This window comes from Octopus sinensis, linkage group LG10 (assembly GCF_006345805.1).
Source record: "Octopus sinensis linkage group LG10, ASM634580v1, whole genome shotgun sequence".
In the NCBI taxonomy this organism is placed as follows: domain Eukaryota; kingdom Metazoa; phylum Mollusca; class Cephalopoda; order Octopoda; family Octopodidae; genus Octopus; species Octopus sinensis.
The window spans coordinates 54,609,934-54,682,022 of NC_043006.1; the positions used below are offsets into that span (position 1 = coordinate 54,609,934).

Consider the following 72,089-nt stretch of genomic DNA (forward strand, 5'->3'; position numbering starts at 1 on the left):
GGGAATTGTGACAGATTTTCTATGCTCATATACCTTTCCTGTCACCTATGCTTACCTGTTTCAAAGAAAGGTAATGCTTCCCCGTGATTGAACATGTTTTTTGTGGAAGACTGGAAATAAAAGACAAAATTTGTATGACGGTGATGCTTATTTACAACTATCTTACAATATTTACACTATCTTGTGATCCAGTTTCCATCTACCAAATCCACTTGCAAAGGTTTGGTTAGCCTTAAGCAATAGTAGAAGATATATGCCTAAGATACCATGCAGGAAGACTGAACCTAAAGCTATGTGGTTGGGAAGTGAATTTCTTAACCACACAAGCAGTGCCAAATTATTCAAGTTGATCTGTTTCTTCAGATCAGTCTGAATAAAATATTACACTCCATTAGTATTGAGTACTTTCTATCCTATTTATTAAAACTAATGTGTGAATGTGTTTCATTTTTCTACCAGCCAAATTGTTGGTATAGAGTCAAATCAGCAGTTAACTGACAACTCCATTCTATTAACATACCTAGGGTTTCAGAATAGGATTTTGATTGTAATTTACACTATCTATTATATAAAATCCTTTCTGTCTGTCTGTGTGTGTGTCTTCTAGGATCTTGGGCATCCTCCATCTGATTGCACTCAAATTTGATATGTAGATACCGACGGTATCAGGGCATGTATAAGTCTTGAAAAAATTTTAAAAATCGATTCCAGGTGAGAATGCGATCGATAAAGCCATGGAAACGTGCATTTGTACAGGCAAGTACATCAGCTGTTGTGATCAATACTACATGTACACGAGAAAATGCACCTGCAGTTTGCGCAAAAAAAGCTGTCTGGGACAGTCGGACAAGTTGTTTTGAGAAAATTTAGTTTAAATGTTTGACAACCCAGCACCGTCCATTGGACGGTGGGTGTTTTGCTCATATATATATATATATATATATACATACAGAATTGTTAGTGAGGGATTATCTATCTGGGTAAAATACTTTATAAACTCTGTTAGTATTGCTTAAATCAGTAAAGAACTTGGTGTATGCTTGTGGCAGGTTCTTAGGTTATAGGTCATCACCATTCTATATTGCACATTTCTTTACTATAATAAAGAAATTTGCAATGACCATTATTTAACCCTTGTCTTATATATTTATATATAATCAATCTTTGACCTTGTTGCATTAGGTAAAATACAAATATTGATTGAATTGAGTAATGGAATGAAATATGTAGCTTTCATACAATTTATGGTATTATTTTGAGTCAACTATGTTACATTAGTCTTCTCTGATTGCCTCAGATCACATTAATGATACCAAGAAATGATTATCGAGATTATGAAACCTAGGGTAATTCAGAGCAGATCTTTATGTTAACCTGCCTATAACTAAATGTCAAGGAGATGCATCTCATATCTGCCAAGCAAGACATTGGTGGATAAAGATGATACAAACACACACAGACACACAAACATATGTTTGTGTGTATCTGTATGGTTAATTGTTAAGTCCATATTTGTGTTCCATACAATTAACCTCAATACAGAAATATGTGTGTGATGTGTATATGAATTTATATACATATGTGTACAAGTGAATATATGCATATACACAAATACACATACACTGTCATTTTCATCATTGATCTACATGAGAGTTATAAACTATGGCTCACTCATTCAATGGTGAAAATCATAATATACCAGAGTAATCAACAGTATTTCCTTGTAGATTATCTCCAGTATTGGATTAATAAAGTTGGAATCAGAATAGGAGATTGTCTTGTCTGATTACAACAATGAAACTCTGGAGTATATCATATTTGCCGACAAAGTCTCTTTCATAAGTAGCACAAGAAAAGCACATATGCTATTATTGTCTCACATTTCTGGCTTTACATTCAGGTTTCAGAAGTATCTAAAACTCAAGTATAATGAACTGTACATAAACTTCTTGAAGGCCCATGTACAGCTCATTACTGTATATTATTTTTCTGCTTGAGATGACACACTCCTTTTGACTATAAGTATATTACAACCAATTGGATGTTCAGCAGGTCAGAAATACATTTACTGCTGTAGCTGTTTCTTTTTTTTTTATCCTTTTTGCATTAGATACATATCAGTTCTTATTTCTTTATTGCTCACAAGGGGCTACACACAGATGGGGACAAACAAGGACAGACAAACGGATTAAGGCGATTATATCGACCCCAGTGCACAACTGGTACTTATTTAATCGACCCCGAAAGGATGAAAGGCAAAGTCAACCCTGGCGGAATTTGAACTCAGAACGTAGTGGCAGACAAAATATCACTAAACATTTCGTCCAGCGTGCTAACGTTTCTGCCAGCTCGCCACCTTCATACCAGTTCTGATTAGCTCCATTTATCTCACTTCTAAATAATGTGTTCCTCACTAAATGAAATTACTCTCCACATCATCCTCTTTCTAGGCTTTGCTCAGAAGAAAGCAAGTTGTCTTGTCAACAAGCCTTGCTTCATTGTTGTACACTGATGAATATATAGGTGAGAATTGTATTCTCACTAGATTATTAAAAATAACCATTTCTCGTTCTGTACAAACAATTTAGATAATTATTAACAAAAATTACTGAAGCATTTGCTCTAATTCCTTTCTACTCTAGGCACAAGCTTTCATTATGCAAAGTCTCCAGTCTCTGTTATCTACTCTGCTCCAACAAACTTAACATCATGTCCCCATTCAACATCTCCACTTTTAATGATCTACACTCATTTTCTCACTGGACTTTGAACCAAATATTACTTGCAGTCTTTAATTCAAGGGGCTTTATAACCTTATGATTAAATATTCATCCATAATTCTGTAAGTTCCATATCAACTTCTTCCAACTCACTTATCGTTTGAGATTAACTTCATATGTTCATTGTTTAGACAAAACTTGAAATTTGTTGACATCAACTAACTATACAAGCAATGTTAAAACTGTCTTACAGCCTTCTACAGCAACAAGTAGTTGTGTCAATGAGATAGTCTTCACCCTCACAACCACCAAGTAAGCCATAATCCACATTTTCACACTGTAAGAAACATTGTTATCATCACCATCACAATTGTCACCTTCAATATTTTATGTCTAAAAATGAATGAAATGAGAAATATGAAAAGTTTCTAACAATGCAGAGAGTTTAAAAAAACCATTATATTTCTGGTGCAAAGACCCATCTTCAGAAGAATACAGTCAAGAACACACATTCATTTGACTGTATTCTTCTGAAGATGGGCTTTGTGCCCAAAATATAAAGGTTTTTAAAACTTGCTGTATTGTTAGAAGCTTTCCTTATTTCTCATTTCACTCATGTTTCTACTTCTATACTGCAATGCTTCAAGTGAGCTACAATGCTCATATTTTTATGGCTGCTTTTACCAAGTTGGTATGGATTGGATAAGATTTAGTTGAGGCCATATTTTATGAGTGTATATCTTTGCTGTCACCAATCCTTACTTGTTCTCAAGCAAGGTATTGGCCTTTTGTACAACAAACTATGCAGTGGCCGGATATGTAAAAATTGACACTGCCTAAATGGTGACAGTGCCTTATACTTCAAATGTGTAAAAAATGTCAAGATATAGATGGGACCACAAATACATGCATGCACCTACACATACGTATATATATATATATATATATATATATTATATATATATATATAATATATATATATATACATGCATGCATTCACACATGCATATAAAGCTACACATACACACGTGCCAAGCTTCCATGCTGCTTCTATCAATCAATTTCACTCACAAGGTATCTGTCAACTGAGGCTACAGTAGAAGACACTTGTCCCCAGAGCCATGCAGCGGGAAGGAATCCTAATCACACTATTGTATCCACATCTAAGAAATGTAATTCAAAATACAATATATTTCACCTCAATTTACATAATCATTACACGAAAAAATATTGGAAGTTAATACAAATTTAACTGCTCATAATAGTATTGGCAAATATTATGATCAGTTCTAGACTGGCTCTACTAGAACAGACCTATGATCAAAGGCATTCCAGCTGCAACCATTCCATCTTTCATTCAATCATAATTCACCTAGGACCACATTGTCTCAAGATAATAGGATATGAATTGATGGAAATTTGGCAGTTATTTTTAACAGATTGAATGACTGAATAAAGATTCTCTCATTGGCACATAATATCAATTTATAACAATAGTACAAGGTCTCAAATTTAGGGGATGGATATAGTTGATTAGACCACACCCAGTACTTGACTGGTACTTATTTTATTAACCTTGGCAAAGATAATCCTAGCAAGACAAATAAAAAAAAAATGGGATAAAATCTGTTTCAAGCCTATAGCTGGCTCATTAGGTTACTGAGAATATAAGGAATCCCCACTGAATGGGATGCTAGTCCATTGCAAGGTTAACTGCCAGCTGTTGCTGCTGGTACTCACTTGCAGTTGAGTGGACTAGAGCAACGTGAAATGAAGTGCCTTGCTTAAGGACAAAATTTGCTCCCAAATTTAGGTGCTGAATCTTATAATCAAAACTCAACACCCAAACCACTAGGCATAAATAGTCACAAGTAAATACTGAAAAGCATTTTCTTTGACACTCAGCTGTTTCTGTCAGTCCACTGGCCTAGTTGGCACGAAATATTGGCAAATAAATAATTTTGGGTCATATATAAGTGATAACTGCATTATTACATGTATATAGGATCAGATTATTAAATAGGAATCTAATAATTCATAAATAAAATTGGTTTCAGCCATTTCATATTCAATTTTCTGTACATGCAGGTTTGATGGGTTGAAAATTCACACAAAATGCTAAAGCATTTATTTTCAAATAAATGATTGATATTTGGTTGGGAGGAAATATTAAGTTCCCTGGCTCACCTGTTATTTTTTTATGATATCTGTGAACATAGCAGTTAAATCACCAATCTTTCCTGAGGTCATGAGATTTATGTAAGATTTTACATTATTAACAGATGTACTTCAAGACTTCAGAGGAAACAGCATTGACAGCAAAGATAAACCCAAGAAAATTTTTTATGTGTTGTTATCATTTCCATGAATGTATATTTATATGTGAGGTTTGAGTAATACTAAAGGTATATGTACATTTTCATTCATTTCCTACTGCAATTAATAAACAAAAGTATCACTAGTCACTGGCTTCTAACAGGTCAATCACTGGTGCACTGCATATCTGATGGTCAGAGTGACATGGGAACATCTGTAACTTATGACAACAAAAATCGCAAAGGACCTTGTTTGAAAAGCACTATTTTTCCAGTGTTCTCATTCATGTTTACATCCTTTGCAAATATATACTGTTGAAAGGTACACACACACACACACATAAATATATATCAAGGTCTTCTGCACAGCTTCTGTTTACCAAATTCCATTCACAAGGCTTTGGTCAATCCAAGATTAAGGTAGAAAACACTTGCGCAAGTCACCACACAGTTGGCCCGAACCAAGAACTACTTCGTTACAAAATATAATTCTTAACCATACAACCATAAATGCACTTTTCAGGGGAGTTTTGTTAGAAATTCCACCAATCTGCCAACTTGCTTTAAATACAACACCTCTATGTACCAGCTTCTCTAGCTTCAATGTGTGAAGTAGAGTAATAAGTAACATATATTTCATTTAGGTTTGCTAAAGCAAGTAGCCCAGTGTGTGTTGTCCAATGCCACAGTGCAAAATATGGTGCTAGCATTTGAACTTATTAATGCTTTAGGTGACAAACCTAACTCAATCTTTGCAACTCAGTCACAGCATCATTGATGAGTGTCTTTGGTTTGTATGCTTCAACAGTTCTACTTGCTTTATATAATATACTTAGAACAGTTAAATTATTACTGTGACATATATCAGAAATAGACATATGACTAGTGTATAGAATTAATATATATTAAATCTATCCAATAAGAAAACTCAATTAACGATTCAGGTTATGATTACTTGAAGTGTATGTATGCATATATGTGTATACATCACTTTATGGATAAGTGAAGTAATAGACAGTAACTATGATATAAATATTGGAACGATATACTATATTATAAAATGCTCTCAGAGATTACAGTTCTGTTTGTCATCAACATTAAATATACATTTTTCATATGGAAATGTTTACTATATAGTTTACTTAAATCTGTGGAATTATAGCCTTTCTGTCATAGACACGTAGAGGTAGCAAGTTTAGCTAACAACCAAATAACACAAAAGTTACAGCAGGATTTTTTAAACTTTATCAAAAAAGTCTGAGAAACCCCACCTCCAAAATGCTGCTCTCTCTTAACCATTATCTGATTGACAAATAACTTCAATTTAGTTTAATCAAATAACAGAACTTGGGCCAAACAGCTACTGATTATGGAGAGCCTCAGGAACTAAGAAAGCTATGAACAATTTCCTTCCTTCTTAAATTAAAAAAGTTATAAATTAAATAAATACATAAATAATATAAATTATGTGTCATCAGAAATCATAAATGTAACAATGTTTATATCTATCAAGCATATTTTGGTCAATTCAAGTCACACTATTTTCTTAAGTTTAATCTATACTGGATCTGAATTTACCCAGAATTTACATTACAATAACAAAATCTTTCAAAGAATTCTTCAAAATTCTTTAACAAACACTTAAATCTTAAATAACAGAGATATATTTTTCAAACCGAGACTAATGGTATTGCTACTTCTTTTACCATGATTCGCAGTTAAAAATGGAGAACAATATTTCAACAATAAAAATTTCAAAAGTCTTGTGAGAAGAAAATATTCTAGAACAGTGTTTTAAAATATAATATACATTTCTCCCAAAAGGTGGTGTAATGAATAACACACACTTAGTAAAGTACTACGTAACAAAGAGGTGACAAGAGGTACTAAATGATACTGAGGTAATAGCATAGTATACAGGTAATATATGAGAAGCAACCCCTGCCATCACCACCAATAGAAGTACCATTGGTTACTCAGTGGTACATAAGAAAAATACTATACCATCAAATTTCAAATTTCAGAAACTGGTGAAATTTCCAAGTATCTGTGGGAAAACAAGGGAGATTACAAAGTGACAGATTTTGAATATTTCTATTGCAATGGTGACTCACTAAAAAACTCTATGAATTCATGAATTATGAAACTGAATTTTATGATGTTTCGATTTGGCCACAACCAAATAGCTGGAACTAACAAGAACATAAGAATAATATTGTCTCCCACAGTGTTGTGCAATTTGTTATTCTGTTTAACAGAGAAGAGATGTAAGGAATGATTTAAAGAGCAAAGTGAATTTTGGCTAAACTATTTTTGGAACCACTGTTTTAGAACATTGGGAATTGGTGGGGTGGGTGTTAAAAATTATTAGATTCATACAAAATATATTTGAATAAAATTAATTATGACATTCATGTTCACATGATTTTTCATTGAAAAGCATGGTACCCTTTTCTTCTAAAAATTTTCTGATCTCTTCTCGAAATTTGTCTATATCGATTTCTGGAAAGAAGAATTGAATTTCCTTATTTGCTGTTTCTTCAGAATCTGAATTAGAGAAAGGAAGAGAGAAAACAAAAAAATCTTTCAGCTTTTGAAACAATATAAGTATCATAAAAATGTACATATAAGTTTTAATTCTTACACTGGTTTCAGTCACTGGACTCAGACCATACTGGAATGGTTTTGCTGATTATATCAACCAAAGTATTGGTTTCTACTTTTGGTACACAGTCAGGAATTACAGGGAAGAGTAAAGTCGATTACATTGAACACAGTATGCAAAGTTGACCTCAGTGGAATTTGAATTCAGAATGTAAAGATGAACAAAATTCTGTTAAGCATTTTGCCTGGTGTGCTAATAATTCTGCCAGCTTGCTACCTTAAACACAACTAAATATCACAAACTGCTTTGTTTGATGTTGTGTGGTATGATTTTTTAAAAAAGCCACCACAATGCAAGCTTGAAATAAAGTGTAAATTTGGTAGATCTTACAACAGCACCATTGGTAGGGTGTACATCTGCATTAAAGAGCATATTCACAGAAACACCTCCATTGGCAAAATATATCACAAGATATGTCAAAAGATCACAGTTATTAAAGCCACAGAACAAAATATAGGAAATTTGAGGATTAGAAAAGCTATCCTAATTAATAAAAATTAATCCGACTATTAACAGTGATGATCTAATATACACTGACAGGTTGATTTAGAACAGATAGCCAACATATGGTACAGCTCTGCCAGAAATTTAGCATTTGTAAAAGTAACTGATTAGTTAATAATTTTAATCTGGACCTGTGTTTGTGTGTATATATATATATACATACATATATATGCATTTATACATACGTATATGTACATACATCTACACGCACACATACACACACACACACACACATGCATATGTGGGCACGTGACGTCACGAAAGGTGTACAAAAAAAATACAAGGCACGAGTACGTGGAACATGAACTATTCTTTTGAAGAACGAAAGACACAAATGGAAAACACACTCATACACACACACACACACACACACACATATATATATATATATATATATATATATATATGCTGGTGTGTTTATGTCCCCTTAACTTAGCGGCTCAGCAAAACAGACCGATAGAATAAGAAAGAGACTTATAAAGTACAAGTCCTAGGGTCAATTTGCTTGAGTAATGGTGGTGCTCCAGCATGGCCGCAGTTATATGACTGAAACAAATAAAAAAAATAGAACAAAAGAATATATATATATGTATACACACAAATATATATCACATGATTATGTGACTGACTACATTATCAGATGTTGTTACACATCACTGGTCACAATGTATTTTGCATCATTTTAGTCATTGAACGATGCGACCCCACTGGCTAGGCAAGCAAGTCAACATTACACCTGGTTGAAAGGGGGACTGGAGCAATGAGAAAGGAAGTGTTTTGCTCAATGCGCAGCCCAGTCTGGGAACTGAACCCACAATCGAGGGATTATGAGTAGAACAGCCTAACCACCAAGCCATATGCCTTCTCTCTCTCTCTCACACACACGCATCTATAAGTGTAAGTTTATATTCTTTGTCTTCTTAAGGTTCTTAAGGTACTATTTAATTTTGGGTGGAGGCGCAATGGCCCAGTGGTTAGGGCAGCGGACTCGCGGTCGTAGGATCGCGGTTTTGATTCCTAGACCGGGCATTGTAAGTGTTTATTGAGCGAAAACACCTAAAGCTCCACGAGGCTCCGGCAGGGGATGGTGGTGATCCCTGCTGTACTCTTTCACCACAACTTTCTCTCACTCTTACTTCCTGTTTCTGTTGTACCTGTATTTCAAAGGGCCAGCCTTGTCACTCTCTGTGTCACGCTGAATATCCCCGAGAACTACGTTAAGGGTACACATGTCTGTGGAGTGCTCAGCCACTTACACGTTAATTTCACGAGCAGGCTGTTCCGTTGATCGGATCAACCGGAACCCTCGTCGTCGTAACCGACGGAGTGCTTCTAAAAAAAAAAATTTAAAAAAATTTAATTTTGAGAACTAGTTTCAGCACTAAATCTAGTCCAACACATTACATGATGCTTGTATGCTTGTTTTATTAACTTTGGCTGGGGTTAAAGAGAATGTAAACACTACTGGAGTTTGAATTCAGCTCATTGAGGTCAGTACCTCACTTATTCAACAGTTATCAGTGAAATAGAGAGAAAAATTTCAAAAAACTAAGGAAGATATACCTGAACCATGAGCACAATTCCTTGTATCTGTCAGTCCAAAACGCCCACGTATAGAAGTGGGTTCTTCAAAAACTGTCCTAAAAACAGAATTAATTGAAAATAACATCAAATAATGTAAATGGATAATAATTTTTAATATAAGTACATAACTACTAATAGAGAGGGGAGGACACTTTATAAATTAAACCCATTTCTTAAGTAGTACCATATATGCCGGCATTTAAAACACATTTTTATTTTTAAATGTAACAAAAAATTGCTATGCACCTAATATGACATATTACAGATAGGATAGGGAATACATGAGAGTATGATGAAACATATTAAATTTGTTTTTTACCACAAAATATACTTGCAAATAGAAGTGCGTTTTAAGCGAGAATAAGTCTTACATAGCAGCAAATATATCTATCAACAAAATGCAATGTAGACTCTAGTGAGATTTGAACTTGGACATAAAAAGAATGTAACTAAATGTTGCAAGGTATTGTCTGAGAAGGTACTGATTCTACTGGGCTCTACTCAGAATATTAAAACAAATTAATAAGGTAAAATATAACCATTGTCAACATTTTATATCAATTTCATCATGTCAGCATGGATGATGTAATTCCAAGAATTTAATGAAAACTATTCTAATGATGTAGATTACTGATAACCTTTTCTACTATTGATACAAGGCCTGAAATTTTGGGGAAGAGGGCTTGTTGATTACATTGGCTCCAGTGTTCAACCCTGAAAGGCTGAAAGGCTGAAAGGCAAAGTAGACCTTGGTAGAATTTGAAGTCAGAATGTAAAGACTGATGAAATGCCACTAAGTATCTTGTTCAACATGCTAATGATTCTGCCAGCTTACTGCCTTGACAAATATCTGTTCAGTCTTTATGTGACTATGACAATACACAGTTGTGGTAAGGTACAAGAAGACATGTCTTTTTCTTTTCCTATCCATTGGGAAGGTAACCAGTGACAATGTAATTACATCAAGGGGGTATCAAAATATATTCACACACAAAAGAATGTATAGCTAGACTGATGAAGATTACTTGCTAATATTTCTACAAAAGAAGGCGCTAAGCTGGTAGAATCATTAGCACGCATGGCAAAATGTTTAGCGACATTTCATCCATCTTTATGCTCTGATGCTCAAATTCTGCTGTGGTTGACTTTGCCTTTCATCCTTTTGGGGTTGATAAAATATGTATCAGTTGAACGCTGGGGTTCAATGTAATCAACTTACACCCTCCACCAAACTTACTGGCCTTGTGCCAAAATTTGAAACCAATATTTCTTCAAAATGTATGACTTCTACAAAATCTTATTTATTCTAACCTATATATGCTTTAATTCATTGTCAGAAATCACTTATACTGTGTCCCCTCTCCACTGGCAGTAATGAAGGGACTACCTCCACACATAGATCTATTTATTTAATATATATTTAATCCATTGCTCTGTTAAGCACCAACACCAATGAGTGCTTTTAGCAGCACTTGGACTAGTTCTTTAATTTGAGGATAAATAAACTCAGTATCTGAATGAATTGTTGCCTACTGCAACAACCCATGGCCTGTTGTTTTCTCTCTCACCCCACAACAGTCTTGGAAACCTCACAAAATATCATGGATGCTGCTCTTCTTCCTCTGACTAATCTATAGAAAATATTAAAAAAAGAAAGTTCAAGAATAAGATATCATTGTAATCATCATCATTATCAGCAGCATTTAACATCCATGTTTCATGCTGACATGGGTTGAATAGTTTGACAGGATTTGATGTGGCCAATGACTGCATCATGCTCCAATGTCTGTTTTGGCTCAGTTTCTATGGTTGGATGCCCTTCCTGATGTCAACCACTTTACAGCATGGATTGGATACATTTTGCTAGTCACCTACATCATTGAGGTGACCATGCTGCCCATAGAATTACAAACCTTGGTGGGAGGTCAGCTTCATGCTAGGGAACAAAAGGAGTGGGGAGGGGGAGTAACAAAGATGATACACAGTCAGGTAGTCTGCAGGAGTGTGGGTGGCGGGTGGGTAGAAAAGGCAAGATTAATGCAGGAGAGAAAGTGGTGGATGAGTCACTGTAACATAGGTGGTGAGCACAATACATAGCACTTCCAGAACTCAGCTTTGCTGATGAATGTGGGGCTTTTTGAGAATCTCATATTGCCAGAGATCCTGGTCCCTTGCCATCTCCTTTGTCAGGCTCAGGATTCTGAGGTCAGCCTTAACCACTTCAATCCATGTTTTCTTGGTTCACCCCTCTTCCAAAACTTCTAGTGACATTTAGCAATCAGCACTTCTTTATACAGTTCTCAATTCATTCATATCATGCGTTCATAACAGCAAAGTCTTCTTTCTTGCACACATCTGATTCTTGTTATGCTCAGTTTTTCACTCAGTACCTTTGTACTAACTCTTTTACTCACACTCACACTGCACATCCAACGAAGCATACTCACTTCATTTCTTTCCAGTCTTCTCAAGTCCTCTGCATTCAAGACCTACGTCTCACTGCCATGTAGCATTGCAGTTCTAATGCAAGCATCATACTATTAGGGAAAGGATCTTCATTATCAGCAGTGGTAATAGTTTGCTGAACTTCCTCCAACCAGTTCTCACTCTAGCTACTAGACTTTCAGAGCAACCACCTTCTTTGCTAATTACATATTCTAGATAACAAAAGCTATCAACTACTTTCAGTGAGCTCAAGTTTCGGTGTGCTTGTATGAAGTGTTCCAATGCATCTAGATAAATATTAGGAATATATACGATAAAAAATTCAGGAGTATATTTTGCTAAGTAACAGGATATAGAACATACCTGAGTACCTTGGTGGGACCAAGGAGTTTCCTCCAGGTATTAATTGCATCCTCACGAGCAAGAACATGAACACCAATTGGGCCACTGAACGAAAAGAAAGAAGAAAATGTTTATCCTTTAAAATGGAATACTATAATCAAAATCTACAGGTACACATGAATTAATAATTGTAAGAAAATTTTTTAGATTCATGACTGAAAAAAGAGCATAAGCACTGCTGCTGATGGTGATGATGATGATACCAATGATGATAACAATGATGATGATGACGATGACAATGTATGATATTTTATCAGTAACTTTGCAGATTCTGCTATCAACTACCTTTGGAAGTAATAATTGTTTTCAACAGAGGCATAATACAAGAAATTTGAGGGGAGGGGGTTAGTTGATTAAAGTGACCCGGTACTTGAATGATACTTTATTATATTGACATCAAAGGGATGAAAGGCAAAATTGACCTTATCAGGATTTGAAACGTGGTATTTAGATTTTGCTAAATACTCTTTCCCACAGATATTTATAAGTTATATATTTCCTGCTGTATCTTTTAGCTTTTACTTGTTTCGGTCATTTGACTGTGGCCATGCTGGGGCACTGCCTTAAGGAATTTTAGTCAAATAAATCAATCCCAGTTCATGTTCTTTTTTTTTTTTTAAGCTTGGTACTTAGAAGTGGCTGTGCGGTAAGAAGCTTGCTTACCAACCACATGCTTCTGGGTTCAGTCCCACTGGACTCAGGACCATGTGGTTGTGAAGCAAACTTCTTACCACATAGCTATCCCTGTGCCTATATGCTTATATTTATTTTTTATTTATTTCATGTCAAACTTCATGAATAGCAGTGTCAATTGTTTCAGGTCTTCAATGGGTCAATCACTGGTCCACTGCATTTACAATAGTGAGAGTGACATGGATTTTCCTGTGTATTTTTGGGTAGAACAATTAGGGAAGGATGTCATCCTCATCATCACCGCCATCGTCATCATTTAATGTCTATTTTCCATACTGGCATGGGTTAGATGGCTTGATTGGCAATGGTAAGCCAGAGAGCTGCACTAGGCTCCAGTCAATTTTGGCTTGGTTTCTATGACTGGATGCGCTTCCTAAATGCCAACCACTCCACAGTGCACTGGGTGCATTTTATGTGTATTAGGAATATATACGATGGTTGCTTTATACATGTTACCAGCATGGTGACAATACAACAGTGTACTTCAGTTTGAAAGCACAAGTATACTGGTTTTCTCACTAAAGTTGACAGCTTTCACCAATATATATTAGTGAAAAATACGCACATACATAAAGATGATGCTCCAGCATGACTAACTGTAATACTAAAACACATTAATGAATATATACAACAGGTCTCTACACAGTTTCTGTTTGCTCCAGCATGGTTAAAACCATGATGGCTTAAGCAAACTAAAGAACTATAAGGTATTGTTCAACCTAAAGCTATGGCAGAAGATATTTTTACCAAGGTACTGTTCAGTGGGATTGAACCTAGAACCATGTGGTTGCAACGCAAATTTCTTAACCATATAGCAATATTTACTTTACAATCATTTTTCCTAAAGTAATAGGAAGGAAAGTTTTTGCAAACTTCAAACATTTGTACACTATAGGAGTAAGTATGTGAAATTGCTAGCAATAGGAAGATTGCCTTTCATACAACTAACCTTTCTACTATAGGGTTAAATAGGAAAGGACAAAATAAAATTGCTGTAACAAAGGTCATCAGTAGATCTGGTTTTATAAAAACCTTATTGTTAGATACTAACGTGGATGAGAGATTGAAAGTGATAGAGAAGCTTGTTGCTAATGGCTGTCTCTATAACTTTTGAGATGTTGAAAGAGCCAGAAGAAGTGTGCTTTGGGAGATTAGTGTTTCTAAAAATCAGGATATAATCAAGAAAGTGATATGCTTATTATCCCAGGATAATAGCATACAGTTTGTGAGTGTTTATGACCTTCTTGGTTGGAAGTGACCAGGAGTACTTTGCAGTTTAGCATGTATGTGTGCCTTGTATGGTTGAAAGGGATAGTCTTGGTGGATAGTTAGTGTGTGTGTGTGTAGTGTGGCAAAATATCTAAATGGGCATAGAATGTAAAGACTATCTCTGTGAAGTACTGCTTATAGAATCATGGTTGAGAAGTGAAATAAAAGAAGAATGTGGAAAATTCACAGCAATCTTTTTGGCAAGGGAGAGAAAAGATCAGCTGCAATTTAAGAGATGAGAGAGCTTGCAGATTGTGCAATGTATGGAGGCAACCTTTGTGGTATGGATGATGATGCAAGAGTTACAATGCTGGCAAAAGTCCAGTTTGAGTTTTAGTTGTGTGCAAGATATATAGGGACATGCCTAAGTGGTTCGTTTCACTCATCCACTGAGCTGTTTCTGACAGGTCAGGAATGAAGAACATGTGCTGCAAGGGATAATTAACATAGAACTGTTGGGGCCTTAACCAGTTAGTTGACTTGAAATAACATAGGGTCCAGAAAGTTGTTGCATAGAATGTGGATATGACATAGGGAGCTGTAATAAGGCACTGGTTGGATGACCTGACAGGTATAGAGATGGTGATGGCTTAGTAGTAGTGTGGTTTGGTGGTGAGAAAGGAATTAAGGTTTTTTAGTGCCTTTGTATCAGACAGGGATAATTGAATTATAGAAATATGGGATTTAAAAAAAAAACCCAAAAAGCAACCATTTGGTGATAAACAACTATAGAGTTGACTGAAACACAATATTGTAGTATAATAAAAGTTGGTGTTACTCACCTGCACATGAAGGTTACCAATCGGTTATAGAAGAATTTTTCTGAAATGAAAAACCTAAAGTAAATAGGCTGGAAAGGGAAAGCTTTTCAAATAAATAAATGATATACCATATTTGATGGCATAAAAGATATACAGGCATATTAGATGCACTCCAATTTCAGAAGTGCGTATTCAAGGGAAAAAAACTTTCTGTGCATTAAAACATGTAATACATTCCCAACTTCACATATAGGAATTTTAAAGACATTTTTTTGAGAAAAAGTACATCTTATATGCTATCAAATAAGGTAAATATACTTTTATATACCTAAAATATATAGATTTAGCTGATGTAAGCAGGAAAATGGAACTCAAAACAGGAGTATAAGTATATTCGTTTATTAATACTCAGCAGAAATTATTGAGTACTCAAAGGCTGAGAGTTTCATGCATTGGCACTGATCAAAAGTATCATATATATACACACACTTTTGAGAACATTCTCTTCCAGATTTATATAAAAAGGCATAAATTTTCTGTAAAAAATCATATCTCAGAAACAAATGGGATGAAAGCACTAATACATGATTATCCAAAATTCTGATAACCTCCTTCTTAAAATATATATATATATATATATATATATATATAAAATCTTTCTTGGAGAAGAAGAAACGAAACGAATATATATATATACATACATACATACACACACATCAAAACAGCATCTAACTTGATGCCTCCCACAAGTTTCAGAAAAGAATATTTTAACACACACACACATTCCATACACCCACGCACACACAATTCTTTTAATACAAACTTAAAACTTGAGAAGTAAATTTTCATTATAGAATTAAAGTAAATTAATGATATACTTTACTACTGACCTTGATGCACACTATAAAATTCTTCAGCTTGTTCTCTGCTTAATTTCACCATTTTAGTACGGACAAGCCAAAATTCATTCTCAAGCATAATTCTTCGAATTTCCTGCAAATTTCAACATTCATTTTTAGAAAAAAATAATCTGTCAACCAGTATGCATTTACAAAAAAGGTTTAGATGTTTTGGAAGGAAGGCCTTCCTCTCCCAGGTCTTGTTGGCTTTGAATTATCATCGATGCTTCTATAACTTTCTCTTTTTCTAGGTAGTGGTATTGTTCCCATACAAACCCATTTTTACCTTTGGGAAGAGATGGTTCATATTAGTGTGATCTCTATCCATTGACCTATCTGGCCTGAGAGGCCCTATCAGGAGCTTACACTCTGCTGGTATACCTCTCAGGGTCACAGAAGCACACAAGCTACCACACTGCAACAAGGACTGAACTTTGTGGTGATTCTAAATATTCCACTCTCTATTTAAAGTGAGATAGAATATGATTTGTATAAAACTGGCTTTATATTATTTATGCATTACTTTTATTATATATCTTTATACATCACTATAGTATACACGTACAGACAGTTGCAATTTTGATTGTGGTTTTTTTGGACTGAGGGTGGACAACAACTATAACCATTAATACTCATTACTAAAGCCATCATATTGAATAGTCATAGATATAACTATATCCTGCTAGCATGGTAGGTAGACATTAAATGATGATGATGGTCAAAGCTGAAAATTTCTTTGATCATAGGTCTGCTGTATCAGAGTAATTTTAATCTAATGTTGTTTCAAGGGTGTATATTAAATTAACTCAAGTCTAGTCAATATCCACACAAATTAGCAAATGTCTTGTTTGCTGAATTCTAAGCTGGAGTGAAAGCTCCAACTTAGCTCAAAAGACCAGGGGTGTTTGTTACTGAAAAGGCCAAACCAAGCCGAAACACTTATGTTTGACAATCTTCTGACATCATTCTGAGAGAGCTTAGTGTTTTTAACAAAAGTCTCTTAAAAGAAGTTTTCTGAGACAATATTACAGTTAGCCCTGTTCTATATTTGTATACATATCAGGTTACACACATCATTATTATAATCTAATGCTGTTTTAATTCCATGTATTGATTTAACACAATCCTGGTTGGCTTCCTCACTAATCAGTAAATGTTTCATTTGCTGATTTCTGTATTGGAATGAAAGCTTCAACTTATCTCAGAATGACCAAGAATACTTGTCACTGAGGAGACTAAATCAAATGGAAACACAAGTGTTTGAGAGCCTGCTGATGTCATTCTCAATGAGTTCCATACTTTTAACAAGGAATCTTTTAAGAGAAATTTCTCTCAGGTAAAGTATTATAGCTAGCACTGTCCTACATTTATATATGTTGGGTCATCCCAAAAATAATGCAGGTTTTTTATACCTTTTTACTTTTCAAAATTAAGACAGACTTGCAAGGCTCCTCTTTCAAAATTCACTTGTCCGTGATAAAAAATGCTACTCCAGTACTGTTCTGACCTCGTCTACAGAATTGATATTTTTTCTGACCAAATGATTTTGAAGACTGCAGAATAAATGATAATCAAATTGGGCAATATCCAGCGAATATGGTGGGTGGGGCATTGTTTCCCATTCAAACTGCTCCAGCCTTTGGAATGTCATCCTCGCTGGATGTGGTTGAGCATTATCCTAATGGAAGGACACCTTTCGTCTTAAAACCAAAGATGGTTGTTTTTCTTCTAGCACTGGTTTGAGCTGCTCAAGCTGCTCGCAGTAGATCTTCTTTGTTATCCTTTGGTTTGGTTTTAAAAGTTCAAAGTGGAATAAACCTTTCATACCCCACCAAACAGGTAACATCTTATGTGAGTGAAGACCTTTTTTTAGCATGGAGTGCCAGTGTTTCTCTTTTTCCTACCTACTGTCTTTGGCACTTGACATTTTTACAGAGAACCCATTTCTCATTACCAGTCACTATTTGGTTAAAAAAAGGTTCATTTGTGAGATATGACAGTAAAGAAGAGCACACATTCACTCTCTGCACATGATTAAACTCAAAAAGTTTGAGAGGAACCCATTGACACAATTTGCTGACTTTTCTGATGGCACACAGGTGTCAATGAATGTTTGAATTACCAAATCCAAGCTTCTCTGCTACTTTTTCAACAGTTACAATGGGATATTGTTCACTAGGGTTTGCAGGACTTCCTTATCAAGATCTACAGATCTCCCAAGACAAGGCTTGTCCTCTAGGCTGTAGTTTCTGGCTCGGAATTTCAGGAACCATCGTTGACGCTGGCTTATGCTTATTGTCTGATATCCATACACTGCATTAATATTTCTTGCACTTTCTATTGCATTGTTGCCTTTATTGAACTCATAAAGCGAAACATGCTGAATATGCTCCTTTGTCACTTCTATTATAAAAAAATAACTGTTAAAATCAAACTGCACTCTTCAAGACTTGCACTAAGAATAAAGACAAGGTAAAATTACTACCTACTTTTATAGCAAGTTGATGCAAGTAGTTATCCCATCCCCCTCCGACTTTTAGCTCATGCAATTGAAAAAGCTGCATTACTTATGGGAGGATTACTAATGCTATTTCCAGTGTGTATATTGATCTAACTATGCGGGGTGGGGTGGGGTGGGGTGGGGTGGAAAGAAATAACGTATTAGTCAATCAATCTACAACTTTTCACAACAATCTGTTCCAAATAAAAAAACTCAAAAATTTCATCGTTATATAAAAAAAGATAAAAAATTCTTTCCTGAAAATAAATGATAATCAGATTAAACTTAATCTAAATTATAATGTTCTATCTTGAAGTAATTCAAGCAAAAATGCTAATAAGAATACCACAAGATACTCTTAAAAACAAGATGGTAATAGACTGCATGCCTTTTTATGTCAGATATACATATTACATATGTATTACATTTGTAGCATTTGTAGTAGGACATATGTGTTTATAAGTTAAGATTAGATAAATATCATTAATATTTATTTTTTTTTTAGAAGTAGTAATAACATTCTAGAATGAAATCCAGTTTGGTAAACAAACCTTTATAAATTGTCAGAACAGCAGGTTAGCATGCTCTCTCCTCCCACTCCCTATCATGCCCAATACAGCCAGCCACCATTACTTCATCAATTACTGCAACGCACCATTCTACTGTTAAGTTCTTCCCCTCCTCTTCCACTTTTAGTAATTCATGCCCTCCAACAACCTGCCCTCAACCCGTTACTTCAATTACCACAATTTCCACCAGTCAACTGCAAGAGGCTCCTATTCTTCTTATCTCTTCCAGGATGCAACCTGCTAGTATAATGTCAGCTCTCCCCCACTGCCTTTCATTTTTAAGAACTCATAAACTTTAAACAAAACTACAAGCTTACCATAACCTCCTGCCTCCTTCCTTACCACCAGTCTGTTAGCATCCCTAGCAACATTATGGAAAGACAGGAGTCATAATGAAGACAACCAACTTTGACCAGAAGAGCAGAAATTCTGAAAAATTTGCACAGGGGAGTCAAGAACTCCATAAGATACAGGGGAGTCAACTTGTCTGGGAGAGCAAATCTCTTCTTCCATGTCTAATGTCTTCTGTCAGCTAGTCCCCTTTTCACTTCTAGAATTCTTACACACCCAATAAACCATCAGCTTACAACAAGCTGTCCCTTCCCTTACTTAATACCACTACACCCATGGCAACATTATGGAGAGAAATAAGCCTTAATGAAGGTAACTTGACTCAGGGGAAGTAGAAAGCCTGAAAATTCTGCATGGGGGTGATGTGGACACTACAAGACTCAGCACAGGCAAACTATCTTTGAGAATAGCAACTCTGAATAACAAACATAGTGTGAAAGGAGTACTTTACTCCTGCTAGACAATCTTTCTAATGTAGTTGACATGATATATTGAATCCATGCTGTTAAGTGATTTGTGATACAGAAAATGCATCTTAATGGGAAAAACCCTGTAAATATGACTGTCAATTCAATGAAAAAACCCTAATTGGATATGCAGAACATGCAGGACAAACACTATCATGTTAATAGTGTGTAGTAATCAAGTGGAAACATCTAACCATGGGTAAAAACCTTTCAAGACATCAAACAGTTGCACAAACTCTTTTCCTTTCAGGTATAGGAAACAGACATCAAGCAAATGACCCACCCATAGCTGGAAACAATCTTCCTTCCTCCTTACAGGTACAAAACTTCATGCTTGTCACCATTAATGCTGGTACAATGAAAGGTAGGTCTAGTGAAATTGTAGAAATGCAAGAACAGAATAAATGTGGAGTGGATGTGTGCTGTGTACAAGGTGAGATAGAGGTGTGTGTGTGTGGGGAGGGGGGGTCAACCAGATTCTTCATGGGTAATACAATACACCACTACAAATACTTTTTTTGGTGGTGGGGTAGATATATTGTTGGCAGAGAAATGGATAGATAAGGTGTTATCTATTATAATAAGTTATTGAAACACAAATAAAATTTTAAGAAGTACATGTTCTTGTAGTGGTTTGTATACACAAACTGAGATGCACAGCAGTATATAAACAGAAACTAAGTACATTTTGTCCTTTGGCAGTTTCTTTTTACAGTTTGACATTTTAGCTGCAAAACATTTTGATGTGTTGGTAAAGAGTAAACAAGCTTGAGTGATATAATCTCAGATGTGGGCATGCTTATGAAATGTAATGAATGTTTAATGTATAATCACTATCATAGAAAAATATAACATCTCTATAGCAATTAAAGCTCTACATTACATGTCAGTTAGATTGAACAAAAAAATAATTTATGCCATCCACATATGACCATGCATTTGGAAACAAAACAAAATTGAAAACATAGTTCTCATGTTTAATGTATAATTTTTAGATTTAAAAATCCAGATACGAAGTGTGCATTATATACAAACACACACATATGCATGTACACATACTCAACAGACTGGCTTCTGTACATTCCTGTACCAAATTTCACTTGCAAAACTTTGACTGACACAAGGTTATAGTAGAGGACACTTGCTCAAGGTGTCATACCATGAAACTGAACAGAGGCTAATAACTGCAAATCAGGCTTGTTAGCCATATTTGTGTATCATATTACTGTAGGCAGTTAAATAAGTTCTTATTTTTTCTTACAACAGATTCACACTAATACATATATATATTATCATTCAACCACGGTAGTGGTTGAATATATTCTTAAGTCCACCATTTCATCAATTGCAACGGCTTCCAAGCTTCATCACTAATTCAGTTCTCAACTAAATTGCAAACTGTTAATAGTTTTAAAGAGGACACCTCCTCAGCTACACTTTGGCATAAACTGAGATTTGGTTCAGTAGAAAAAAAAGTTGCATAAAAATGTCAGACCTCAATTAACATAAATTTTTTAATTTTAAAATAAAAGTATACTTTTCTTAGGCTTAAATGATAGAAAAATGCCTGAGGAATTCAGAATCATTAGTCACATTGAACAAAAATTAGTGGAAAAAGAGTTATGGGGGAAAATGTCATGAAATTTAATCTCAGTAAGTGAGGAAGTAAGAAGTAATGCCCCAAGCAATAAGAATAAAGAATATATTTCTGTGAGCTGGCAGAAACGTTAGCATGCTGGGCAAAATGTTCGCAGTTCAAATTTCGCCAAGGTTGACTTTGCCTTTTATCCATTTTGGATCTATTCAATTTGACGTACAGATTATATAATTAATTTTTTTTAACTAAACACTTTGAAACTTCTGACACTGGTAGAATGTGTCACATAGAACAGGGTTTACTCTTAACGTTTTGGACAAAATTTTGTATTTTAGAAGTTATTTCGTCAGAAGTTACAGAGTAACAATGGACAAATTCATGTTTGATAAGACCCAATACACGAAACACTCAGCTTTTGACTTACTCTCTAACTTTTGCTGATGATATATATACATATAACATATATGTGTAAAAAAATCTCATAATGCAATTGAACCATATGCAATCAGATATATAATATTAAATTTAAAAATCTGAAATTGCCTGCATTCACTTTAAAATTACACAAAGATTTTGAAGAAATCTTGATACATTAAACTAGCAATTCTCAACTGGAGTCCATGTAAGATTATGTTGTTAAAATTTATTCGTTACATTTTTACAATATATAAAATATTTTAACAATTTTTTAAATACAATTCCTAATAATATTTAATTACAAAAATAGGATTTTTTTAAAACACTGAATGGCTAAGAGGGTCCAGTAGAGTAAAATAGTACTAAACAAAATGGTCATGTCAAATTCTGTAACTCTTTGTGAAAGGAAGAACTTTAGATTGCATTTAACTACAAAACCAAAAATACAGTTTCCAATAAGGAAATTTTAGTGGAGTTCTTGAGCATGCTGAGGCATCACCTTGAAGAGTTTTAGCTGAACAAATCGATCCAAGTATTTATTTTAAGTCTGGTACATATTCTATTAGACCCTTTTGTTGAATCACTAAGTTATGGGAACATGAACTAAAACTAGTTGTCAAGGAGTAGTGGGGACCAAACACTAACACACACACACATATATATGTACACACACACACACACAAATAGTGAAAAGGTTCAAGAAAAAGTTCCATATGATGAATCATAGCAAAAATATATATAAAAAGAAGAAAAATGCACAAAAAATTTTACGCTGGTAAAAGTATATTTACGAAACAAAATATTTACATAGTTGACTGGTTTTAGTTATATTATTCATGACAGAAGAGTTAGTGGCAATGTTATAATTTCATGTTATCATAACTTGTTCTGTTCTACCAACATGGAATGACAACTTGTGATGACCTGAAATTATACGATTACCACAAACCATTTTGAACTGAATAGCATTAGTGAAACCAGCTGACTATGTAAACATTTTATTTCGTAAATATATTTTTTCACCTTAAAATTTGAGTGCATTTTACTTCTTTATATATATATATATATATATATATATATATACACATACAATATCTCACAGAAGTACGTACACCCCCACCCCAAAGATTTTCAGTAAAATTGCCAAAGGAAATCAAACAAAATTTATACTGAATAAAATATATTATACATGCAAACATTATATAAATTTGGAACAAAAAACAATAAACATTTTCAAAGATATGAATGAAATATTAATTTTCAAACGATACAAAGGTATGTACACCCCAAAGAATTATTTGCTATATTCAATATTTGGTGTAACCGTCCTTGCTTTCAATGACTGCATTAAGTCTTCTTGACATAGAGTCAACTAAATTTCTGCATATAACCAATGAAATTGACTGCCATTTATCCTGCATGATGTCTTTCAACTGTGTTACATTGCGGGGTTTTTTCTCCTTAACCTTCCTTTTTAAAACACCCCAAAGACATTCTATTGGGTTTAAATCAGGTGACATGGTAGGCCAAGGCAATACCTTTACCTTTATATCTGATAAAAACTTAGTTGCTATCTTTAAAGTGTGTTTAGGGTCATTATCATGTTGGAACATGGAATGTCTTCTTAGTTCCTTGATGCTTTCCAACGTTGTTTTCTGCAATATGCCACAATAAAGCCTTGAATCCATTGTTCTCTCAATAAATGTGAGTCCTCCCACATCAGCTGCACTCATGCATCCCCAAAGCATAACACTTCTGCCATTGTGTTTCATGGTAGGCATGGTGCATTTGTTGCTATTATCTTCACCTGGTTGTTGTTTAATACCATCTGACCCAAACAAGTTAATTTTAGTCTCGTTAGAAAAAAGAATTTTATTCCAAAACTCCTTCCCTTTACTCACATAGGTTTTGGCAAAAGAAAGACGACTTGATTTATGCATGGTAGTGAAGAGAGGCTTCCTACAAGGAATGTGTCCATGAAGACCACACCAGTTCAAACTTCGGAGAACTGTTTGGGTGGATACACTCTTTCCACTAACAGAAGACACTTCTTAGGCCAAAGATGAAATGGTACAACGCCTGCTGTTCATTATGCAATGTTGGATGTGGCGAACATCCTTTTCTACTCTAGGCACAAGGCCCGACATTTTGGGGGAGGGGACCAGTCGATTAGATCGACCCCAGTATGCAACTGGTACTTGATTTATCGACCTCGAAAGGATGAAAGGCAAAGTCGACCTCAGCAGAATTTTAACTCAGAATGTAATGGCAAACGAAATACCGCTAAGCATTTCACCCGACATGCTAACGTTTCTGCCAACTCGCCGCCTTATGTGGCGGATATCACAGGCAGTTAAAATAGAAGGATGACCTGGATGATGTTTACTGCTTAGCTGTCCAGTAGCTTTGTACTTTTGAATTACTTTGGCAACTGTGTTTATGATAATATGTATTTGTTTGGTAATTAACTTGTATCCTAAATAATTCTTGTGCAAATTAAAAATAATTTTCTTCAAATCTTCAGATAATTCTTTTCCTTTTGGTGCCATTTTAATCACAATGAAGATTTTCCCCATGGTACACAAATCAGAATTCCTGCAGATGCATTAACAATGACCGACGCAAAAATGCCAGGAGAAATAATTTATTAGAATTGAAATTATCAGCAATATCTGAATTTAGTAAAAGAAGTAGATAAAATATTGAATATAGCAAATTTCCTTTAGGGTGTACATATTTTTATAACGTTTGAAAATTAATATTTCGTTCATATCTTTGAAAATGTTTATTTTGTGTTCCAAATTTGTATAATGTTTGCATGTATAATATATTTTATTCAGTATAAATTTCATTTGATTTCCTTTGATGTTATCAGAGTAATGCCAATTTTACTGAAATATTTTAGGGGTCTACATGCTTCTGTGAGATACTGTATACACACACGCACACACACATTACATGCTTTCACATAGTTTCTATCTGCAAAATTCACTCACAAGGTATTGGTCAGCCGAGGGCTATAGTAGAAAACACTTGCCCAAGGTGCCACAGAGAGAGGCTAAACCTGGAAATACATGGTGCAAAGCAAGTCTCTTAGTTCATTATGGTTGCTAGTTAAATAGTAGAACTGAGTATTCATTTTCACACCTAAAACGAAAACAAAAAAAATTATCCAAAATTCTGTTGATCAGTGCCAAGTAAACAACTTGCTGGTGAGATTTAGCAGTTCAGAATTTGGCTGTGAAGAATCTTATTTTCTGTTATTTAATCTCTCACCATGGAAAAATTAAATGATTTACTTTATAAAAACTAAGTGAATAAAATATCATATTTTACTTCATAAATTTGGAAATTATTCAAATAAATATTTATGAAGTAAAATACAAGGATAGTTTATTATCTTTTTTTCATGAGGTAAATTATTCAATTATTTTCTTGGTTAGATGTGCTTAGAGATTAGCTAACAGAAACAAATTTACTTGCAGCCAAATTCTGAATTGCTGAATCTCACGAGTGAGTTGCTTGCTTGGCACTGATCAGTGAAATTTTGGCTTTTTTTTTTTGAAGGTGGAGAAATTAATACTCAATTCCACTGTTTAACTATCAACCACGAAGAGCCAGAAAGTTTTCTCACTAGATGTCATTTCATAATCACTTACAATCCAACAAGGTTAAACTCAAAATTTCTGTTAAAATAAAAGAAATTATTCCAAATCTTCAAATGGCCAAAGGTTAAAACAGAAAATAATTATGGTGCAGGTGTGGTTGTGTGGTAAGAAGTTTGCTTACCAACCACATGGTTCCAAGTTTAGTCCCATTGTGTGGCACCTTATGAGTAGATTTGGTGGACAAAAATTGAAAGAAGCCCACTGTTTTCTTCATTCTTCATCACTTAACATCCATACTGGCATGGGTTGGACAGTTTGACTGGAGCTGGCAAAGCCGGAATCCACATCAGGTTCCATTGACTGTTTTGGCATACTTTCTATGTTTGGATGCCCTTCCTAATGCCAACCACTTTACAGAGTGTACTGAGCAGCTTTTATGTGGCACCAGAACTAGTGCTTTTTACATGGCACCATCACTGTGCATATGTGTGTGTGTGTATGTTTGTCACCTTGTCTTGACCTTGTGTGATAGTTGTAAAATGGTTGTCACTGTAATACAAGCAGTGTCATTCAGTTCCACATTTCTGTGAGAGCATGTCTGGCTTTGAGAAAATATTACCTTGCTTGGCAACAGGAAGGTAGTATGATGATGAGTATCACCATTAAAACACCAGAAATATTGGCTATTACCCTTACAATGTGGAAGAAGTTGTCAACAAACAGCTATATACATATATATATGTATAGTTATTTGTGAGGGATTATCAATCCAGGCAAAATACTTCTTAAGCTCTCTGTTAGTACACCAAACTAAAAATATTGTTTAGATTAGTAAAGAAATCTAAGTATTCTTGTTGCATGGTCCGAGGTTATAGTTCATCACCATTCTATATTGCAAATCCATGATTGTGCTCCGGTTATACTGGATTTTAAACAGAGATATACAAGACAAGCTATAAATAATGGTCACAACATATTTTTTCTTCATTGGAGTAAATTTAGCTTACAGCTGTTTCCAGTAGTTATTACAGGTTCATTACTGATGAGCATAACCAGAAATGGCTCTGACAAAAGTAGCATTAATTTTTTAGGTTGTTCAGCTTTTCTCAACTGATCACTAGACTAGTTGAGTAAACCTATCAGTTGACCACTGAGACCCCCTTTGGTCATGACCATGGGACTGCACCTAGAAAGTTACCCTCCCAGGCACAAATCTGGGCAAGGTTGTTTATGGAAAACCAGCAGTTGCCCATGCATACCGGCCTCTCCTCTCCATGCCACCAGTGTTATCCAAGGGAAAGGCAAAGGTCAGTACAGCTTGGCACCAGTGACGTGAAATGAAGTGTCTTGCTCAAGAGCACAACACGCAGCCTGGTCCGGGATTCGAACTCACAACCTCACGATCATAAGCTCAATGCTCTAACCACTAAGCCATGTGCCTTCACTTCAGTAGTGAACCTATAACTACTGAAAACAGCTGTAAACCAAATTTACTCCAATAAAGGAAAAATATATGACCATTATTTATACCTTTTCTCATATATATATATATTATATATATATATATATATATACATATATATATATATATAAACGATGATAATGATATATATATACAATGGACTTTCAGTTTTTGTCACCCAAATCCACTTACAAGACTATGATCTGCATGGGGGCTATAATAGAAGACATTTGCCCAAAGTGCTATGCAGTGGGACTGAACCTGGAACCATGTGATTGCAAAGCAAAAGTCCTTACTACACAAGTCATAGATGTGCCACTATTTCATAAAACTGTTCCGAAATAGTTTTTATGTCTATGTATAACTTTGACTTAAATTCACTAAGTTTTCTATTAACTGTACCAATGTGGTGTAAAGACAATAAACAATATCAAAACATGAGCAGATAACAGTGGGTATAAAAAATCAAAATGGAATATTTAACTTTAATAAGTTTAACCCTTCACTTTTTGCTTTACATTGAAGATAAATACACTTGGTAAGAAAACAAAAAAAAATCCTTCATGTAAATACAATTCAAAATATTAAGCTTTAGCTGGATTTGAACTTTCATAATATGCTTTACATTAAACCATAAATAATTAGGATCTTCAGATGTTGGGCCTCACTGAGAAAATGACAAGGGACCAGATATTGTTGCGATTTGCTGTGCTCGAGATGTGGCAAGCTAAGTAAAATTGTGGTCTGTCATACATATAGGTTTGTTCTTTATAGGTGCCATTTAAATGTACTCATGCTGGTGCTGCATAAATGCATCCATGCTGGTGGCATGTAAAAAGCATCCGGCACACTCTGTAAGGTGGCTGCTCTTAGGAAGGACATCCAGACATAGAAACCATGCCACAACAGACAATTGGAGTCTGGACAACCCCTGGCTGGCCAGCTCAGTGTCAATCCATCCAACCCATGCCAGTATGGAAAGCAGACATTAAAAGGTGATGATGATAATGATAGAAAAGAAGAGAAAATAATTCTGGTATTTCTGGAAAGAGTAGGAAGAGAATGTTGATGTGTCATGTGTGATCCAACACATGATATTAATGACAGGAAAAAGCTAACCCTCATTTTGGCTCAAGATTTAGAATGTCAACTCTGGTACATGTGTACTGAAATCAGCTTTAACCCTTTTGATGCCAGCCTGCCAGAGACTGGTTCTATGATACAATCTTCTGTTTTAAAGTGGTCTAAATTAATTTCTTTTTATCAAAACTTCATGTTAATTTGTTCTCTTTATTTACTAAATTCATTATTTTCAAAATTAACTGAAATGAAAGTAGAGTATTTCAATAAAAATCATCATTTAATGTCTGCTTTCCATGCTAGCATGGGTTGGACGATTTGACTGAGGACTTGCGAACCAGATGGCTGCACCAGGCTCCAATCTTTATCTGGCAGAATTTCTACAGCTGGATGCCCTTCCTAATGCCAACCACTCCGAGAGTGTAGTGGGTGCTTTTACGCTCAAATGGTGTTTTTTACATGCCACCTGCACAGGACTGAGTCCAGCTGCACTGGCAACAACCTCGCTCGAACGTTTTCTTCACGTGCCAGTAAGGCGATGCTGGTAACAATCAAGCTCAAATGGTGCTTTTTCCATGCCATCGGCACGGAAGCCAGACAGCTGCTCTGGCAGTGATCCCGCTCGGATGGAGCTGTTAGCGCTCCACTGGCATGGGTGCCAGTCATCAAATTTGGTTCAATATAGTAACAAATGGGTTAATGGCACTTCTTGTTTTGATAAATGGCCTGAATCACAGCCCTGGGAAGATTACCAATGGAGAGGAGATAGGCATAAAATGCAGAGCATATGCTGATCATAACTGCCTCAACTACTTCTTTTTAATGTTCCAGTCGGAGCTCAGAAAATGTAAAGAAATGTTTGTTCTAACTATATATTCTATCTTTTACTTGTTTCAGCCATTGGACTGTGTACTGCCTTGATGGGTTTCAGTTACAAATTGACCCCAGTACTTATTTTTTTAATGTCTGGTACTTAGTTTACTGGTTGCTTGCCAAACCTCTATGTTACATGGATGAAAACAAACCAACACCAGTTGTCAAGCAGTGGGAGTGGGGATCAGATGCAAACACATACACACGTGCATCATAATTGTGGCTGATGCTGGTGCTTTGTAACTGTCACCCATGCCAGAGGCATGTAAAAAGCACCTTGTACACTTTTGGAGTGCTTGGCGTTAGGAAGGGCATCCAGCTGTAGAAACCAAGAAACCATGCCAAATCAGATTGGAACCTCATACAGCTCCCCAGTTTACTGGTTTTCAGTCAAACCTATTTCTTTACTACCCACAAGGGGCTAAACACAGAGGGGACAAACAAGGACAGACAAACGGATTAAGTCGATTACATCAACCCCAGTGCGTAACTGGTACTTATTTAATCGACCCCGATAGGATGAAAGGCAAAGTCGACCTCGGCGGAATTTGAACTCAGAATGTAACGGCAGATGAAATACAGCTGAGCATTTCGCCCGGCGTGCTAACGATTCTGCCAGATCATCAAACCGTCCAACCCATGCCTGCATGGAAAACGGACGTTAAATGATGAGGATGATGATGACTGACTTCTCTCAATTTCCATATACCAAATCTTCTCACAAGGCTTTGGTCTGTCTCGAGCTATAGTAGAACTGCCCAAGGTGTTATATGTAGTGGAACTGAACCTGTAAACATGTGGTTGGGAAGCAAACTTCTTACCACACAGCTATGCCTAGAAAAAGATTTTACTGGAGATCTTTTCTGCAGATATAAACCTGATTCATGTTGGCAGATGCATAGCTTGAATTAAACCTAAATATGAAAAACAAAACAAAACAAACAAACCCCTCCACCAGTATCATTTGAACATATAACTCATAAGTACACTGCACCGGCACAGCTGCTAACCCTCATCATATCCTCCGATTGTACAGAGTTGTCGTTTGATCATGTGACACTCTGTACTTAGTTTCAAATAACAAGTCAACATCATTGATTTCTTTAACTTCTGCCTCAAGTATTCAACCCTACTATATCACGATAATACTCATAATTTAGTAATTTAGCGACACCACCGCGTAGAAAGAGGGTACAGAATCGTGAAGAGAATTTGGAAAGCCACAGAGATTTAATTTAATGACAATCACGATTTAGTTTCCGTGGTTGGAGTAACGTTATATTTACATTATTCTATTATTAAGTAAACGTATCCAGTCCTCTATCTATCTATCTATCAAGTTCTTGTTATTGTATCGTCGAGTCAAACCGAAAGAATGCCCAATCAATCTATGTACCAGATCGATGAGATTATTGTTCGGCTAATTGTTGTTGCAGGTAATTCGCATGCTTGCATGTGGTCGGAACTGTTTAAAGTGATGACCAATTCGAAGTCAATTTCAGGTGTTGTTTAGATTGACGTTGAATAATTACAATACCTGGTTACAATATCTGTCTCAAGTTTTTAGCTTTAACGGTGTGGACTAGCGTATTTTTAATAAACACGAACAATTTAGCGGATATTTTCATTAACGATTTCTTTCAAAACCGAAAATTCTAATACCATAGGTCATTTAAAAAAAGATTTTTGTTAAATGTCACCGATTACGTGATTTTAAAAAAAAATAGAATAGTCCCAATATGGAATAAACTTCCAGAACATCTGTTACTGACAATTTAACTAAATTTTCTGAAAGGTAGGTCTCTCTACCAAGCTGTTGGATATGCTTTTCCTTTTGATGTTTTAATGTATATACACATATTGCAATCATAATGGTCACATTAAAAACAATGTAAATTTTTAGTTTCAGTTTTTTGTATCATTTATATGTGAAATGGTTTTGTTATTTGTTTGGAATTTTCTTTCTTGTAATTTTTTTTATCAATTATGTAACATAGTTTTAAACGTAAATATTAAAATAAAATTCATTCAAAATAAATAAACTATAAAAAAATAAGTGTGTGTACATGTGTGTATGTACTTTCCATATGATGAACTTTCCCTAAACAGAGAGAAAGTGAGACGGGGAGGGAGAGAGAGAGAGAGAATGTGTGTGTGTGTGAAGGAGAGAAAGAGGAGGAAGAAAAATCAGTCGGACAGAAATAAAGTAAAGCAAGAGGATGGTGAGTAAAAGAGAGGGGGAGAAAAATCATCGCCTCATACCAATACGGTCATGTTTACAATATAACGAAGAAAAAAAAAACTACAATAATAAAAGGAAAGTAAATAAATAGATAGAGGTGAGTCGGAGTAATGTCAACATTGGTTTTTTCATAGATTTTAAAGCAAAAAAGTTAATGAAATAAGATAAATTATTCTTACTGATATGATGTGTGGACAAGCCATACAATCAGGCTTTAAAATTGCCAATGTCAGTTGAAGTTTGTTGGCAACCACGTGCATTTTGGTAGCACGTTGGAGCCACCATACAAACGATGAAATAACCCGAAGACTTGGAGAGTTCCTCTTTTTCTGAAGTGACAATAATATTTATAATTAGCTCCCTTGGAAGTCAAACCCGAAACATTTGGAGTCAAATTATAAATAAAACGAAGTTACGAATTGGTAAATACTGTTTGTTCCTTTTACAGCTAGCTGTAAAAGACGACGTCTGCTTATCTCCAGGTCTGTTTTAACTATGCCACGAGTTTGGGTGTTGATTGTAGTGAGATACTGCCACAGAGGAATAAATACAAGATCTTCACAGCAGACGATTACTGAACTGAACGTGAGAAGACCTTGGAATATCACGCACAAGAAAGAGATAAATAATAAAAATTCTTTCAACACCTAAAAAAAAAACAATAATAAACCAACACTTATTTTCTGTTTGTTGGCCTCAAATGCATTCACCTATCAAGACAAAGATAGATGCATATTTTCTTTTGTTTTCACTCAAAAACATCACTTCTCTTCACCTCACTATCGTCTTACTTTTCTCCTTGTTCTCTCCTTTCCCAACTTTTACATTAACTAGTAGCATGCTTTTGTTTAAACAAAGCTAAGACGTGATCTCCCATATTATGAATAGTTAATGGCAGCTGGTAAAGAGTAAACAAATTTCTTATCCTTGACATCTCTAATCATCGTCGCTGTGTAGATAAAATACTTTAATTGAATAGCTCATGGATGGATACTGAGTTCGATTCCTGTCTCACACGATATGCCGTTACTTCAAATAATTATTGTCCCTTTATTTGCCTAAGTCAACAAGACTAGTTGTATTAGGAGGCTGTCATCAAATGTAATTGAGGGATAGATGAGGCATTACATTTCTGAGTTTGAACGCCAGTACAAAGAACTTGACGTACAAGAGGTTAATGTATCTATAGTTATTGTTCAGGTAAATGGTCTCAATAGAGGTATATGCATATAGTTTAATTATTCTATCTAAGAACGATTGATAATAACAGAGTCGATAACCAATATTTTTCTTTTACTTAGTATGTAAGTTTTAGACGTAAGTATGACTGTTATTAAGTTTGTTTCCCAACCACATGGTTCAGGGTGCTGTCCCACAACTTTGCGAGTTGGACAAGTTTCTTCGACTACTGTTCGGGTCAACCGAAGCCTTATGAGTGATTTGAAAGACGGAAACTGAAAGAAGCCTGTCGTTTCTGCGTATGTTTATCTCTTTATGCGAATTTGTAAGCGAGCGTCGCAATCATACAAGCGTAGTTGTTCAAACATGACCAGCCCTGAGGAAGAATGCCTTTACTGGAAACAGTTGTGGGTTAGCAACAGGAAGGTCATCTGGCCAAAGAAAATCTGCCTCATCAAAATTCATCTGATGCAAGAATGTAAAAGGGGACATTAAAACGATGATGACAACATATTTGTTAGTGTCTATTTTACTATGGAATATATTATGCATCGGCTTCAAATTTCATTTATGCCATTTCTAAACCCACAGTTTTTCCATCACACCATTCCTACCTCAAACATTGCACAGAATGAAGTTGTTTCCTTGTTCCTGAGGATTCACTTCTACTATGATTATACTCATTCCTTTGGTAAAATGGCTTGAAGCTCAATTTCCCAAGTCCATGCTACTTATTTTGTACCTATTACATATAATATTCCTGTATATCAAACTGCTCACCACTCCATTTATTTCTTTTGTCTTCCACTTCTTACTAGTTTATATTTCAATGAAAGGGGTTTTTCAGTAGCTCTTGTTTATCTCCACAGCATCAATGCCTTTACCTTATTTCCGATATACTCTTCAAAGGCAGATGCATAAATCAGGTCAAGTTGATTACTTCTTCCATAGAGTGCAGCAGTATCAAATGATCTCAAAAGACCAAACTGTTTCAAATGCTGACTATAATGCTGCAACCACATAAATCAATAAATATCACACCATCTTACAAAAAATCCATAAAGGAAACACTACACCTTAAACTTTCCTAGCAGTTTTCCCTAATGAATGATGACATTCAGTTACTGATCTGCCCAGGTTCATTATTGGTTATTTTCTTACCAAGGAGGATAAAAATATAACACCAGCTATTTAGAAGCTAATTTATGCCTTTCTTCCACGAATGTCTTGGCTTTCAATTTTATTCTTGACCATGCAAATAAATGGCCATTTGAAGAGTTTGCATACTGTGCTTCTAGCTTCACCGTCACAGTAATATCTGAGCTTCTTGTTCTTTTGCCATAAATATTTCTACCAAACTAAACCAAAGTTCTCTTAGCAACTTCCTTGATTCCATAGCTTAATTTCTTGTTATAATTTCTTTCTTTTGGTGTTGTGAGAAGGGGAAATGTTACCATACTTGGAAACAGGTGAGAGTTGCAACAAGGACATCGGGCTATAGAAAATCTGCTTCAACAAATTCTATCTGATTCATGCAAGCATGGAAAAGTGGATATTAAAATTTTGATGATGAGATGGTGAAATCTTCACTCTCTTTAGTAATTTTCATAAAAATTTAACATAGAAGATATTAGCCTCGACAAATATCTGGAAAGAGATACAAACTGAACAGATTGAAATATGGAAGTATGGATAATAGACTACTGTGCAAAATTAAATCATATTTATTTTGGCCTTTAGACTGTGTCAGTGCTGGGGCACTGTTTTGAAGGATTTAGTGAACAAGTTGATCCCATTACTTATTTTAAAACCTGGTACTTATGTTGTTGATCACTTTGGCCAAACTGCTAAGTTATAAAGACATAGACCCCATCAAGCACTGATGGGGTCCAACACACACACATACCAGATGGGCTTCTTTCCAGTTTCTGTCTACAAATTCCACTCACAACCCTTTGGTCATCCCAGGATTACAGTAGAAGGCTATAGTAGTATGGACTGAACTCAAGACCACATGGTTGGGAAGCTTACTTTCCAACCACAAAACCAATTTTTTAAAAAACTTTTGTAAAACATGGAGATGACAGGGCATTTATACATCATTCTATGAAAGGAGCAACTGAGCTACAAAAGATCAAAATCCACTGCTATCTGAGGGTGGGCTGAATATTTAATAGGCTGACTATGAAGGCATAATGCTAGACCTGTGAAATCTTGCATGCCTTAATTTCACCTCTTATTAATAATTGCATTGTTTTTTTCTAGGTAAACTAACATCTGACTGTTTAAAGACGATTTCAAAAGTAATTAGTAGCAACTTCTCTTGAAAATAGCACAACATTGTTGTGTTACCAAGTACCTGCAGATAAAGTGATTAGCCCTCAAAAACATTCATGCTGATATGGTTACAGCATTAGGTGATGATACTCCATATTTATCAACAAGTACAAAAGTTGACAGCTGAATTTAGGAAGAGAAGGGAGAGTCTTGAAGATAACCCAAGGTTTGGCCATCCTACAACTGTCATTATCAAGGAAAACATTGTTCATGTTCATCACATGGTGATGGATGACATGCGATTGACTATAAATCAAATAACTAATGCTATTAGTTTATCCTGTGAGTGTTGAAAATATTCTGCACAATGATCTTGTCATGACAAAGGTTTCTGCTTAGTAGGTATCACATCTCTCGTCTGATTAAAAGTACACCAGACTAATAACATCACAGGAAAATCCGACATTATTTGAGGCAGATCCTGTTTATTTCCTAACTCAGGATGAATGTTGGTTTCATCACTTGGTGCCAGAGGCAAAAAGACAATCCCTGAAGTGGAAACACCGCTTCTCATCTGCTCCAAAGAAGGCTAAGGTTTCATCTGCAGGGAAGGTGATAGCCTGTTTTTTGGGGATGCAAAATGCATTTTATTTATTGACTGTCTTGAAAAAGGCCACACTATCAATGGAGAGTGCTACACCAACTTGCTGAGGCAGTTATGAAAGGCTATCAAGATTAAACACCCAGGAAAACTCATGAAAGGGGTTTTGTTTCATCAGGACAATGCTCCAGCATGCAAGTCCTTGGTTTCAATGGCTGCTGTTTATGATTGTGCCTTTGAACTGGTTGATCACCCTTCCTATTCTTATTTGGCTCCATCTGACTATCATCTGTTCCCCAACATGAAAAACATTTGGTTGGGAACCAATATCACAGTGAAGATGATGTCATATCTACTGTTGATGACTTTTTTGACCAACAGGATTAAAGTTTCTTCACCAATGGGATCCAAGCCCTGAAACACTGATGGAAGATGTGTGGACTGCAAAGGGGACTATTTTGAAAAATATATCTCCAAAAAGATGAAAATCAAAGTTGACTTCAGCATGATGTGAACTCAGAATGTATAAAACTAAAAGAAATGACACAGAACATTTTGCCCAGCATGTTGGCAGTTCTGCCAGCTCACCTCCTTTATTAATTCTTTATACTATAGAGATAAAGCCTGAAATTTATGGGGGGAGGCTAGTCAATTACATTAATCCTAGTGCTCAACTAGTACATTTTTTATCAACCCTGAAAAGAAGAAAGGCAAAGTCACCCTCAATAGAATTTGAATGCAGAATGTAAAGATGGACGAAATACTGTTTAGCATTTTATCCAGCATGGTAACAATTCTGCCAGCTTGCTGCCTTATTCACAGTACTTAAAAACAAATGGCATTACAATAGTTGTTTGTACTCATTTCACTCCATCCAGCCATCAACAAATTGGTTGTTCTTTCATTATTATGTTTTTATCCAGCCTGCTTGTTTGAGTGTTTGCTCTAATATACCAGAATTTAGTTACAGCCAGGAATAACATCAGGTAACTGAAAAATGCTTTTGAGGAATTTGCTTTCTCAGCATGTTATTTTGCTGTGTGAGCTATGGTTTATATGAAAAAATGTTTATGCAAATGTACAGTTATATTTTCTTTATATGTCATCATCATCATTTAACATCTGCTTTCCATGCCGGCATGGGTTAGATGGTTTGACTGGAACTGGTAAGCCAGAGAGCTGCACCAGGTTCCAGTTTGATTTGGCATAGTTTCTATGGCTTGATGCTCCTCTTAATGCCAACCACTCCAAGAGTGTAATGGGTGCTTTTTATGCACCACCAGCACAGGTGCCATTTACATATCAGCAACAGCCATGACTATGATTGGGTGCCATTATTACAACAGAGTAATTGATGATAGACTCCCAAACAGGTCAATCATTAGTACATTGCATTCTTTATCTCTGAAACTCAGTGCAGAACAAATGTTGCATAGTACTTTGACGAGAATCAGGTTTTCAATGTTCTCATTGATACATCATGGACTTCTGCAATTCCCATCTATCAAAGTTCATTCACAAAGAATTGGTCAACCTGAGGCTATGATAAGAAGACATTTGTCCATAGTGTGTAACATTGGGATTGAATCCAGAACCACATTTTGCAAAGTGGACTCCTTAACCACACAGCTATGTCTGCATGGATTTGCAACAGAATTTCTTTTAGATATTTGTACAAAATATCCAGCAAAGCATAGTTTTTTTTGCTTTTATCTGCTGGCATTTTGATGAATATTTCTTGATTATGTAAAAGAATGAACAGCCAAAGTAGTTTGTGCTTTCCTAATGGCCACATAAATGACTCAATATCTCTGAAAAATCTGTCATTCTCTATTCAGTCTTCGATCACCACTAACTTTATATAGTGGAGATTGACTATCATTTCGTTTATCTGTACTCCAATTGTTACTTTTCTATTCTGCATGAGTAATATAGACTTACAAACTCCAAAATTTGTCAAAGTATATTTTTAATAGGTAAAATATTTATCTTAAATCATCCTCATCTATAGATTTGCAGTGAGCTCCATATAGTAAGCGGTCATCTCAGTGATCTAATTCCAATTCCCAGTTTGAGCCATTTCATTTCACTTGACATGAAAATACTTCTCCATAAATTTAAGGCTTTTTTCTAAAAGAAAACTCAGCAAGTTGACTGTCATCAATATCTATCAATACCCAAAATTTATTTCAAAGTCAAACAACTACTAAGTTATGAGGATATAAACAAACCAACACCAGTTGTTAAGCAGTGGGTGTGAGGGAACATACACATATATTTCGTCATCCTAATTAAATGCCTGTTTTCCATGCAGGCAAGCTGCACCAGGTTCTAGTCTGATTTGGTTTGGTTTCTACAGCGAGATGCTCTTCCTAATGCCAACCATTTTAGAGTGTGCTGGATACTGTTGATGTGGTACCGGCACATATGTATCATTATCATTTAACGTCCGCTTTCCATGCTAGCATGGGTTGGACGATTTGACTGAGGTCTGGCGAACCAGATGGCTGCACCAGACTCCAATCTGATCTGGCAGAGTTTCTACAACTGGATACCCTTCCTAATGTCAACCATTCCGAGAGTATAGTAGGTGCTTTTACGTGCCACAGGCACAAGGGCCAGTCAGGCGGTACTGGCAATGACCTTGCTTGAATGGTTTTTCATGCGCCACCAGCACAAGTGCCAGTAAGGTAACGCAGGTAACGATCACGCTCGAATGGTGCTTTTTACGTGTCACAGCACAGAGGCCAGCTTGTTGCTCTGGCAATGATCACGCTCGCATGGTACTCTTAGTGCTTCACTAGCACGGATGCCAGTCATCGAATTTGATTTCATATATATATATACATACACATCAACAAAAGAGTGTTCCAGCCTGTACAAGTTACTTGGTTAGATTAACCCTTTAGCCTTTAAACCAGCCATATCTAACTCAAATGTTCTACTTGTTTTATGTTCAAACTGGCCAGATTTGGCTTATCACATCTATCCTACAATGTCATTCTAAAAAATAAACAATCACATCAAAATCTTGAAGGTACAAGATAATGCATGATTAATTCAAAACTGTGAATAAATAAGCATTACATTTGACAAAGTAATCCGAATGCTAATGGGTTAAAGTTCTTCAAAATATCTTAGAGAGAAATCATCCAATTTTGTTGTTTCAATCTGTTTCTGGAAATGATTTGTCTTTACTGCCAGTATGACTGACTAAATATATATCACTATCAGATACAGCTGTATTGAACTGTTTTTTTTTTAACATTCACATTTCCATTTTTGTATGGATCAGATGAAATTCAGTGAGGGAGATTTTCTATGGCTCGATACCCTTCCCTTTGCCAATCTTTACACGTCTCTAAGTAAAGTAACATTTACTCAGATATGTTTCAGCAGACTGGAAACAATGCCTGTAAAATAATGATGCATGTCTTACAACAATGTCAAGATAAGACACATGCACAGATTTCTTTTAATTATTGTCTACCAAATCCACTCACAAGGATTTGGTTGGTATGAGGCTATGGCAAAAGACACATGCTGTTGAGCAAGTTTCTGAGTCTGAAACCATACTTCTCATCTACACAGCCAAGTCTGTTCTTTAATACAATTTAGTAGAAATATACATAGAATTCAACCGGAAGAAATAACAGAAACTTGAAATAATTGTCAAATATTTGCAATAACATTAATGCCGTAACTAGATATGCTCTTTTCTTGTATTTATAACAAGATAACTGTAATCATTTTTGTTTACTTTGAAGATGAGTGACCTAGTGGTTAGGGTGTTGCACTCGCAAAATCATGGGTTTGATTCCCAGACTATGCAGTGCATTGTGTTCTTGAGCAAAACATTTCAGTTCAACTGTAAATGAGTAACCTTGTTATCAGCTGCTGGCAAATTTGTAGTCAAGCCTGTGGAGACATCTGGTGTTCTTTGCCCCCAGACTAAATCCATATCAGGGAAGTGATGGCTATAAGTGCTAGCCCTGTGAGTCAGAGTGACTGTTCTAGTACATCTCCCTCACCATCTTCTGGGGCAACACCTTTTCCATTTTGTCCACTAGGATCATGAGGCAGACTGACAAGTCTTATGCCCCTTAAAAATAATATCCATTAACACATGCCACTCCCTACCAAATATATTGCTGTAATTGTGGATTGTCTCTTGCTTCGATCAATATACTTGCAACAGATTGGCATCTTGTTAAGGAAATAAGTTGTAATCTCAGTCACTTATATTAGTGAGCCATGTCTTACTTGTACATTTCAGTTTAAGATTGGTTTCCACAAGTGGATGCTCTTCCTGTCACCAACCACTTTCCAGTGTAGAATGCATTTTGTTGGAGCAACAGCACAACAGAAGTTCATAAAGACAAGATTAGTGTCCTCTCAATGCAATTGTTTGTTTGCCAACTTTACAAAGCATACTGGATGCATATTTTGGCATCAGTACTAGTGAGATTGCTTTGTATCTCAAAACCAGAGTACTCACTGTGGACATATTTCCAATAAACCAGATTTTAACTATTGTATCTACCATTATTTATGGCTGCAGTAGTATTCCCCCTCTCACACCCACAACAGGCAAACAAGCTTGAAGCATAGTATGTTTGTATTGTTTCTTTTCCACCACCCTCTCTTCAAAATGCTTCTACACCAAGAAATCAATGTTTTATTTTTAACTAAAATATTTGGAATAAGGCCAAAAGACAGCAACTCAAAGATTTACTGTTGTTACTGAGCTGGAATTAAGATGTCTTGATAAGTTTTAAGCTAATAATAATTACTAGAATAGCCTTTTTTATTATCTAGATATGAAATTTTATGGAGCTATATTTGTATAAGCCTCATTGCAAAATGTAAACAAATATCTATGTATTTGTTGTAATAATGGCACTGTAATAGTTTATTCACTAATCTTTTAGTGAATAAAAATGGCAGTCAGTAATAGGCAAGTATTATAATTATTTCATTTGTAGCACTCGTCCTCTCAGCCTCAAACAGCAAGTAAACATATCTGAAGAATTGTAGTAGTGACCCCCATCTCTTATGATGCTTGATCAACTACGCTGCTTTTCCCCCTCCTCATAACTATTCATACCTCCATTAGATTACTTCAGACTACCCCAATATTAAGTTTGTATGTTTCTACATACTTTTTGCTAATATAATCATTAGTACTTATGTATGTATTTCATTTGTATAATAATAAGGTATGTAAATTTTTTGTCATAAATCCTATCTAGTATGCTGTAAGCAGTATCGACTTCAGTCTAGGAAACTACTCTCATAATCCCTCTGCAATACAGAAATAGTCTACCATAAGCTTCACACTTTACCAGAATTATGGAAAAACACGAACCATAATGCAGCTGACGTGAATATGAATGCAAAAACTCAATGAAAAACAGACAATAGAGAAGACGGATTCCCTTGTGCCCATAGAATAAAATGTACCAAAGTAGTTGGTGATAAAAGCATAAAGCCAATAAAACATCATAAGTTACAAATATAACCCCACCCCTTAAATGCACATACAGGAGTGACACAACTCTGTTAGTGCTGTAGTCAAGTGGAAATGTCTGGCCATACAGGAAACCCCATTGTTAACAAATGAATGCACTAACTCCTTTAGGGCTGCCATCACAAAAAGTAGTACTTGGAAAATTGTCGAGGTGCCAGAACAAGAGGCTAGTCAATGAATGTCATGTACAAGGGGTAAGCATCATCACAAGGTAACTAATTTTCCTGGCTGGAATAAGTAAATTGTCATAAAAATGGATAGTGAGGTAGTTAAAGCTATCATCTCTTTAGGTGAAATGGCAAGACTCACAAAAGCTACCTACTGAAGTCCAGACCAAGAAGAAATGGGAGTTTGTTGAGACACACCCAATGAAAACTGGCTTTTAATATTACAAGGCAAGCCCTCTGATGGACACCCAAGAGAAGCATAGCAAATCAAGAACATGGAGAAGGGCCATGGAAACTGAAGCATCGGCAGACAGCTGCTCTTGGGAACAACTGCAATCCATTGCTAAAGACAGAGAGAAATCTCATTAGCAACCAATGCTCCACATGGAGGCAAATTAATACATCAGCATGTGCTCAACATTCAGGACTGGAAGATGAGCAAAACGTCAGTTTTTATGAAACTATTTCAGTGACAGTTATGTCTTCTATAGCTGCAGGTTAATCAAAAAGCCTTGTGTTGATTTGAAAGGTGGGAACTGCATGTGTTTTTGTCTCCTTGCCATGACATTATGCAACAGTCATCACCATACAATCCTGTAGAAATGTCTAGCCATGAGGAAAATATCTTCTTCGCAAACGAGTGTTGGCAATGGGCAGGGTGTCTAGCCATAGAAAAATCTATCTCAGTGAGTTATTGCTGATCTATGCAAGCATGAAAAAGTAGATGTCAAAACTATGATGATGCAGTCTGATGGCTGCTATGAAAGCTATGTGTATATCAGAAAAAATTATTGAAGAAAACTCAATAATAAAGAGGTCTCAAAGTACACCAAGACAAAAATGTTTTAGTTAGCAAAGAAAGCAGATTTCTATTGCCATTATCAATATACAAAAATAGACAAGAATTCCATATGGTGTACCTGCTGTAAACTATAAACGTGCAAGGTATACTGGAATTACAGAAAGGCTGAGAGAAAAGAAAAACCTTGTATGTGGTAGATGTAGAGGAATAGTTAGTAGTGAAAGCACAAATAAAATAAATTCTGTTAAATGCTAAAAAGGATTATCTCAGAGTTTAAGTAAATCTTATTACATGCAATCTGATGTTGCATTACACCAAAATATGAACTTGCCATGACGCAGAGAATGCATGAAGGCTCGAAACAAATGAAGTAGATACATTTTACTAGATATGTACTGTTATTGTGCATGAATGATTAGAGTACAAATGGGTATAGTGAAAGACTAGGTATAAGAAAAAAATATAATAAAGGTAACTATTGGTGCAAACTTGCAATGTATATGGAAAGTGATAGTTGGGTAAAGAAGTACCAGTGATTTGAGTGGAAGGTAAAGACATAGGCTGTAACTGTGAAAGCCAAACTGATTTTCAGAAAGGAGATAAGTGACTGCGACAGGTGGTGACAGGCTGTGCTGAAGATCCACACATTCTATACAAGCACAGATCCTGTTACAAGAGGCAACAATGGAAGTGTTGTGTGAAATTGAAGAGATAGTCAGGATTCAATTCAATATTTACAAGTATATTAATAGCAAAGACAGGACAAGTGAAAATAAATAGAAACTCAAAAGACAAAAGAACAAACACCAAATTTAGTTTATAATTTTATTTTCTATTTGGCAGGCCATATTCAATAATTTCTGAAAGAAAAAGAAAAAATATGTATTGAAATTAAGTTTTGAAAGACATGTAATATAATAGAAAATTAAATTCTATAAAGTTGAAATATTTCTATGTATTTGAATCAAGTTTCCACTGCATTTACCATCAATTAATGCAATAGTGTAAGCATGACTGCATGGGTAAGAAATTTGCAAACACATAGTTCCAGCTTTAATCCCACTGATTAAGGTAAAATCTTTTAGCAATGCCCTGGGTTGACCAATGCCACTGCACCCTACTGAAATTTAGTAGATAGAAATTGCAGAAGCCTGTTGCAAATAAATTAATATAATATACAAAGGCTACTTATTTCCACCACAAAAAGTGCTAATTATTTATCAGTGATTGCCCTGTTGGAAACCAATACAACCAATAATATTATTGTGCATGAAACAATTCTTCTGATAATAAATCTTTTTAGAGTTAAGCGTGTTTATATATATATATATATATTTCATATTTTACTTCTTTCAGTCATTGGGCTGCAGCCATACTGGGGCACCATCTTGAAGGGATTTTAGTTGAATGAATTGACCACAATACTGAATCTTTTTTTCTTACATGCCTGGGATTTATTCCATCACTCTCCTGTTGAACTGCTAAGTTACAGGGACATAAAGCAAACGAACACCAGTTGTCAAGTGGAGGTGAGGGGACAAACACATGATAGGCGTCTTTTAGTCTCTGTCTACCAAATCCACTCAGAAGGATTTGATTTACCTGGGGCTATAGTAGAAGACACCACATGAACCTGGAACCATGTAGAAAGGAAGCAAACTGACCACACAACCACCAAAAATACCAAGCCCAAACAAACTTTCACAACTTACTTTGCAATAATTCCATCCCTTTTTGCTAAGCGGCAAATACTGTCATCAGATTCACCCTATAAAGAGAGAAGAGAGAGAGAAAAAAAAAATTTAAAAGGCATCGAAAAGAAATGTTACTGTGAATCTAAGGCTGCATCTCCCTAAATATGAGAAACTTACTGAAGATGAAGTTAATTCAAAATGTATTAGAACCAAATCTGGCAAACCTTTCATTTTGTAGAATTCTATAATTCAGTACCATCACTTAATAGTGATGCACACCATTATCTATGTAATGAAAAGAATGTCAGAGGTGCTTGTCCAGACAATCTTATATGGAAAATTATCTGAAAGTTTTCCTCTTTTTATCTTCCAAAGTTTTGGCCCCAGTCACAAAAATGAAGCATGAACAGGAATTTGACAACTTTGGCGTTACATGCAAATAAAGATAGAATCACAACAGACTTCCTACATAATCTAGCAATTTTCCAATATTAACATTATAATAATGAGCCAAGTTGAAATATATCGAGGGTATTACCATCTGTCGAATCTTCCCACAAATAGCATATGTTTTGTTTGAACCTGTCATTCTGCCTGTAGTAACATCAACCTGAGAAAGGGAGAAAGATTAGAAATAAAATCATACAAAAACCACATTTCATTCTGATGTGTGTGTGTGCAAGCCATTTTAACTTGCAACACAAACTGCCAAAAGATAAAAAAACAAAACAAAATGGAAACTAATGTCAGAGGTGCTTGTCCAGATAATTTTATAAGTGAAAAATTAACTGAAAGTTTTCCTCAATTTATATCCCAAAGACTAGGCTCTGTACACAGGGATACTATGTGAACAGGAATTTGACAACTTTGGTGATACATTTTACATACAAGTTACACAACTCTTTTACAAAGGAAACCTAGAGGACCTGTAAACATGGTGAACTGAAGATCACAAGAATGGCAGCAGTGAAGTAGATTGAAAGGTTTAAGTGTGTATGTATGTTCGAGAGTACGGGCATGTGTACATGTTGGTAAAATTTCTAGCAAGTCTACCATCACTGCCAGGAAGGGCTGTGGCATTGTTCTCCCCTCTTGAACACACACATTAAAGAAAACCATTGTCCAAATAGTAGTGACGTCTGATCTATTTAAGCCCGACTATGCTAAAACTTTTGAATGCCACCAACTCTTACAAGTAGTATAGAGAAAGAAAGAAATTTTCTAAATGGATAATGTGAAGAAAGTCAACAAAATAAGCATATGTTACAAAAATACTTGGATCATGGAACAGCAACAATTAGATTATACAAGATTTTTCATTTATATAGATCTCACAATCACCATGTATATACAGTCGAACAGAAAGATATCAATGACAAAAGGAAACAGATTTTGAACTTGTATTACATGGTGACTGATAAGGTCCAGAGGCCCATGATTCAAAAACTTTCAAGCCGTGATTATCCTGTGTTATGCAGTGCATGTAGAACTTACGTAACACATGATTTTTTTAAAAGATGGTATGCTGAGATTAGAGATTTGACTGCTATTTCTTATAGCTGTATGTTATACTAAACTTAAGAAATCCTATGTTCAATTCAATTCCCTCTCACTTTAACACTCATTATAATTATTATCTCTGCCTAAGTGAAGGCAGAGGTATTGTTTTCAGTCATGTTTGTCTGTGGACAAGATATCCTAAGAACCGTTGGATGGATTCAGATGAAACTTTCATGAACTGATTAGATTTTGGGATTGATCCAGTACTAGACAAGAGTTCTGGATTATCTACTATATTTACTTTACATGCTACCCTCCAACCCATGCTAGCATAGAAAGCGGACGTTAAACGATGATGATGATGATGATGAAATATTATGATCTTATATTCACTTTCAAGTATTTCTCTGATTATCTCCCTTGAAAGCACATTCATGATTTCCACATAAATTTCAGCAGCGTTGCCGTTTCAAAAGTTTTATATTCGTTTCTCTATTATTAATTTCATTCGCATCTCTATCTTAGTAGAAACTGATAGAAATCAAGCTACATAAACAAACGGCAGCAAAGTTGTTCAGAAACTAAATAACACTAACATATTCAGTAACAATAATAAATTTATCCCCGACAATTTTTAGTTTTACCACTTTTGAATATATCGCTCCTCTTTAAAACCTCTCACCTACTTGATAATTGCATTTCTCGCTCTGCCCCGAAGGAAGCTTTACTTAATGGACTCACGCTTTTGTGCGCAACAATGTTGTTAAACCCCTGTTAACAGCACAATATGCAGGTCCTTTCTGTTTTCTTTCATGCGTGGATAAATTTTTTACTCCAGACCTCAAGGGCTGTAAAAACTATATCAGTAGATAGACTAAAAAAGGCCTTCATAGAGAAAACTGTCCCTGTCCACACTGCCGACAACACACACACACAGCCTGCACACCCATCTTCACATTCCAGGACTTCCACTGGGATCGATCAGGTATCAGACAAGGATTCTGCATTATTATTTTTCTATCTTTTTTTTTTTTGATCTTTTGAGAGTGGTTATGTTCACCTTCAGTATTCTCGTTTATTTCAGATATTCTCATTTTAAAAATAATCTCTTCCTAATTGTTGGTGTTGCCCTCCCTGGTGGAGGTTTGCATTCACGGAAGTTTTTATCCTCTGACCTCTACTGGATGTCTTTTTCCTGAACACTTCCTACGACTAACTAACTATATGGAATGCTTACCCCAACCTCTCTTCTCCCTCCATCCCTACCTCCTGTTGAATATAGTGATTTTGTAGCAAATAAAATGATGGTGTAGTGTATGCAGGTTAAAGGCTATTTGTATGTTTATGAGACCTGCCAAATGCAAGCATTCTTTTCAGATGCATAATGCTGTTGTCTTCCATCACAGACCTTCCATACCCTCAGAGTTGGCATATTGAAAGGTAGGTCTGGTGAGATTGTTGAGATGCTTGAACAGAGACATGTAGATTTGTGCAGCACCCAAGAAGGTGAAGAGGAAGTCCTACTAGGTTCCTCACAGGCAAAGAACATAGGTATAAGATCTTTTGGGGTAGGGGGCATGAGTATACTCCTTGTGGAGAAATGGGTTGATAAGGTAATAGAGGTAGTCAGAGTCTGTGATAGAATACTTAAGCTTAGACTAGTGCTGCAATACAGATTACCAACCATTATCTTGGCCTATGTACTTCAGCCAGGACTACCCAATGAACAGAAAGACCAATTTTATAAGAAGACCCAGCAAGCCAAGTGAGATCGTAGCTGTGCCCGATGCCAGCGTCACATAACCAGCCTATTTAAAAGTACCCTTCAATCATCAGGCAATATGCTGTGCTTGAGAAAACCTGTTGAGTCAAGTGAAATTGTCATCATGGCTGGTGCCAGTGCTGCCTGACTGGTATGTAAAACACATCCAACCCATGCTATGGAAAGCGGATGTTAAACGATGATGATGATATTCTCTAAGAGCTTTCTCAAAATGAGCAGTACTTCCTCTTGCAGGGTGTGTGTGTGAAATAATGTTGTTATAAGTACTGGGAACAGTAAAGCATGACAGATGTTTCTAATTGCCTTCACTTTCAACTTTTATCCTATGAGCAAATCATTTGCAGTTCGTTGTCCATGCTGGCACAGGTTGGATGGTTTGACTAGGGCTGGTAATCCACACCAGCCTCCAATCTGATTTGGCATGGCTTTCTACAGCTGGATGCCCTTCCTAATGGCAACAACCCTGAGAATAATGCTTTTAGATGCCGCCAGCATGGGTATCATTTGCATGACACCAGTATCTGCACAACTGCCATTTAATATAATTCCAAGGGCCTCAGTCATTGCCTCCATGAGGCCCAACATTCGAAAGGAACATGGTTGTGCTTTTAATTTTACTGTATTGTAGCAAGAGTTCAGTGTTAAGAAAAAAGGAATGATAGTTTTAAAAAAAAGAAGTTGAGAAGCATTGGTCTAAAATTCACAGGTGAAGACAAACATTCTGAAACCAAATTTTAACTAAGAATATTGGTTAAATTTGTAATACTTACTTCAGCAATGTTTATTTGTACAGAAGCATGATCTTTGGCAGCAATAATGCTATTACTGGCTGAACTAGACACAAAAAGAAAAAAAAAAGAAGAAACCAATGATTATGATCATGAAGAAAATTATTTTAGATTTTAAAGAAAAATTGGTAGAACTTAAGAGTTGTCTCGGTGCGCGCTAGCTAGTTGTGACTAGTCGACCTTTACTTTGCTTTAAAAAAATATTTATTTTGTTTTATTTACTTTGCTAGGTAGTCGTTGTAGGATCGACTAGTCATGACTAGCTAGCACGGATGCACGAGTACACGTACCAGACCACTCTTCTTAAGTACTACCAAGTAGTACCGAAAAATTACCATCGCAAGTTATTATACTTAAAAAATTACTCGTAGATACTGTTTTATAAACACCATTTGGTGTTTGGGAACAGTTCAGATGTGCAAACCAGTTGAATATTCAGATTAGAAATCTGAGATATATTTTCAACAGTTCGACATTTTATATACCAAAGTTTTGACTCCACTCACAGGTTTTTACCATGAGTCGCAACACCCTTTGGAAAATGATCACCATAACTCCAATATCAAAATATGCTAACATTAAAAGGGGTAGGTAAAAAATATGCACACCACTCGTTTTCGGCATAATCCTCACCTTAAACATTGGGTGTGCATATTCTTATTGGTCGTTGCACCAGAAAATAAGGGGCTAATCTTTTGGAATACGTCTCAGACTTATTATCTTCGTCGTTTTCCGTGAGCACGTGTTGTCTTTTTATCTGTAAACACTCCTGTTTGACGCGTCGAAGAGGACGCTAATGGGTGTGTACCAGTTTTGTTTTTATGTAACCATTTCTTTAAGTGTTATTCTTTTACTTGTTTCAGTCATTTAATTGCGGCCATGCTGGAGCACTGCCTTTAGTCGAAAACAATGACCTCAGGATTTATTCTTTGTAAACCTAGTACTTATTCTATCGTTCAATTTTGTCGAACTGCTAAGTTACGGGGACGTAAGCACACCAACATCGATTGTCAAGCGATGGTGAGGGACAAACAGATTTCCCCCAACCAAATCCACACAGAAGGCTTAATTTACATTTCTTCCTTTTCTCCATGCATGTTGCAATATTTCGGCTCTTCGGTCGTTAAAGATACCCACATGGCTTTTTCGACGTGGATCTCGTTATATTCTTGGAAATTTACGGATTGTACACACAGAAATGAAGCAGGTAAGAACAAATATGGGCAATCTTTCGGAATACATCTCAGAGCTATCATTAACTTCGTCATTTTCGGTGAGCACGTCGTCTTGTCAATTGTAAACATTCGTGTGCGTGCTCGTTCTGTTTGACGTGTTGAAGTGGAAGAGGAAGCTAATGGGTAAAAGTACTATTTAAGATGAGCGGTCCCGGTGCGCGCACTCGCGCTAGCTAGTTGATCCCTACTTTGTGTTTTATTTACTGACTAGTCACTACTAGCCAGCGCGGATGTGCGCACCGGGACCACTCTTCTTAAATAGTACGTGTATGTGCGAGCGTGTTCTGCTTTTATGTATTTATGTGTGTGGAGAAAGCTAATGAGCGTACATGTATGTGGAATGTAGATATAATAAAAACAGTTTCGCATTTTAAACTTGAAAAAGTCGGGGAAATCACATTCCGGTTCATTCCTCAGAATCGAACAATTACGATAATGATACAAGGGACGTAACTCTTAAAACACTAAGGAAGATAATATCGCCAAGAAAAATGACACATCAAAATGTTAGAATTCAAGAGAATTTGTATTAAAATTTTGAAAACGTGTTTGTAGCATGTCAGGTTTTCTATTTAGATACTTTTTGCGTCTGTTATTTTATAATTCTACACATGCGTGAAACATTAGTAGAGTAAACACTTTTAATTTCACTTCTTGCCATGTGTGAACCAGTCGAATAATCAGAACGTTGGAATTCTGAGATTTTTCTTTTCAACAGTTCAGCATTTTCTGTACCAAAGTTTTGACTCCACTCACAGGTTTTTACCATGAGTCGCAACACCCTTTGGAAAACAATCACGAGGAAACAAAAGCGGCAGTACACCGCTTGTGCTATATATCTAATCAACCTAATTTTTTATTTTAACGTCCACTTTTCATGCCATATTGTTTTACGGCTAGATGCCCTCGCCAATCCTCACCCGTTCCCAATTTAGGTATTTTCGGTCTACCATATTTTCTCATTCAAGTTTGGAAACAGAGGGTACCACTCCCATGACGTTGACTCCCACCCCAACATTTTAAGGTCGACCTGAAACTACAGTGAAAGACACTCGCAGCAGGTGTCACGCAGTAGGACTGAAACAAAAACTACACAGCCATAGTTAAAACTAATTTTCTATCTTCTCATAGCAGTGAATGTTTTGCTTTGAAGAATAACGATACTTCATGACACAAAACTCATCTAAAAATATGCAAACTTGTCTCCCGCGTGTTTTGAATTCAGGCCTGTCCCATTCGTATGTGATCGAAGACCTTATTTTCCAACATAAAAGATATCTAGTACTACTTTATACAAGTTTTATTTGTATTTAAAACGGTAGTGTGATTTGGATACTATTTTTAGTAGATCTAGAAATCACACTTACAGGTCTCGGGGTGTAACATCATATTTTGATATCTATTCAGTCGCCTTACACATGAAATAAACGTTTCGACTGTAGGCACAAGACCTGAAATTTGGGGGGGGGGGGCATTCGATTACATCGACTCCAGTGCGAAACTGGTACTTGATTTATCAACTCCAGTGGCATTTGAACTCAGAACGTAAAGACAGACGAAATACCTATTTCTTTACTACCCACAAGGGACAAACAAACGGATTAAGTCCGATTATATCGACCCCGAAAGGATGAAAGGCAAAATCGATCTCGGCGGAATTTGAACTGAGAACGTAGCGGCAGGCGAAATACCGCTAAGCATTTCGCCCGGCGTGCTAACGTTTCTGCGAGCTCGCCGAAGAATGAAATAAGTGTAACATAAAAACATAAACACGAATAAAAAATGCAAATCTTCGTTTCTACATGAATGACAAAATTTCCAGCGGAAAATAAATAGGATGTGGTAACTTTTATGCTAGTTACAAATAGGAAGTTAACGAGCTTATGAAAAGCCTTAGCGATTTCGTTTAGGGGACCTTAAATTTAGCATTGTAAATGAAAGGAAACTAAGCCGAAAACGTAGTACAAATTTCTCCCGTGTATAATAGAGGACTATTACAAGATAAACACCACAGAGGTACGTAATAAAGTAGACAAAAATAATTTCAAAATACAATTTAGAAAAAGAAAACGTGTAAACCACGTGTGTAAGTAACATACCATTTCCTTGGGATATACATATCCACGAATTCACCTGCTTCGTTCTGCATAATCCTTTCTTTGTTCTAAGAAAATCTTCTGCAACAGTAAAGAAACAAAATGCGAGACTTAGCAAATCATTGTACATTTAAAACCTCAGAAATTCCATTTTTAATTTTAAGAAGAATCACACAACTTACAGTTAAAATGGACGACCGTGAAAAGGAAGAGGAACACGAGATTTCGGGTAAATTATAACGAGAATCACGTTGATCTCTCGTTCAGTATTTTTTTTACGGAGGGAAATAAAAATAATTTTAAAAGGCTTTCTTTCATAAATGTAATTTTAATTGTTAAAATAACTATTATTTCTAAATATGAATTAACTTAACAATTAAATACATATATTTATTTTATGAAATTGAAAAAAATTCACACATCTGTAAGAGTGCAGACGCACACCTCTTCCTGTAATACCGCAGAAGACGGAGATCCTATCATCTCGTTCCTTTCTAATCCTTCTAAATCTAAATCTGTTCAATACCATGTTTTCGCACTAATTATCAACCACTATTCTCGGTTGAGGATTTGTAATACAAACGAATAATCTCAGTCGTTAGTCACAGAACAAGATGATTGCTTTTGGAAAAAGAATTTTAGCTGTTAAAAATGACGATGTTGATGCTATGGTTAAACATATTAATATGCGATTGCTTAACAAAATAGAACATAGATTAAGAACATACAATTCTATAGATCAAATAGTTGATACAAACGAAGCAGCAGATTTTCCGGTTGAGTTCTTAAATTCATTAGAAATATTGGAATTTCCACCACATGAATTGTATTTGAAGAAAGGCGCTCCAATTATTCTTTTGAGAAATTTACAAACCCCAAAGTTATGCAGTGGAATAAGATTAATAGTGGAATCCCGTACAAATAATGTACCTGAAGCAAAAATACTAAATGAAAAGTACAAAAATGAATTAGCATTATTACCAAGGGTTAAATTAATTGCAGAGGATCCAGTGATTACAATTTTCTGTTAAATTATCCTTTGCTATGACAATAAATAAATCACAATGCCAAACATTAAAAAAAAGTTGGTATCAATCTTAAAAATGAAGTATTTTTCATGGAAAACTATATGTATCACTTTCGAGCTTAGGAGATCCCAATGATCTGTTATTACACAAAAGACGAAAAAGTTGAAAATGTTTATAATACAGTTCTTTAGATTATAAAAATAAATCAATAAAACCAAAAATGAAAAAAAATTAAATAGCTGGACAACAAGGCGCAGTTCGATTTTTAAATAAGAAAAATTATATTAATGATGACATTTTATAAATATTATGAGTTGTATGAGAGGTTATTATTGTTAAATTAATTTATTATATTTTTTTCATTTAAATTGTTATTTATATTATGTACTTCTGTTAATAAAATATAATTTAGATCAATAAATGATAGGTCATTCTAGTTTTTAATAAAATGAAATGTTTCAGCTGCTAATTTTTGTTTCCACAAATTATGCTGGTATCTCTGGAAAATTTCATTTTATTAAAAAGATATTCATTTGACAAGTTCCAGGTGGAATACTCCTCAAAAGTATGTATTATTTAACACTACATTGCAAAAATGCATGAGGAAACAAAGTCGAGATGCATGAAATTATCTGCCCTTCTCCATTTTTTTCACCTTAAATTTCAGTGTAACCTTATTGTACACCATCTGAAAGGTGTTTGTAGAAAATGAAAAACCAATTTTTCTGAAAGTTATGAGGTGCAGTCAAGGCTGTGGTAAGTTTGCTTCCCAACTACATGCTTCCAGGTTTAGTTCCTCTGTGTGATATGTTGGACATGTTTTCTATAGCCTCCAACCAACCAAATTTGTGTCAGTGGATTTGGTTGATGGAAACTGAAAGGAGGCTGTCGTGTTTGTGCCCCACCACTGCTTGACAACTGTTGGTGTGTTTATACCCTTGTAACAATGGTTTGGCAAAAGAGACCGGCAGAATAAGTAAAAAGATAAGTACTGGAACCAATTTGTTCAACTAATTCTTCAATGTGGTGCCCCAGCATGGCTTTAGCCTTTTGACTGAAGCAAGTACAAAGATAAAGAAAAGAGTGGCTGTGTGGTAAGTAGTTTACTTATCAACCACATGGTTCTGGATTCAGTCCCACTGCGTGACACCTTGGGCAAGTGTCTTCTACTATAGCCTCGGGCCGAATAAAACCTTGTGAGTGGATTTGGTTGATGGAAACTGAAAGGTGGTGAGCTGGCAGAAATGTTAGCACTCCAAGCGAAATGTTTAGTGGTATTTCGTCTGCCGTTACGTTTTGAGTTCAAATTCCACCGAGGTCAACTTTGCCTTTCATCCTTTCAGGGTCGATAAATTAAGTACCAGTTACGCACTGGGGTCGATGTAATCGACTTAATCCCTTTGTCTGTCCTTGTTTGTTCCCTTTATGTTTAGCCCCTTGTGGGCAATAAAAAAATAGGAAACTGAAAGAAGCCCGTCTATATATATATATACAGGGTCAGGCAAAATGATCTGACACATTTGTAGGTTAAATAAAAGGCATTGTTTTTCATTTCTTTTTCAGTTGCTGCCATGAATTGGACTGGTGAGCATCGCGCTTTCATTGTGGAAACATTTATCAAAACAAACGATTCTGTAACTGCAACACAAAGAGCGTTCCATTTGCACTTCAATCTTGGTAGACATGATCCTGTACCAGCTCGAAACACGATCTTGTTATGGGTTACCAACTTCAGAGTTACTGGATCTGCATTGAAACGAAAATCAACCGGCCGACCTCGCACCGCCAGAAATTCGTCAAGAAATTACTGCTATTCCACATGAAATGACCCGCCAAGTTATTGACAACTTTTGTGAACGCCTTTGACAGTGTGTGTGGACAATAATGGATCCCATTTGACTGATTTAATTTTTAAAATATAATGAAACAAAATGGCATTATATGTACTTTTCAAAAATAAAAACACTTTTTTGTTTCTTTACTTCATTTGCCTTTTATTTAACCTACAAATGTGTCAGATCATTTTGCCTGACCCTGTATATGTACATGTGTGTATATGTTTGTGTGTCTATGTTTGTCCCCCCCTCCAACATTGCTTGACAACCGATGCTGGTGTGTTTATGTCCCTGTAACTTAGCGATAGAATAAGTACTAGGCTTACAAAGAATAAGTCTTGGGGTTGATTTGCTCGACTAAAGGTGGTGCTCCAGCATGGCCACAGTCAAATACCTGAAACAAGTAAAAGAGTAAAGAGCATGTGAATTATCCAAAACTTATCTCAACACCTGATGAAATTCCTATAAAGTCATAATCTATACAATGTGAAACTTGTATAAAATTTCATTAAAATAACATCCCTTTTTCAGAAAGTTATGAGGAAACAAATTCAGGCAGGAGATACATTTGCATAGTTATACCTGCATGAAAATTAGGGGAAGGGGTTACATAGGCACCAGTGCTGAACTGGAACTCATTTTATTGACCCCAAAGGAATGAAGGAAAAAGTTGACCTTGGTAGGATTTGGTCTCAGAAAGTAAAAAGTTGGAATAAATACCATAAAGTATTTTGTTTGACAGTAATGTTTCAGTCAAGCCACAACTTTTACTAATGATAACACTAATAATGGTTTCTTGATTAGGCACAAAACCTACAATTTTAAAAGATAGGGCTCTTTGTATAATTGATCCCAGTGCTTGACTGGTACTTTTTATTTCAGTGATGCCAGAGGGGTTGTCCTTGGTGGAATTTTAATTCAAACTGTAAGGAGCTGGAACAAATATTGCAAAGTATTTTTTTCCTAATGTTTTCACAATTCTGCCCACTGCCATAAAATAATTTCTAATTTAGGTATAAGGCCAACAATTTTGAGGGGAGATCTTGAAAGGAATGGAAGGCAAAGTTGATCTCAGCAAGATTTTAATTCAGAATGATACCTTCATAATAATAATGCACCAGTGACATGTAAAAGGCACATGTACTCATGACACGTAAATGGGCACCAGTGTTGGTGATGTAAAAGACACCTAGTACACAGTAAAGTGCTTGATGTTAGGAGGAGCACCCAGCTGTAGAAACCAAATCAAAGCAAATGACAAGCCTGGTACAGCTCTGGTCAAACCGTCTACCCAGTGCCAGCATGGAAAATGGGTATTAAATGATAATAATTTAAGGCTATGAATCAACATATAAGTAAGAGCTTGGTTGCAGTATAACTTGATTCACCAACTACTCATTATTGTTCTCAAGAATTATGAAATGTACCTTATTAATTTCTTGGTGAGTTCATTCCTGAAAAGGTCCGCACCTTGACCAAAAATCTATCTTCCATGTTCCCCCAGTTTTAATGCTCTAATTTTTGGTCCATCCATTGAAAGGTTAGTTATTTTCTGACTTACATTATAAACAGAGCAGTCCATGGTTGCTGACAACCATGAATGTGCATAAATCTCAGAGGTTAGGCATTTCCTCTAGTCTCCTGAAATCTTTCTGAGATAATATTTTTATTTCTTTTTTTCTTTTTGTTTTATTTCTTGCAACCATCAGCCATTCTTCGTTGTCCCCCATTTGGTCCCCATTATTGCAAGTGAATAGAATGGAACTTGTGGAATTATGGCTGGGATTAGAAGCTGGTTTGGTATTGTCCACTTCTAAGCCTGAAGATGGATAAATCTCCTGTTATTTCTTGAGCTTCAACTCATAATTGCCAAAAAACAAAATTGTAACACAATAAAAAGATGAAAATTTTATACATCATTTGAATGCTAAAGGAACTTCTGCATCATCCTCTCCATGCACACACACATACACACATACAAATTAAAGTACAGCTGGTTTGATACTATTGTGTGGGATCACAAAGAAAAAGCTATGTTCTGAGGAAATCAGCTACCCCCTGGACACCAATGTGGTCAGAAAAATACAGCAGGAAGAAAACATCTATGGACTGTTGATAAGAATTTGCAATGCCAGTATCCAAGGATGTGCACAATTTTGCCAGGAACAAAATATGGCTGGTCTTTGGTTCTTAAGGAGAGAATGTAACTCATTAATTCATATGCTATGAATGGTCATGATATCTGGAACAATAAAAATCTGTAAGACCATAACATTTAAAGGATGATGTACAAAAGAAGATGCTTTTCTTCATAACCTTGCTACCAAGCAGGTGGCTTGTGAAAATTAACTTCAAGTTAAAAAGAGAAACAGAACAAACATACATGCATGTGCTCATGCATGCCTGCATGAACACATACATACATACATAAACACACACACACATAGGTACAGTTGAAGATATTTTAACAATTCAAATGTGAAAAAAAATTATGTCATGAGTTGAAAAACTGATTAACTGAAATTATCTTAAAATTAGAAAACAAATAATTTCTTTCAGAGGTGTTTAAAGACGCCTCTAAAAACAACAAACAAGTTAATACGATAATAGTGGTTATCAACCCCCCACCAGTAGAGGTAACAACCTTAACAACTCTAACATGTTTGAATAACTGTAGGTTAAAAGCAAACTATTATGACGCCTGTTACCAAACGTTCATGGGAACCTTCTTTTCAGGTACTGAATAACATCCCTCCTTCTGTGTTATCTCCCATATCTCTTTCCCAGTTTTCAGAGTTGGCACTCTAAATGTGGGCACATTGAAAAGTAGGTCTAGCGAGATTGCAGAGATGCTTGAATGGAGATGTGTTGATGTATGTTGTGTACAAGAGGTATGATGGAGAGGAGCTTCAGCCAGAGTCCTCACAGGCAAAGCACATAGGTATAAATTCTTCTGGGAAGGTAATAGTGATGGAATAGGGGGTGTGGGCATACTTCTTGCTGAGAAATGGGTGGATAAGGTCATAGAGGTAGTGAGGGTGTGTGATAGGGTACTTAAACTCAGGCTAATCTTGCAGAATAAAAAGATGAAAATTTTATACAACACTTGAATGTTAAAGGAACTTCTGCATCATCCTCTCCATGCACACACACATGCACACACACACACACACACACACACACACACACACACACACAAATTAAAGTACAACTGGTCTGATACTAGCCAAAACCAAAGTCTTAGTAAGTAGGAAGGCTGTCAAATCACAACCCACTTCAGGTAGAAAAGGCGTGGGTAGAAACTGCATACAATGTACCCGGTGTAAGCAATAGACACATAAAAGGTGCAGCAATATCAAAGGAAGGTTAATCAGGAAAATAGTTTTTGTCCATGGCAGATGCACTGGGGCAATAAACATTGAAGATATAGAGAAAACAGATTTCATCACATGCCAGGGGGAGAAACTAGAAATAGTTAATAACTTCTGCTACCTAAGCGACCAAGGCTGTAGTGGGGGCAGTTGCTCTGAGAGTGTAGAGACTAAAGTAAGAATAGCCTGGGCAAAGTTCAGGGAGCTGGCAACCCTAACCCTACCTCTGTTCTCAACTATGGGCCTCTCACTCAGAGTGAAAGGTAGACTGTATGATGCATGTGTATGAACTTCCATGCTAAACAGCAGTGAAACATGGGCCATGAATGCTGAGGACATGTGTAGGCTTGAAAGAAATGAAGTTTGTATGATCCGCTGGATGTGCAATGTCAGTGTGCATACACAACAGAGTGTAAGCACCTTGAGAGAAAAGTTTGGCATAAATAGCATCAAATGTGGTGTGCAAGAGAGGCGACAGCACTGGTATGGTCATGTGTTACATATGAACGAAGACAGCTGTGTGAGAAAGTACCACTCCCTAACTGTAGAAGAGGTAGACCAGGAAGACATGGGATGAGGTGGTGAAGCATGACCTTCGAACTATGGGCCTCACAGAGGCAATGACAGGAGACTGGGACCTTTGGAGATATGCTGTGATTGAGAAGACCCCGCAACTAAGGGGAGATTACAGCCATGCATGTCCATCCCTGATAGGAATACATCTGATGTGTTGGGCGATATGATATGCTTGAGAAGACCTGTTGAGTCAAGTAAAAACCAATACCGTAGCTGGGTCCAGTGCCCCCTGACTGGCTCCCATGCTGGTGGCATGTAAAAAGCACCAACCGATCATGACTGATGCCGGCACCCCTAGACAGGCTCCTATGCTGGAGGCACGTAAAAAGCACCATCCAAACGTGATCGTTCCCAGGCCTGCCTGACTGGCTCCTGTGCCAGTGACACATAAAAAGCACCCACTACACTCCCGGACTGGTTGGCGTTAGGCAGGGCATCCTGCTGTAGAAACTTTGCCAGATCAGATTGGAACCTGCGTCAGCCACTGTCTCTCCAGACCTCAGTCAAACCGTCCAACCCATGTCATCATAGAAAACAAACGTTAATCAATGATGATGATGATAATGAAAGATATTTTTAACAGTGAATTTCAGTCCTTCAACTTAATATATTATATGTATGAGACTCTACCTCATGTGTATTGAGCATGTAGATCACTCAACTGTGACATTTTCTCTCAGACTTTCAGACTTCATCATCATCATCATCATCCTTTAAATGTCTGTTTTCCATGCTGGCATGTGTTGTATGGTTTGACCAGAGCTGGCAACCTGGAGAGCTGCACCAGGTTCTAGTCCTATTTGGCTTGGTTTCTATGGCTGGATGCCCTTCTTATGCCAACTACTTTACAGTGTGTGCTGGGTGCTTTTAACATGGCACCACATGAGTGCTTTTATATGATACCAACACGAGTGCTTTTTATGTGGCAGTGGCACATGACACTTACAGATCAATCCTCTTCACCAAGAGGAGTAGCCTTAACACTTCTGCTGTGGAGGACAGGTCTTCTTGAGTAAAAAAAATATAACTAAGACTGTACCGACAACACTCTGCAAAGACATAGTGATCTTCTCAAATTCCATTAAACAGGTGATCATGTGGAAACTGACAGTACTCTTAAAGGAACATATGGAGAAAGTGCACGAGTGGATGCTTGTTGGGCCAATAACGTCTGTCAAAACTTCCATGCATCCTGAAATTCACAATCGGTACACCCAATTTCCCCCCACCCCCATTTTTTCCATCGATGACATATTCACTGTTCACTTCCTATATATATTCTATGTACTGTTCAAGCACTTTTGGTCACTTTTTCCGATCAGTTATAGTGCACCTGAGCACTGTATACAATAAGTTCATTATATCATATTTCAGTACCAGGCGCTTGTCGAGCAGTGCAAAAATCAGGGTTGGCAGACATGTTGTGAGACAATAGAAGTGAGCTGTCGAGGGTTTGTGGGGCATTCGCTTTGCAAAGCTCTGACTGCGTTTGGAATTACTGGTGCAGCGAAGAGGAAGGCTATAAATTCCATCACTGAAGCTGCAGAGAACGTTACTAGGTGGCTTTGGATAAGGAGGGCAGACTCGTAGTTTGCTGCTATTGGGATGGAAGCTGGAGCTTGATCAACCCCGACTAAGTCAACTGGATGAGGGGTCTGATGCTAAAAGACTTGAAACCCACCGAAAGTCCAGAAACATCACTGATACAGCATTCGCAAAAGGCATTTTTAAAACTAACAAAGCAAGGACGATAACCCTATATTGAGTAATCTCCCTTTACTTTTAAAATTTCGTTTGTCGTCTGCTTTAACAAAAATTTGCAACGTATATAGGGTTAATAATGTCCAAGAGCTTTCGGTAAAGGTTGTTTTTTTTTTTTATCTCTCCCTCTTTTCCATTAAAGGGATGTGCAAATAAACAGACAGGAATTTCTTTTCCATTCTTTGCTGAAACGATAGCATATTTAATAAAAAAAAATCAGTCCTTTTTTTCTGATTATCAAGTTTGGTCTGAAGATTAATATTTCTTGAAGGATTTCTGCAGTGTGTGGGAGGAAGGATATATTGGTGGGAGGAGCGTGTAGAAGAGTGTTGGGGGTAAGGTGTGTCCGTGTAAAAGTGTGTGATGGAGGAGTGTATAGGGAGGAGTATGTATGTAAGGGAGGAGCATGAGTAGAGGAAGAGTTCATGGGAGGTGTGTGTATGTGTGTCTAGAAAGATTGCACAGGGGAGGAGTATATATGTACGTGGAGAGTGTATGACGAACACATAGAGGGAGGAGTGTGTATATGAGAGTATGCACGTGTAAGAGTGTGTTAGAGGAGTATGTATGCTGGAGGTGTGAGTGTATGGGGGAAGTTCTAGTCAAAGAGTCCTGTTGTTCTATGTGTGTGTATAAGAGAGAAGAATCAGTGTGTGAGTGTGTTGGTTTCCTGTAAGTATGTGTGCTTGTTATTCATGTATGCGTATACATGTATGGCTATATCTATATGTACAGGTGCATTTGCTGTGGGTGTGTATGTGGGACGAAGTGATAAAGACAGATCTTAAGGATATTGGGCCTTATGACAATGGACTGAAAATGTCTGGCGATATGAGGTTCTTGAGAAGACCCGCCCATGTCAGCAAAACTGAATTCTAGAAGCACTGTGTGTTTCACCCACACATATAAGAAAACTTTCCTCACATCCTGCCCAAACAAACCAAACTACATCTCTACATCTATTCCACACATTTCTTCTTTCGTGCACTATGCTCACCTCTCACTCCCCAATCCTGTCCTCACTGCCCTGTTTCTCTGTATCATTGCCATCTGGTAGACCCCCACCTGCCCTCAGATTTTCCCAACTCACTGCATTCCCCTTTCCCACTCTCCACTCATGCTTCTTTGGGAATGTCCTGTCACTTATATTATGACCTTTGAACCTCAAGGGTATGCCCTGGCACTTCTCACCATCTCTCTCTCTCTTCTTTTAGTTGACCATTCCATTTATATTCTGATCGCTGTCCCTTCTGAGTATGTCTGACACTTTGCCATCATCTCTCTCCTGCTGTCTCCCACTCTCTCTCTCCTTTTCCTGCTCTTCCCTCATGTTGGGTAGCCATGTATCTCCTTTACAGCAGTATGCCTGTCTCTGTCCTCATTCCTGATCTCTCTATTTCTCTCTCTCTCTCTCTCTGGTTAGATTATCTTGTACCTCCTCTACAGTAAGATATCTGTTCTGTCTCTCTGTCTCACTAAAACCTTTCATCATCTGATATAAGATCACCTCTTCCAATGTCCCCTTCCCTCTCAAAAGATTTTTGTCTTGCAAGTTACTCAGTGACCCTGTCAGTGCAGGTGCCACTTATAAAGCATTCTGTCAGCACTGTAAAGTGGCCGGCATTTGGAAGGGCATCCAGCTGTAAAAACCTTGCCAAAACTGACCTCGCCTGTGCTTGTGCCATGTAAGAAGCCCTCAGTCCACTCTGCTAGGTGGTTGGTGTTAGGAAGGGCATCCAACCATAAAAACCTTGCCAAAACAGATACAAAAGTCTGGTGCAGGCTTCTACCTGGCTGACTCCTGTCAAACCATCTGCCCCCATACCAGCATGGAAGGCAGACGTTAAGCAATGATGATGATGTATGATGTATTGTGTAAGTTTGTCGGCATGTATGCATATGAAAAAAACAATATGTTTCTGTTGGAGTACTTGTGTGTGTGTGAGAGAGAAATATGTATAAATATCTGTGCGTGTGTGTGTGTGTGATGAATATAAATGTATGTGCATGGATGTGTTTGAGATGTATACAAGTGCATTACATGGGTGTGTGTGTATGACTGTGTGAAAGAGTACATTTATGAGTATGTGAGAGAGAGAGAGAGAGAGAGAGAGAGAGAGAGAGAGAGAGAGAGAGAGAGAGAGAGAGAGAGAGAGAGAGAGTATGAATATGGTGCTATGAACATGTGTGTGAGTATATGTAGCTGTTTACAAGTTTTATCTCTTATTTCTCCATTTATTGTATTCTCTCTTCTCTCTATCCACTTAAAAACTAATTAAGTTTGCTCTGCCAGATCTGAAATATTTGCAATATGCATAGCATATATGAGTGGAGGATGTTTCATATCTCACATTTACTGCAAAGCACTTGAGCCAATGCAGGAGTCTAAATATGGTCACTCAACATACGAAAAACTGAGGCCAATCTTCTTCAAACCAGACCCTACTGACTGGAATACAAAACAAAAATACCTCACTCCCTAAAAAAACAAACAAAAGAACCTAAGATGCATTGCATAAAGTAGCCTGGGGCTACACTCTTCTTGATAAAAAACTACAAAACAAAAGAAGTGAAAGGTTTATCTTCTTCAAAACTCAGTGCATATGAATGGTTATGCTTGCTTTGCCTTGGGATTCAATAATAATTTGTGAGTGGAATTTGGTATGCGTAAAGCATACATATTTATGTATGTGTGTGTGTGTGCGTGTGTGTGAGAGTGTGTGTGTGTGTGTGTGAGAAAGAGAGAGAGAGAGAGAGAGAGAGTGTGTGTGTGTGTGTGTGCATGCATGCATTTGTATGCACATATTAAGGTTGTTTGTCAGTTTTCAATCTATGGAGAAATAGCTTAATTTGTTTTGTTTACATATCTACTATATAGTTTATACACACACACACACACACACATGTGTGTGTGTGTACATTTGTGTTATCATCATCATCATCATCATGTAATGTCCATATCCCATGCTAGCATAAATTGGACAGTTTGACAGGATCCAATAGATCCAAGGACTGCATTAAGCTCCACTGTCTACTTTGGTATGGTTTCTTCAGCTGGATGTTCTTCCTAATGCCAACCATTTTACAGCATGTACTGAATGCTATTTCTGCTCTACCATCACTAGAGAGGTTGTCATGCATCTTGCAAGACCATGAATCCTGAGAGAAGAAAGATTAAATTATAAGAGAAGGGACCAGAGCAGAATAGTTTTCTTGATGTAGAGGAGCCACATGATAAATCACGTTTTATAAGAGAGAGTTGGGGTGATCAGGATGGAGCTGGGAAGAGATAAAAAGCAGTAGTGAAGAGATGTCAGGGTGACTCTGAAGGAACAAGGTGAGTAAAGTGAGGTGGGCCACATCAACATGTAAAATGTCACCAATTGATTAGAAGAATCACAGAGAAGACAGTGAAATATGAAATAATTAGCCTGAAGAATTTGGAAATCTACATAATTTCTAACAAAACAACTGTCACAAATTTAAACTCTATTTTTCGTTTCTTTATTATATATATATATACTGTATATGTATATATATCATCATCATCATCGTTTAATGTCCGCTTTCCATGCTAGCATGGGTTGGACGATTTGACTGAGGACTGGGGAACCAGACAGCTGCACCAGGCTCCAGTCTTATCTGGCAGAGTTTCTACAGCTGGATGCCCTTCCCAATGCCAACCACTCCAAGAGTGTAGTGGGTGCTTTTATGTGCCACAGGCATGAGGGCCAGTCAGGCGATACTGGCAACGGCCACGCTCAAATGGTATTTTTTGCATGCCACCTGCACACACACACACACACACACACACACACATATGTGTGTGTGTGTATGTATATATATATATATATATATATATACATGTGTGTGTGTGCTGGTGCCATGTGAAAAACATCCAGTCTACACTGTATTTGGAAGGGCATCCACCTATTAAAAACTACTCTAAAATTGACCTCACTTGTGCTGATACCACGTAAAAAGCACCCAGTCCATTCTGCAGGGTGGTTCGTGTTAGGAAGGGCTTCCAACAGAAAAAACCATGCCAAATATTGAAGCCTGGTGCAATTTTCTACCTAACCAGCTCCTGTCAAACTGTCCAGCCCATGCCAGCATAGAAAGTAGATGTTAAATGATGATGATGAGGAGGAGGAGGATAATGGTGGGACATCATTAATTTTCAAAAGTAGCCTGGCAAATCATTTGAGTTAATTTAAAGACAAAAATAAAAGGTTCCAAACGAATCTGAGCAAATTAATCTGGTCTTTTAAGGACAGTAACAAAGACTATACTATTAAATGGGAATTATACAGACCTGGGACCAATAGATGTGACATATGTTTAGAAGAATTTTACTGGATTTTCACATCCAAAGGTATTGTAGTAAATTCTAGACAGGAACAAGAGGGGAACAAGCACTAAGATGCTTGCACATGAGGAAATTCACATTTGCCAAGTAGAAATGAATAATTATCATTTAAACTATACACGGTTTTGAAATGATGGAGTAAAAATGATTATCCAATAAGAAATTGAAATGGAGATTGTTTGCGTCTTAACTTAATGGACAGCTCAATATTATACAATGCAGAGTAGCTAAAAGAAAATCTTTAAACAGCCAAGTCAAAGGATAGCAAGTAAAGACTCTGAAGAAACTGCACCAGTTTTATAGTAGGGTTGCAATTGCAATGGTTACTAATCGGTGCAATTGAAACATGTGTTGGTCTATGTAAGGTGGTATATAAATTAAAGAATTAAAAGTAATGCTATGCAACTTCATAGTAATTATTATTACTCTTTTACTTGTTTCAGTCATTTGACTGTGGCCATGCTGGAGCACCACCCTTAGTCGAGCAAATCGATCTCAGGATTTATTCTTTCTAAGTCTAGTACTTATTCTATCGGTCTCTTTTGCCGAACCGCTAAGTTACGGGGACATAAACACACCAGCATCAGTTATCAAGTGATGTTGGGGGGACAAACACAGACACACAAACACACACAATTACACACATACATACACAGACACACAAACACACACAATTACACACACACACACACACACACACACATATATATACGACGGACTTCTTTTGGCAAATATCCATCAAATGTAAATAATGTAAAGAATCCCTTATTTGGCAGAAAAAAAAAGGTAAGGACTGACAACTGGAAAGTTATCCAGCTGTAAAAATCATGCTTCAAGTAACTCCTTATCCAACTGATGCTAGCAATGAAAAATGAACATTAAATCAACAAAATAAAACTGAAAAGCGCATCAGTCTGTGACATGACCCTCTCTCCTCTTAATACAGACATGATAATCTGATGTAAGTTTTATCCATGGAAGGATCATCATCATTGTCATTCTTTTTAATATCTACTTTGCCATGCTTTTATGGGTCATACAGAATTTCTTGCAGAATATTGGAAGTGAATAACACTGCTAATGTGACTTTGATGCTCATTTAACAATGTCAAGACAAGGACACGGACACACACACACACACACACACACACACACTCACGCACGCATGCACGCACACGCACACACACACACTCACTCACACACATGCACGCATGCACACACACACACACAGAAGATGGGCCAAAAGTCACGCACCAAAATATTTGATAATTTTGTTTATATTACTCTAGTATTATTATGGTAGCAAGCTGGTAGAATTGGTAACATGTTGGGCAAAATGCTTGGCAGCCTTTTGTCCATCCTTATGTTCAAATTCAGCCACAATTGACTTTGCCTTTCATCCTTTCCAGATCAATAAAATAGGTACCCTGACACGGGCTCAGCTGGCTCTGGCTGACAGTACTTGGTATGAGCCCCTATCCAGGGTTACGGAAAGAAGACAACCTTCAAAGAAATCCAGAGTGGAGCCCTGTAGGCAGTTTAGTGTTCGACACTCTTTTGGCAGCTCCTGCAACCAAGCTGGTGCCAAACGTAATGCTCTGGACTCCTATGGACTACATCAGCAAGGTTGAGAGAGGAATCCTGATGATTGGGCTACCCAGGATTTTCTTACACCTATCCCAGGCTTGTGTAAAACTGGAGGGGACATGAAATGTAAAAACCAGACTGGATTAGTTTATGTGCAACTCTATCGTCTCCCGAGACAAAAGGATGCCAAGAAACAAATATGCACTGAACTTGATGTAGTTGATTAGCCCCTCACCCAAAATTTCAGGCCTTGTGCCTATAGTAGAAAGGATTATTGTTATTCATTTTATTCATCATGTGCAAGTATGTAGTATTCATCATTAGTTTACTTATTTTATTCAATTTTAGGAAATTTGAAGCATGTCTTTGACAATTCCAGAGTATATTGAACTTATTTTATGTGTGACTTTTGGCCCCACCCTGCATACACATGCATGCATACAGACAGACAGGCAGACAAACAAACCAACAATAGGCTTCTTTCAGTTTCTGCCCTCCAAATGCACTCATAAGTCTATGGCCAGCCCAAGACTGTAATAAAAAACACTTGCTGAAGGTACCATGCAGTGGGACTGACCTTTAAACTGGTTGGGAAGATAACTACTTAATCACACTTGATCAGCAATTTGAAATAAATACTATACAACTGGTTTTATTTAAACTAATGAAATATACTTTCTCATGGTCACTTGTAGGAGTTGGATGGGTTGGTATGTTTAGGGTTAAAATCTTAGCCAAGGTTGAAGTGTATTGCCAAGATCACAGTGCATTGGCAAGATAACATTATGCTTCCCAGGTCAAAGTGTACTGCCAAGGTTGCAGTATACTGCTGTATGGATGCCAGACCAACCTAGTGATTGAATCAGTTGGTGGCGATAGCTTTTTTTTTTTCTTTAAGTAAAGATTTTAAAACACCAGCTGCTGCAGCTACTGATGATGATATGATGATTTTGATGATGATGATGATGATGATGATGATGACGACGACAATGACGATGATGATGTTGCTGATGATCTGATTGCTAAATCTTACAGCTAACTGCTGAAATCATACATCAGTAGGTGTAATTGAACACTGATATTATCTGTGAATTCTACCATAACCATTGACTCATTATCAGCAGCATTCCTGTGATATATATCTATTTATCTTCAGGCTTGTGATTCTGCAGTGCAACAGGAGATCCACTTACATTGCTATTACCCTCAAAGTAGACAAGAATATTTTAACCTCCCATTTCTACCTTCTGCAAGAAAAAAAAAAGTTGTTGGTTTTTTTTTAGCTCCTGATACAACAACTCTATATCATCAAAAACATTGCAGCTGTAACCTTCCCAATCATTTTAGGGATATCTAGGACTATTATCCAATATAACCTTATCTTTTGAAAGACAAAAGGGTGTGATTTGAGGGATATTTTGGTCGTTATTTCTAGCAGGTTGAGTGATTGCACAGAGACTTCTTTGTCCTGTACAAATAACTGAGAGCTGTATTATATGTTAATAATAGCAAGAACAGTATTTTACCATAAAAATTTCAAATCCTGTTATTGATTTCACTTGTTGGGACTTATTTTCATGGTTGTAAAACAAATTCATGAAGGTGTGAGATATCATAGATTGAACTCCAAAATATTACTGGTACTTACTTACTGCATGTGGAGGTGCATGGCTTAGTGGTTAGGGTGTTGGACTCATGATTGCAAGATTGTGGTTCTGATTCCTGGACTGGGCAATGCATTGTATTCTTGAGCAAAACACTTCATTTCATGTTGCTCCAGTCCACTCAGCTGGTAAAAATGAAGAATCCTGTGATGGCCCAGTGTCCCATCCATGTGGGGAATTTATATGCCAAAGAAACTGGGAAACCGGTCCTATACTCTTTATGGAGTAATGTGGATTAATCTAAACTTACTGCCTTACCCAGGAGAGTGGCAAAACAAAGTAGGTTCCAATGGAGATATAATCTCAGAAACAAACAACTTCAAACTAAGTATCAGAAGAGCTTTACAATAGCTCTTGTCCTGAGTGTATCAAAAGACCATCTCTATTGTTCTAAAATAACTGATTTGTTATGTTGGCACATGATTACTAATTTGAAGGTATGGTCAATTAAATTGATGCCAGTGTTTCAGCCTCAGACAAAACAATGATACTTTAATGGAGTACAAAGTTTCATGAATAATTTTACATTTTGTTCATAAAATTTTGAAATAAATTGGTTTACTTAGAAGAAGCAAAATTTATTTGTTGCAGAAAGAATAATTATACAGACATGGGCAAAGGTAGGTATACAGCTATTTAATATGAGTGGAATGTTCCTTTTCATTTCTCTATTTCTTTTTTTAGGTAAGTGGTTCATAAGTCGACTAAGAGATCTGCAGATGTCTAGTTCATTGGAAGTCCTCTTTTTTGATTTCTGGAGTCTTTGAGTGAATGCTTGAGCCACAAATATTTAATTTTCTTCAGTACTAATACTGTTTTTCTGTGCATTGCAAATGGACCCAGTCTGCTTAAATTTGTCATATGTTCTGTAAACTGTTAATCTTGATGGAGCTTTGAAGTTCTTCAGTCCATTTTTAACTAACCATTTCTGTATAATTTTCCAGTGGTGCTTTTGTTCATTGCAATAAATATCTGAAATTAGGAATAATTAACGTGTATATATATATGTGTATATATACATATACATATATATATATATATATATATATAATATAATATATATATATATATAAGCGATATATATATATATATAGGCGCAGGAGTGGCTGTGTGGTAAGTAGCTTGCTAACCAACCACATGGTTCCGGGTTCAGTCCCACTGCGTGGCATCTTGGGCAAGTGTCTTCTGCTATAGCCCCGGGCCGACCAATGCCTTGTGAGTGGATTTGGTAGATGGAAACTGAAAGAAGCCTGTCGTATATATGTATATATATGTATGTATGTGTATGTATTTGTGTGTCTGTGTTTGTACCCCTAGCATTGCTTGACAACCGATGCTGGTGTCTTTACATCCCCGTAACTTAGCGGTTCGGCAAAAGAGACCGATACAATAAGTACTGGGCTTACAAAGAATAAGTCCCGGGGTCGATTTGCTCGACTAAAGGCGGTGCTCCAGCATGGCCGCAGTCAAGGGACTGAAACATGTAAAAGAGTAAAAGAGAGAGAGAGAGAGAGAGAGAGAGAGTATATATATATATATATAAAATACAAAATGGGACAAGAACGCAAAATATCCGGATAGTTATGTGATACAAAAATGGGACAACAAAACATCCAGATAGACGATACAAAGAAAACAAGGACGGGTCATTCGAAGTTTTCTTTCCTCAGTCAAGTACCAGATTATCTTTACAATTTTGGCTGATTATACTTCAGATTGCTCCAATCTGGCCAGCCCCAAGGAAAAACTAAGCTAAGAGCATTAGATTCCTTGGAAGAAAGCAGCAAATGTATACAAAAACAAAGACGGAAAAAATGGACAATGTTACACAAATACAATAAAAATAATAACAGGACACAACAACAGGTGTTGTTCGACTAAAGACGAATTAAATTAAGCTGGCATGTGTGGAAATGATATATATATATATATATATGTATATATATAGATTCATACATACATACATACATATAGTCAGAGGACACTTGCCCAAGGTGCAGTGCAGTGGGACTGAAACCATGTGGTTACAAAGCAAACTTCTTAACCACACGGCCATGTTTGCACTTATGCTATGTTTAATGGCTTTCACCCAGAGTCAACAAGAGAGTTAATAATGCAATTATTCAATATGCTAGAAATAGCAGTCAAATCTTTCTCAGATCATATCCTACTACCTTAAAAAAAAAGACAGAGAAAGGGTAGGTTATGTAGTGTAGTCTAAGGTGCAGTATGTCAGACAATATAAAGCAAACAAAACAAAACAATATTCATGTTTGAAATGCCTTTGGCCATAACTGACTAGGAGGCTAAACCGCTGCTGCTACTACTACTACTACAATAGAATAATTTGGTATTTATTTTGAAAACAAGTCTTAAGCAAGAAAAGAATTGCTTTCACTTTTCCTCCCCACCTCTGTCTTTCATCTGTCTGTTTATCTATCTGTTTCAGTTCTTCCAATCCTTTCCAGTACTCTAGTATATTACTGGTGTTTTGTTAGTCAGCCCTTGACAAGTGGTGGTCTTCGAAATTTAAATTGAAGATGTCAATTGTTTATTGTATAACATCACATAGAATAGTGTTATGTCTGCCACTCACCTCTATCACTACCAATACATACTAAATGATCTAGTCCTTTGTAGAATAGAGTGCTATCTAAGAATGTCATTATTTGTCAACTGTGAGTCACAGAATCAATATTGATATTTATGACTCAGATAGTAGTTCTAATGCGACAGAATTTTCAATATGGAATCATATTCTGAACGGAATGCAAACTGTTAAACCAAACTTGCTTGAGACACAATCTTCATGAAGAAATTCTCTCTGGAAGTTTCAAATCTCAAGAGTATTTGAGTTGAAGCCATTCTGTCACTTTAACCGGAATTGTAACATTGAACCTTTTATTGAGGATAATTGCCACAATATAAATAACATGGTAAATACTATAGAGAAAATATTTTGCTAACAATCATCCATGACCTTGTTTTGTAGACATTTCACTTCTCTAGTATTATTTCTCAGGGCTGTGAGAAAAATTTGATCAACGTCTAATAATCTTGTTTCTTGTATTTCCAAGTAAATCTGATACTTTGAGCCATTATAAGAAATCAATATTGGTGACTCATGTAGACAATAATATTGATTGCTTGGAGTTGGTGGAATTAGAAGAAATGGTAGAGCACCAGACTACTTGTTTCTTTTATTATTCAACTTCACTGTTCTAATTCTGAGTTCAAATTCTGCCATTATTGGTTTCAAGTTTTGGTACAAGGCTAGTGATTTCAGGGGAGGGGTTAAGTTGATTAAATTGATCCCAGTATTCAACTGGTACTAATTTTATCAACCTTGAAAGGATGAAAGGCTAAGTTGACTTTGGTGGCATTTGAACTCAGAACATATAGAGGGATGAAATGCTGCTAAGCATTTTTGCCAGTATGCTAACGATTCTGCTGGCTTACTACCTTAAATCATGCCATTAGTGACTTTGGTAAGGTGGTGAGCTGGCAGAATTGTTAGCATGCTGGGTAAAATGCTTAGCAGCATTTTTTCTGTCTTTATGTTCTGAGTTCAAATTCCACCAAGGTCAACTTTGCCTTTCATCCTTTTGAGGTCAATAAAATAAGAACCAATTGAATACAGGGGTCAATGTAATTGACTAGTTTCCTCCCACCAAATTTCATGTCTCATACCGCTAATAGGAAGGATTATTTTGGTTTCTATCTATTTAGAGTCAATGAGATAAATCTCAGTGATATAATAAGTGATATAATAATAGGGCAGCGAGATGGCAGAATTGTTAGCACACTGGGTGACATGCTTAGTGCTATTTCGTCTGCTGTTAGGTTCTGAGTTCAAATTCCGCTGAGGTTGACTTTGCCTTTCATCTTTTCAGGGTCGGTTAAGTAAGTACCAGTTACGCACTGGGGTTGATGTGATCGACTTAATCACTTTGTCTGTCCTTGTTTGTCCCCTCTATGTTTAGCCCCCTCTGGGCAATAAAGAAATAGATATAATAAATAAATTCAATAGATTGTTCCCTCCTTTGTAACAGTTGGCCTTATATTCTAGTCACCTGAACTGAGACATGTTTTAAAGGAGACAAGGGAAAATCTGAAGTGATAAGATTGGGTCAAGACTAGACGACTAGACAGAACATTTAATTGCAAAGGGCAGTTAGTCACATATTTAAGTAATAAAAGAGTGCTTTTGAATATTTCAAATGTTTTCAATGTTAAAGATAGCCTAATTATATCATTGAAACCTACAGTGGTTATTTGTGGTGAACTGCTATTTATAATTAAATTATCAATTAATATAACTTCTAGTTCTACTTAATGTTTTTAATGAACATTCTATGAAAGCATTAGTTCTTGTCTAGTTACCACAGTTAAGCAACATTGAGCCTAGCTAGAACTTAGATGGGTGAGTACTTGGGAAATGTAGGTACTGTAAGAAAAATTGTTAGTTAACCAATTTATGTTCCAAACACTAGCTTAATGATAATCAAGTTATTTTACAAAATTCTTTGTTATGTTTAAAATGATTGAAAGAAACACAGAGCATCTCAACAGAAATACGGTAATGAAAGGGTTAATGGTGGTGCTCTCTGGATGAAATTAATAACAGATGATAAAATAGGATAATAGATTTGTAATTTAGTTGCTATAGAGCCAGTAAGCAAATGCTAAGACTTTATTCTTACTTATCTTCATCATTTAACATCTACTTTCTATGTTGGCAATGAACTGAATGGTTTGTCAGGAGCTAGTAAGCCAGAGAACAGCACCAAGCTATACTGTCTGTTTTAGAGATGGAGCTTAAT

At 36.3% G+C, this 72,089-nt stretch overlaps 2 protein-coding genes and 1 long non-coding RNA gene across 4 annotated transcripts; 1 reads left to right on the plus strand and 2 right to left on the minus strand.

Moving 5' to 3' along the window:
* Nucleotides 1-6,064: 6,064 nt before the first annotated feature.
* Nucleotides 6,065-36,434, minus strand: LOC115216739 (nucleoside diphosphate kinase 6). 2 transcript variants are annotated; one of them, XM_036506695.1, is made up of 7 exons: nucleotides 36,345-36,434; nucleotides 31,603-31,752; nucleotides 16,249-16,351; nucleotides 15,380-15,419; nucleotides 12,597-12,680; nucleotides 9,768-9,844; nucleotides 6,065-7,582 (listed from the first exon to the last, which is right to left on the minus strand). In XM_036506695.1, the coding sequence occupies exons 1-7, from the start codon at nucleotides 36,360-36,362 to the stop codon at nucleotides 7,434-7,436; spliced, it is 621 nt and encodes a 206-aa protein (XP_036362588.1). In that variant the 5' UTR covers nucleotides 36,363-36,434; the 3' UTR covers nucleotides 6,065-7,433. The 2 variants fall into 2 exon arrangements, with proteins under 2 accessions (XP_036362588.1, XP_029642148.1); XM_029786288.2 differs by lacking the exon at nucleotides 36,345-36,434 and adding an exon at nucleotides 33,487-33,533.
* Nucleotides 32,619-57,481, plus strand: LOC118765137. The gene is made up of 5 exons (XR_005000992.1): nucleotides 32,619-32,630; nucleotides 32,739-32,740; nucleotides 36,404-36,410; nucleotides 44,498-44,502; nucleotides 57,219-57,481. It is a non-coding gene; the product is annotated as an uncharacterized LOC118765137 (long non-coding RNA).
* On the minus strand, nucleotides 42,791-51,335 carry LOC115216701 (40S ribosomal protein S21). The gene is made up of 6 exons (XM_029786231.2): nucleotides 51,258-51,335; nucleotides 51,079-51,156; nucleotides 47,727-47,790; nucleotides 44,212-44,283; nucleotides 43,692-43,747; nucleotides 42,791-42,839 (listed from the first exon to the last, which is right to left on the minus strand). Exons 2-6 carry the CDS (start codon nucleotides 51,126-51,128, stop codon nucleotides 42,830-42,832), a joined length of 252 nt encoding a protein of 83 aa, XP_029642091.1. The 5' UTR covers nucleotides 51,129-51,156; nucleotides 51,258-51,335; the 3' UTR covers nucleotides 42,791-42,829.
* Nucleotides 57,482-72,089: the final 14,608 nt, after the last annotated feature.

Coding starts and splice junctions, on each gene's coding strand:
- LOC115216701 (XM_029786231.2), bottom strand. CDS start 51,128: ATGCAGAACGAAGCAGGTGAATTCGTGGATATGTATATCCCAAGGAAA. Junction 47,791..51,078: donor ATGTATATCCCAAGGAAATG/GTATGTTACTTA, acceptor TTTTGTGTCTAG/TTCAGCCAGTAATAGCATTA. Junction 44,284..47,726: donor TACAAATAAACATTGCTGAA/GTAAGTATTACA, acceptor TCCCTTTCTCAG/GTTGATGTTACTACAGGCAG.
- LOC115216739 (XM_036506695.1), bottom strand. Junction 9,845..12,596: donor GGTCCCACCAAGGTACTCAG/GTATGTTCTATA, acceptor TTCTGTTTTTAG/GACAGTTTTTGAAGAACCCA. Junction 7,583..9,767: donor GAATTGTGCTCATGGTTCAG/GTATATCTTCCT, acceptor TCTCTAATTCAG/ATTCTGAAGAAACAGCAAAT.